Consider the following 71,404-nt stretch of genomic DNA (forward strand, 5'->3'; position numbering starts at 1 on the left):
GACCGAGGATAGGGCAGAGAGGACCTTCACATGGGAGTGGAGCTGGTTCCCTCCTACAAACATCACAAAGCTGATGAGATGGGGGTTGTTCATGGCATCCTCCTCTACATGTTAGTCTTTTTGCCTGGAAGACATTTCTGAAAACAGCTTCACTCCTGAATTATTCATCCCCTGACCCCTACAGACAACTTTGATAGGAAACTTGGATAGACAGATTGGCAACTGAATACGCAGGAAAGACACCAAAGTGTTAAATTCCCTGATTCTTTCTCTTCACTAGATGATCCCTGCTGTTGAGATCAGGTCTTAGCACAATAATGTAGCATTTGGGGAGAAAGATGCAACCCAGGAGACCAGCCCCAGAGGCCAAGATGGAGAAGACCTCCACGGCCACCATGGACTTCCCCTTGGTGCTCAGGTAGGTGGGCACAAAGGAGACCCAAACGCTGCAAAACACCAGCATGCTGAAGGTGATAAACTTGGCTTCGTTAAAGCTGTCCGGCAATTTCCTCGCAAGGAAAGCCACTGTGAAGCTGACAAGGGCCAGGAAACCCATGTATCCCAAGACAGTGTAAAACATGGTGGCTGAGCCTTCATTGCACTCCACTACGATCTCTCCAGCCAGGGAATGGAAGTCCAAGTTTGGGAACGGGGGAGAGGTCAGCAGCCAGACAGCACAGATCACAGCTTGGATGAGGGGACAAGCCAGGACAATGGCGTTTGTCAGTTGTCTCCCCAAGAGTTTTCTGGCCATGTTTCCTGGCTTGGTGGCCATGAAGGCCAGAACCACTGTCAGGGTTTTTGCCAAAATGGAAGAAACGGCCACAGAGAAGATGATGCTGAAAGCAGCTTGTCGGAGAAGGCAGCCAGCCTTTGTGGGTCGACCAATGAAGAGGAAGGAGCAGAGGAAGCAGAGCAGGAGGGAGATGAGAAGTACGTAGGTGAGGTCTCGGTTGTTGGCTTTGACGATGGGCGTGTCACGGTGTTTGATGAAGATCGCCAGCACTAGAGATGTGATCACAGAGAAGAATAGAGCTAGAGAAGCTAAAATGAAGCCCAGTGTCTCTTGATAGGAAAGGAAGTGGATCTTCTTGGGGATACAGTGATCTTGTTTCTTGTTTGGGTGCTGATCTTTTGGGCATTGTGCACAGCTATCTGCATCTGGAATGAGCAAAAGCTACTTAAGTATCTCATACATAAGAGATATGTTCTTTGTGTGGGGGCCAGTTCAGCCCACAAAAAAGGTGGTGGCAATGTCCATTCTGTAGCTTACTGTACACCTAAGGGTAGAACTTCCCTTTTATTATTTTTTCTTTAAGCTTCTGCAATGTATTTCATAATACCAGTGTCAGAAAAGGTACACAATGCTTTTCTTCTCTTCATATGATGGCCCCATGTACCAGACTCATGTTAACATCCTTCAAGGAAGAACAGCTCAGATTCTGTAACTGGAGATTAAATACTGGTAACTGTAAGAACTGAACCACAATCTGTCACCTGCAGTGTCCTTTGAGTGTGCTAATAAATAAATAAATAAGTCATTTTATTCAGATGACAGACTGTCCTCTGACGGGATGTGTTGGTGCAGAGGCTGGGGAACAGGTTACACAAATCACTATAGGTAAATAGGGCTCTCCGTTTGACATTGGGGTAACATGCTGCAGTTGTTACAAGGTTGACCAGCCACCTGTCCTGATCAGTGTTCTGCCCAAACTACTTCAGGTCTGATGCCAAAACAACCAAGGTAGGAAACATGGAGCTTTAAAAATCATGCATGGAAAAGTGAACCAATGCAAATATGGAAGAAAACCTACAGATTCTGTACTTGTTTGAATAAGGAAATTTACTGGGAGCCATTATTTTATTGTTTAAATAAACAATTTCTTTAGGAAAGTGTGAATACTTTGCAAACCAGTAAACCATACAAGTATGCAATCCAAAATGTTATCAATACAGAAAATATTCCTAGGGGAAATAGCGGACTTATCTCCTTGTCTATCATCTTTCCATTGTCCCTAGTCCACTCTTGCCCGAGTACGTTCTGCACTTTTAAATAGCTCTCAGTGCTTGAGATACCTGTCAAGTTAGAAATCGTCCCCTCAGGACAATGGACACATTCGTAGCAGCAATCCGGCTTCCCCTCTGGAACTTTTCTCTGGTACCCTGGAGAGCACCTCTCCACGCATCTGGCAAAGGGCACCTTCTAAAAGAGGAAGAATGAACAGTTGAGCATTTCCTAGTGAGTGAATTTGTACTAAACAGGACTCCGAATCACACAACGGAGTTTTCCATTATATGATGAACAAGATCACCCATTTAGGATGGCCAAATCTCTTTTGGACGCCTGCAAGTTACATAGAACCATCATAAAAGAGGCTCACATAGAACATGTCAAGGGCTCCTTGGAGGCCTCTCTCAGTCTAATCCAGTAGCCAAGTCCAGACACAGACAAAGGGATTCTTTTCAAAGCTTTATTCCTCTTTTACAACTTAACAGCTCTACTGGTAGCAACTAGATATGAGCAGCAGAGCACCTATGCCCTACGTTGGAACAGTTGGTCCCCGTTTGAAAGGGAATTACTGGCAGACCCCTGAACTTAAGGACTAGGGAGAGTCCCTCCCCTTTTCCCTTGGATCCTCTGGGCGCAGCCGTTGTTTGCGCGCCAACCGGGCACTACGCCTCCTTTCCGCGCCCTCCATTTGGCGCCGCTCTCTACGTCAGCGTCGCGCGTCCATCAAGTCTGCTTCCCGCGCTCTGTCACTCCCAGGACTGCTATCTAAGCTAGGAATGCTGGTGGGAGGAATCTCCGTCAGCTGCGGGCCCTGGGAAAAAGGGGCGCGCTCCTCTCCCAGGAGCGACTGCTCTTCCTCAGAATCAGAACTATTCTGGGATTCTATGGGCTCAGTGTCCACCCTGACAGAACGGATCTTAGGAGGCAGAAATTGAAATATTGAAATCTGCTGTATCCTGTTGATGTCAAGGGGGTGCTTCCCCCACAAATCCCTTCCCCCTCTCATGGAATCAATGAGGCCCCACACACACCCTACCACCCCCCACCTCCTGTGACATGGAGCTCTGTTCCTCTCTGTGCATGGAGAAAGTGACCTGGTCCTGCAAAGGTCATATAAAATATATTCTGAGACAGAAACAGGAATATTGGACGTTGCCTTCTACCAAGTCAGACCGTCTGCTTTGCCCAGTATGGTCTGCACTGAGTAGCAGCATCTCTCCAGGGTTCCAGACAGGCCTTTTTCCAGCTGTATCGGAATCTGGGACTTTTGCATACAAAAGTTCTTTGCCACTGAACAACCCCTCCTTGGATGTAATAGGCCTTTGGTCTCATCTAGAAAGACATCTTCTGTCCTCAAGGGACAGAACTGCAATGTTCTTTAGTTCCCCCATGACCCCAGAACTTTCTCTTCAACCCCACCTCTGTAGTCCACACGATGGTGTCAGAGTGAATGGTGAAGTTTTGGTCTGGGGGAGCTCCCAGATCCACCCGTCCAACTTTCACAGGAGTAAAAGAGTTATTTGGGAAGAGAATCCAGTTCACAATATCGTATCTCTCGCTCTTTTTATAGAAAGAGACTTCATCTCCAACATTGTTGTTAAACTGGACATTCCTCAAAGAGGCAAGAATCTGAAATGGAAGAGAGACTTAGAAAACGGGGTAATTGTGAGTGAGTTTTGTTGTCTGCTAACATGCTGTGACTGCCGTTAAGGTGGGAGACTGTTTTCCCTGTACTATGTTGTTTAATTTAATGCATGAGATTCATCTTCCTTAGGCACTATCTGCTTGAATATGTGTGCCCATTTGTTTGGGGTCGTTTGGCTGGTGTCTACTTGCTACAACCCACCCTCATATCTTTGAGTGGGAGCTGGAGGGAGCAGCAAAGAGCCCAATGTCTGGGGGTCTTTGGCTGGCTGTCAAGAAGGAACATGGGACAGGTGGGGGCAATACTGCTTTATAGACTAGAACTATGCATTTGGGATAGAGGATTTCTTGATTCTTCCCTCCTCACTATCCACAGTTGTAAATCCAAAATTTACAATTTTGTAAATTGTGCGGTGCAGTTGAAGGCACACTTGGAAGAAACTGATTATCTAGACCCATTTCAGTCGGGCTTCAGGCTTGGGCATGGGACAGAAACGGCCTTGGTCGCCTTGGTGGATGATATGAGGAGGGCTCTGGATAGGAGTGAATGCTCCTTCCTTGTTCTCCTCGACCTCTCAGTGGCTTTTGATACCGTTGACCACCGTATCCTCCTGGACCGCCTGGAGGGGTTGGGCATTGGAGACACTGTATTGCAGTGGTTCCGGTCCTTCCTCTCTGGCAGGTACCAGAGGGTAGCACTGGGAGAGGAGGTTTCGGACCCATGGCCACTCACTTGTGGGGTGCCACAGGGTTCCATCCTCTTCCCGATGCTATTTAACATCTCTGTGAAGCCGCTGGGGGCTATCATCAGGAGGTTTGGGGGGCAGTGTCATCAATATGCAGATGACACGCAGCTCTACCTCTCGTTCAAATCTTCACCAAGGTTGGCTGTAGAATCCCTGTCCAAATGTCTGGAGATGGTGAGTGGCTGGATGGGGAGGAATAGGCTAAAGCTGAACCCTGACAAGACCGAGGTACTTTTGGTGGGAGACAAGAGGAGGCTAGGGGATGTTGACCTGGTGTTGAATGGGGTACGGCTACTCTTGAAAGACCAGGTCCGCAGCCTGGGGGTCATTTTGGACTCCCAGCTGTCCATGGAGGCTGAGGTGTCAGCTGTGAGCCGGACAGCGCTGTATCAACTCCATCTGATACGGCGGCTGCGCCCCTTCCTTCCCGACCATCTGCTCCCATCGGTAGTACATGCCCTGGTCTCCTCTCATTTAGACTACTGTAATGCGCTCTACGTGGGGTTACCCTTGAAGACGGTTCGGAAGCTGCAGCTGGTACAGAATGCGGTGGCTCGCCTGATTAAGGGCAGCTGCCGGCGAGATCACATCACTCCAGTGCTGAAGGAGTTGCACTGGTTACCAGTTGTTTTCCGGGCCAAATTCAAGGAGTTGGTTTTGACCTTTAAAACCCTATATGGTTCCGGCCCAGCCTATCTTAAGGAGCGCCTCCAGCAGCACCAGACAGGCCGCTTAACAAGATCAGCCTCGGATGGCCTTCTCTCTGTCCCATCAGCCAGGACAGCTAGACTGGTGGGGACGAGGGAGAGGGCCTTTTCTGTGGTGGCCCCCACTCTGTGGAACTCCCTCCCTAGGGAACTCCGTCATGCCCCCTCTTTAATGAGCTTCCGTCGTGCATTAAAAACGTGGTTGTTCAGGCAGGCATTTGGGGTGGGTTAGGATATTTAAAAAAAAAAATTATGGTAGAATTTTATTGTTTTAAATTGTTTTATGGTATGTTGTACATCGCCCAGAGTGGCTGGGTGACCAGCCAGATGGGCGATTAATAAATTTAATAATAAATAAATAAATTCCCAGCTGGGGCTAGCAGGGAATGATGGCAATTGTGGTCCAACATATCTGGAGACCACCAGGTTGGAAAGGATGCAAGAATTTTGGGAGGGCCTTTTCTGTAGTGGCCCCCACTCTGTGGAACTCCCTCCCTAGGGAACTCCGTCATGCCCCCTCTTTAATGAGCTTCCGTCGTGCATTAAAAACGTGGCTGTTCAGGCAGGCATTTGGGGTGGGTTAAGGTATTTTAGAAAATGTTTTTATTGTAGAATTTTATTGTTTTATTGTATGTTGTACATCGCCCAGAGTGGCTGGGTGACCAGCCAGATGGGCGATTAATAAATTAAATAATAAATAAAATAATAATAAATAAAAACAAAATTATCGCAGAAGTACTATCAGTCTCTGCTGTTTTTACTCACTTTCTATTGCGCTTAAGGGATGTTATGGCCATGAAAGAACATCCATGGGGTATTTATTTCTTGGGATCTTTAGAATGAACTCATAGGCCTTCTCCCAGGTTTACCCTTTTCTTCCAGGTTCGGACTATTGGTAGGAACCAATGCACCTTTCATAAGATTGCCAAATCTGAAGGAGGACATTACCTGCCACGGCTGAAAGTTCAGAAGCCTCTTTCCTTCCCCCATCATTCCACCTTTGGATACAGATGAGGACACAACATGTAATGCATGTGCCACGGAATAGATGGCATTGTAGATGTTGTTGCTGTGGCTGGACATGCTCATTTGGAACATGGAGGTTGGCAGATCTTCTAGCTTCTCCGCCCCAGTGCAGTTTTTCTTTCCCCTTGGAATGGTTTGGCCTGATTTCAGGAACTTACAAATAAATACTCTTTCCCACCAGTCACGGAGAAAGACGTCACCTTGCGGCCGGAGTGGGTCTAAAGCCCGGAGGAAATTATTGAATTCTGGCACATCCCTTCTGTGGACTATGAAGTGCAAAGCACCATGGAAGCCTTTGAGATCTCCCCTGTCCAAGTGGGGTCTCGTCACAACCATTTCCCAATGGAATGTCATGACCCAAACCTTCCTGAAGAGGGTCATGGTCTTTTCTTCATGAATAACCAGGAAGACGGTTAATAGTTTTATAATACTGGTGTCCCCAAAGACAATCATCACTTGGGGCTCAAACCAAGAATTAGGAATAGAACCAGTCAGTGCTTGATGCAAAAGGAGATGGTTTGTTGGCATCAACATGTCAGTGGTGGCCACACAGATATCCTTCCGCTTGAGCATGGGTGTCAGTGTCTGGATGAATTCTTGACCACTGTCATCGCTGGGAGCCACCAGCCCAACCCAGTTCCAGTGGAAATGCAGGAGCAGCCGGACTAAGCCCACGTATTGAGCCATTTCATTGGGCTCAATTGGGTAGAAGGAAGGAAATTCCGTTTTCTGTCCTGGAACAGGGTCAAACAAGCCATAACCGAGCTGAGGGAAGGAATTTCCTGTTAGTCTGTTGCGGAATTTTGTGGCACTTTAAGGACTGGCGCATTTGTTTATGGCATCAGCTTCTATGGACTTCTACAGCCCATTCAGATGCATGAAGTTTTATCCTGAAGGAAGACATTCATTTAAAAATGGATATCTAAATATAAAGTGAAGCTTTATGATGTCCTTAACACTCCCCCCTCCCCCCCAGTATGGATAGCACCTCAGAAGTCAAGGCTGCCATGGAGGTAACACTTAAACACAATTCCTAACTATTGCAGAGAATAGGCCCTTGCGTCTATCTTCAGGAAATGTGTAAGCATGTCAGGGAATTTCTGGCTTCTGGGTTTTTCCCCATAAATGATAGCTTGGTCAAAGTGGTTCCATGCTGTGTGGAAATACGTCTGGACACACAAAACTAAAGACATGACACAGGGTTTGCAGAGCTTAATCAGACACCCCTGAAGTGGCCCTAGTCCAAACACTTTCTGTTTTCATCCTAAGCCATGTGGCTGAATCATATGCTACTGTGTATGGAAATGGCTCCCAACACTGACAAATGGTACATTATTGCACGTGTTGGGAAGGGGGCTTGCCCCAGTCCCTAGACAGGTAGCTGCGTTAGTCGATTGCAGCGAGAACAAGAAGGCGTCTTGTGGCACCTTGTTCAACTGAATCTTCAAGGTGTTTCAAGACTCCTTGTTCTTTCTCCCAGTCCAAACCCTTTTCTTACATAGCAGACCCATGACCAGCTGGGATTAATCATACAGTAGACACCCTAGATAATTGGCTACCACCAAAGTTATTGCATGGCAGGATAGCCAAAGTGGGAAGACAGTTTTTTCCTGCCATTCAGAATCAAGGCAACCCACCCACTGCATGGGAAAATCTGTTCTCAAAGATGGGCCTGTCCGTCTTTGTGATCCTGAGCTCTGCAGTTCCCCCACATCTCTCCCCAGATGAATCCCCTTACCTGTGGGATCTTGAAGACACCCATTATGGATGCAATCTCCCTTGAGGATTGGGAGTCGAGACCCCCAATAATGGAGAGCAGTTGATCATGTCTGTGACATTTATAATTAGGAAACATTTGCTGCTGTGTGGAGAGGAGAGAGAGATTGTTCAAGTAGATCCATCTTGCTATGGTGCTGTGGTCATAGATGCGGAAGCCAAGGGTGTGGTTGGGTAGGAGAGCTGGATCCTTGTTGAGTTCCTTGATGGCAAACACCAAGGCCAGGATTTGCTGGTAGTACTTTTGTATCATCCTACAATGATGAGAGTGACATTGGGTGGTGGGTGAGGATCCCAACAGAACTGGTAAGAAGTAGAGGGTTAAAACATCGATTTGGTTCAACCCACTTGACCAAAGACATCTAGATAAAGGACTTACAGAGAAATTCAGATTGTTCTGTTGACACACACATACGTTATTGCTAGCTGAATTTCCTAAGAACATCTGAACAGCCCTGCTGGATCAGAAATCTAAGTCAGCACATTCGAACTTTATTTCTTACTTATCTATTTTTGTTATTTATGTTCCCCCTTTCAGGATGCAAATCCTTCCAAAGCCGCTAAGGTAAAACCAAAATGCAATAATACAATCACAATAAGACAATATTATTTTAAGAAGTAACTATTTCACCGGATCCTTCCCACAGGGCAGCTCTGTCAGGCTTAACAATGGCTAATCACTCTTGATTGAACCAGCCCCCTCCACGAATTTGTTAAAGAAGGACGTAGTAAGAAGCACAACAGAAGAGCCCTGCTGGGTCACACCAAGGTGGCTCCATCTACCTCAGCATCCTGTTTCTGCCTGTGGTCAGCCAAGATTCTTGCTGGGAGCCCCATAAGAAGGAGTTGGAGTCAACAGCCCACCTTTCTCCCTCTTCTCCTCCACATAACAACTCCCGTTCTCTGTTTAGCTGTCATGGATAAGAGCTGCCCATAGATCTGTCCTCCAGGCATTGGTCTGATTGTTTTTAAAGCAAACGTAACCCAGGAGTCATCACTACATCTCCAGACTCTCTCTGTAGGGAAGCAAGGTTTTGCACATGTGATTCAGAACTATTGAGGGGAAGATCCATAGTTCAGGGATAGACCCAGGTTCAGTCCACCACATTACCAGGTAGGGCTGGGAAACACCCCTAGCTGAAACCCCGGAGAGCTGTTGTCAATTAGTGAAGACAAGACTGACCGAATTGCGCGGAAGTTCTGACATGGTATAAAGTAGTGCTATGTCAAAAATTTATCCCACATTTTTTTTCACAACGATTCTCATTCCGTTTGATAGAAGACTAATTGCTTTCGAAAAGAGAGTCAATGGTGAAGAAAATTTAAGGGAAATTCTCATGGGTTTGGGTTTCTTGCGCTTACCTTACTTAGTAGGTGCCTGAGGAGTATGCACGAGTGTCCTTTTTTATTGTACCATCATCTCTCTTGCAGCCTTTAGCCTCCTTGGCTTCCTGCTCCTTAATTAAGCCCAGCAGAAGATGTCAGGAGATAATTTACCCCCTAGGGGTAAATTATTTATTATTAAATTTAATTAAATATTAAATTAGTATTATTTATTATTAAATATAATTATTTATTATTAAATTGATTCTTTTTAGATCAAGAAGCGCATGCAGCCTGGGAGGCTGCAGAGCAGTGGAGAGATGTGTGAAAGAAAGAAAAAACACCCATGGCACCCTTATGTGAGCCCAGAAACACTACACAAGTCCATCATAAAATGCCCTGAGAATGAGGCAGCAGAGTGGGAGATTTTGGCTCAGTACTAGCTCCACCTTTCCCCTGGACCTGGACACAACACTGGACACAACGTGGAGGATGCAAAATGGTGGCCAGCACAGTTGATGCTCTCGCCACTTGCTGTGACCATGCAAAAACCAACAACTACAAGAAGACCCTTATGAAAAAAAAAGAAAGAAAGAAGCTGTGCTACAACCCCTGCAAATGGTGAGCCCTCTCTGTGAGAAACGGTTGAGAATTTCTCCTCCCCCTGGAGAAAATAGATGAAATTGTCCCCCTAATTGCTCTGTCCACATAAAGGGCAGAGAATTTCAAGAGGCTATTTGCACAAAGCTCTAGTATAAAGCATCTTCCAACTAAGATCATTATTCAGAACAATGAGGACTGGAAACCTGATCTATATCCCAAGGAAGGACAATAGATCAATGATAGAGCACCTCCTTTGAATACAACTGGTTACAGGATCAGTCCTTGACATATACAGGCAACTCTGGGGGAGAGAGACCCTGTCTAACACCCTGAAAAGCCTCTGCTAGATACTGAGCTAAAGAGGACGGATGGGGTGACTCAGTATGAGGTAGCTTCCTGTGTTCTTTTATTCAGAATTCATGAGGACTGGCATCTTGCTTTGGTTTTAGCCAAAAGACCAAAGGAGCACCTCCTTTGCACATGGAAGCCCCCAAGGTTAAATCCCAGACAGAATTTCTAGGTAAGGCAGGGAAGGAAAGCTGTTGCCTCTCGGTGCAGGAGAGACTGAACTCGATGACTTGCTAGAAGGTAGCTTCCAAGGTTGCTGATTTATAGTCAACAACCTGTCACTGTTGAATATAATGTAAATTTCAGTAGGTTTCAAGTTTTGTGTGAAAGCTTATTCCTTGCAATAAATATACTACTGACTAACTGTTAATTATTTCAGCCTTTGACTATCAGAGGCCTTATATCAGGATCTAGAAAACCCCCAGAAATTGCCTACTGCATATTGCCTACTACATAATCTCATCCCACCCTACAAAACGCCTGAAGCTCCCAGCCAGGGGGATGCTTTCAGTGTTTCCCAACCTTTTGCACTACCACTCCCATTGCCCACAGCCAACATTTTGCCACAGGTGACAGGAATCTCAAAGCTGGGAAATCAAGTTTGGGAACTGCTTATTTAGATCAGGGGTGGGCAGACTTCAAGCTTGTAGGATCTACTTCACTTTTTTACAAGCACCCTGAGATCCCCCCACCAGAGCCTGGTGCAAAGAAGAAATGCACTTTCAGTTGAAGTATTCTGAACCCAGGAGCTTGTTCCGAGTACCAGAACTGAATGTAGCCCCCCAAGCGTGCTTCATTTCAGCTGTATAAGTTAGGGGTTGAGGGAGTCCTTCGTTGCTGCGGTTATTGCACAATGGGGAGTCAGAAATGCTGGCTGATCACCCAGAGATCCACCGGTCGATCCAGACCTACCTTCGGCCCGCCCTTGTGTTAGATGAAGTCTTCTTGCTTCACGGATGGCAGGATATCTCTTACTCATTACCAGATTGTCAGCATGAAACCCAATTATCACTTAGCTCTGCTGAACTGAATGGAGCCCACAGGCCTTGGACACAAAACCCCACTCCTGGTTAACCCCAAGTGTGCGTCATTTCAGCAGTATAATATAGGGCGGGAGGGAGACATTTGTTGCTGCTGTTATTAAACAATTGGGAGTCAGAAATGATTGCTGATCCACTGCAGATCACCCAGAGATCTACCTTCTGCCCACCCCTGTCTGAGATGTCGTTGGCTGCATTTCTTCATTGTTACCAAATTCTTAGCATGAAACCACATGATAGCTTCATTCTGCCTATGCTCTTTGCTCCTCCAAACAGCCTCTAGAGACAGGTCAGCTGTTCTCCTACTTAGCAAAGAGGCAGATATATGATGGCAAACTCTTCCCAGATCTCAACCCACCTCCAGCTTGATTCAGAGCAGGACCCTGAAAAGCCAGTTTTTGGCTCAAAAATCTGAAAATCATTTATTCCAAACTCAGCTACAAGCAGACCACAATCCAGTGGTTTTACTGGGGGTGGAACAAAGTCTGACATATCCTCCCAACCTCTTGGTTGAAATCCCAGCTTCCAAGTTGCCATTCTCTGCCTTGCACGCACACGCACGCACACGCACACAACTTTCCACATATCTTGCCTTGCAGCAGTAAATGCAACAGCAGGGCTCAGCTCCTTCACTGTCTCTAATTCCCAGGATTCCTGTGACACCGCCATAGCACTATTTTTTTTAATATATAAATGTACTTATTATTTTTAAGTTGATTACTTTACAGGACAAATAACTGTGAACACCAAGAATTTACCATTTTTTAGACTTTGGACACACTACAACCTATCACAAACATTAAAATGCAGTAAGACCCATCAAATACTTTACAACAATAAAACATCTAGACATAAATAACCTTTAAATTTACATTAAAGGAAATGGATTTCCATGTATTTATTTATTTATTACATTTATTAATTGCCCATCTGACTGGTCACCCAGCCACTGGGGGCGATGTACAACCCACCATAAAACAATTTAAAACAATAAAATTTTACCATACATTTTTTTTTTAAATACCCTAACCCACCCCAAATGCCTGCCTGAACAACCACGTTTTTAATGCACGACGGAAGCTCATTAAAGATGTATCACACAGTACTTATCATTCCAAAATCTCTTAAATGGTTCCCATTGCTTTTCAGATTGATTTATCCTGTATCTTCCCTGCTTAACCCAAAGAACCCATGTGATTTTGCTTAAGGTTGTCAAATCCCACATTTTAATATAACACTCTTTTAATCTAGGAATGTCTTTTCTTTTCCAATACATGGCATAAAGAAGACATCCTGCTAAGAACAGATAAAAGAGTAGTTTTTCTTTGTTCTTTGGTACTGCATCTTTCATAAACACATTCTAGGATCAAAAGCAATTGTATATTGCTGAATATTATGAATATTATGAATATTAAAAAATAATTCATTTCTGAAATCTCCTTGCCTCAGAACAATTCCACCAACAATCTATACTGTCTGCTTTTCCCTTTCTACACTTCCAAGAAATATCCTTACAATTTTCATAGATCTTAGATAAATGTAAAGGAGTCATGTATCACTGAGTCAGAAGTTTAATTGAATTTTCTATTAAAGACATAGAGGTAAAGGCAAAGGTGTCCCCAGCCAGTCGTGTCCGACTCTAGGGTGCGGCGCTCATCCCCGTTTCTAAGCCGAAGAGCCAGCGCTGTCCGAAGACTCTTCCGTGGTCATGTGGCCAGCATGACTGAACACCGAGGTGCACGGAACTCTATTACCTTTCCCACCGAGGCGGTACCTATTTATCTACTTGCAATTTCTTGCTTTCGAACTGCTAGGATGGGAGGAGCTGGGACTGAAGACGGGAGCTCACTCCGTCACGCGGCACTCGGGTCTCGAACTGCGACCTTCTGGTCCGCAGTTCAGCGTCTTAACCACTAAGCCACCGCGGCCCCTAAAGACATAGAGGCTGTACATCAATTTGAGTTATTCTAAATATACTTCCACATTTCATCTGATGCTCTTTCTCCAAGTGAGTGTCATCTGGGCTTCTATTTTCTTCAATGTGCATTAATTGGGTAGATTTGGGCTAACATCTTTTTCAGTTTGTCCCACATTATCTTCCCATTGCATTAGTGACTGTGCCAGAGAGTATAAAACTTTTGTTTTATACAGTAAGTTAACGCTTTTACACTTTTACATTGGGTTTTAGTTTGTATTTTATGGTTTTTAATTCTTGTGACTCACCCAGAGAGGTTCAGCTATTGGGTGGAATAGAAATGTGATTGATGATAGATAGATAGATAGATAGATAGATAGATAGATAGATAGATTTTGTGAACTGCCCAGAGAGCTTCGGCTATTGGGCGGTATAGAAATAAATAAATAAATAAGATGATAGATAGATAGATAGATAGATAGATAGATAGATAGATAGATAGATTAGGCTCCAGCTCAGAATGGAGCCATAGCTCAGTGTGACAGAGTGCATGCACTGCATACAGAAGGTTCCGGGTTTGATCCCCAGCTTCTCCAGGTAGAGCAGGAAAATCTCCTGCCTGAATCCCTGGACAGCTGTTGCTGCCAGCCAGTGTTGACAATATTGGGCTAGCTTACCGACAGTCTGACTCAGTATAAGGCAGCTTCTGATGTTCCTATGGAGCTGCAGAAGAACTCTCAGGTATCTGACTCTCATTATGGGCTGAAGGCAAATCATGACCAGCCTGGAAGGAGCCCTCTAATCTGAGAGCGAAGCAGGCAAACCTCTGTCCCAGATCCCTCTTGTGGAAACTTACAAACCAACAGTGAGGACGGCGGGTGGGGATAAACTACGAAAGTCTGGTGTCTCTTTATAATAATAAATGCCAAGCGGTAAATTCCCACCGACAATGAGGTCTCCTGGGCTGTAATAGTCTTGCAGCTCATTCGGCCTGGTCAATCGGCATGTGGTCCTCAGCATCCTCTGGCTGGCCTGAGGCAGGATCCAGAACAACAGCAGCAGGCAAATCATCAGCAGCACAGAGACACCTTCACTTCTAGGTCAGAGACAAGGCGAAACCGAGAAAGACTTGCTGCACGGGCCCCAGCAGGGGAATTAGCAAGAAATGAACAGATGCCAAGTGACCAGACACCACCCCAGCCCTACACAGAAGGGTTCAGGGCATATTTATATGACGTGTGTTTTCTCCAAGATCCCTTTGTTATCGACTCGCTGCATTGAAATCCAGGGGGGATTTCTCAACCATTACTGTCATTTTGATAATTCCAGGGTAGTGAAGCAACTACAGCCCCAGAGTGGCGGGTTCCCTTTGCACTTTGGAGGGAGAAAAACAGGGTTGTGTCTCTGTTTGCTTCTCTGTGGGCCACTTGGACTTGACCTTAGTTGTCAGGCTCTGTCCTTTGGCCTGTGCGAAGCTGAGCACCTCATTCCAAGATGGAGTCCAGGCTCATGCCAATGCTCATTAGCCCAGATGGATGGATGGATGGGAAAGGGAAGAGTTGGCGCCTGGTTATTGAATTTATTTCTATCCGCCCAATAGCCGAAGCTCTCTGGGCGGTTCACAAACATTAAAACCAAACGGCACAGGATAAAACAATATAAAATATAAAAGCATTAAAACCACAATATAACAATACAACCAGAATAAAACCCAGCAGCAATGCAGAGATATAAAATACGATTTAAAACACCAAAGCTAAAAGACTAGAAAGCTAAAATGCTACAATGCCTGGGAGAATAAAAAGGTCATTATTCCGTGTCCTGCACTCTGGGATGATCGAGAGGAGATCCTGGCCTTTCTCTCTGTGACAACCTTTCAAGTACTTGAAGAGCACTATCATATCTCCCCTCAGTCTTCTCTTCTCAAGGCTAAACATGCCCAGTTCTTTCAGTCTCTCCTCACAGGGCTTTGTTTCCAGTCCCCTGATCATCTTTGTTGCCCTCCTCTGAACCCTCTCCAGTTTGTCTGCATCCTTCTTCAAGTGTGGTGCCCAGAACTGGACACAGTACTCCAGGTGAGGCCTAACCAGTGCTGAGTAGAGGGGAACTAGTACTTCCCGGGATTTGGAAGCGATGCTTCTATGAATGCAGCCCAAAAGAGCATTTGCCTTTTTTGCAGCCACATGACATTGTTGGCTCATATTCAGCTTGTGATCTACCACAATTCCAAGTTCCTTCTCACTTGTAGTGTTGTTGAGCCATGTATCTGTCAAGGGCTCCATGGAGGGCTCTCTCAGTCTAATCCAGTAGCCAAAGCCCTACAAGGAGAGACTGAAAGAACTGGGCATGTTTAGCCTTGAGAAGAGAAGACTGAGGGGAGATAGGATAGCGCTCTTCAAGTACTTGAAAGGTTGTCACAGAGAAGAAGGCCAGGATCTCTTCTCGATCATCCCAGAGTGCAGGACACGGAATAATGGGCTCAAGTTACAGGAAGCCAGATTCCGGCTGAACATCAGGAAAAACTTCCTGACTGTTCGAGCAATACGACAATGGAACCAATTACCTAGGGAGGTGGTGGGCTCTCCCACACTGGAGGCCTTCAAGACGAGGCTGGACAGCCATCTGTCAGGGATGCTCTGACTTGGATTCCTGCATTGAGCAGGGGGTTGGACTCGATGGCCTTGTAGGCCCCTTCCAACCCTACTATTCTATGATTCTTCCCAATCTGAGTCCGACACGGTCAAATGCCAAAGTGCCCCCACCAGCACTGCGGAGCTCAGATGGATCTTTGGTTTTGGGGAGATTGTTGAGCTAGGAAGCAGGCCAGGCAACGTCTAGTGTGCAAGTGGTCAAGTATTGAAAGAGATGTGACCAAACACAAATGAGAGCACCTAATCCTGCCTATCATGTAACAGTGGTGGCGGTGTAGAAGGCCACCTTCACCACCACCATTGTGCTCTCAAGAGGATGGATTTGACTCCAGTTGTCAGGTTCCAGCCTGAAGCTGAGTTCTTAAATCCAAAATGGAGTCCAGACTTGTGTCAAAGTTCGTTAGCTCAGATTGATGGCCTGGGAAAGGAGGAGTGGAGACTGCAGGGATAGACAATACTGGGCCCTGTCCAAGAGGAGATGGAAGATGTGTGACCCGCAGGGATTATCGAGCCATTCAGAAGCAAATGGAGAAGTCTGATTGTGATGGTGCCAAAGTCTGGTAGATTGGTCTCTGCATTCAGTGGGCAAGGTAGAGAAGGGGGACAGAATGACCAGGTTTGACCCAAACCAGGTTTGGGTTAAAAGTCTCTACATATATAACATTTTTAAAAATGAGAGGCGGTACAATGGTCAAGCTGAGCTTCTATTTTTTCACTGCCATCTAGTGGGCAAACAGTACTTCAGGGTCAAATTTGAAAACCCTGGGTGGGAATCGCAAACAGGAAAGACAAGAAAGATGTTTCTGGCAATTGAAATAAGGAGAAAATATAATGCAAAGAGCAAATGCCTCAGCACTGGGCAAAGGTGCTAGTGTGGAAAGGACCTTGTTCTTTAACAGATAACTCAGCAAATTAAATTTTCAATAATTTTATTGGACTTCCTAAGTAAATATACTTGACAGGATAGTAGAGTACCAGGGCGTGTTCCAAACGGATGGATCCCTTAATTCTTTCTCCTTATTAGATGACCTTTACAATTGAGATTGGGCCTCAGCACAATAATGTAGCATTTGGGGAGAAAGATGCAACCCAGGAGACCAGCCCCAGAGGCCAAGATGGAGAAGACCTCCACGGCCACCATGGACTTCCCCTTGGTGCTCAGGTAGGTGGGCACAAAGGAGACCCAAACGCTGCAAAACACCAGCATGCTGAAGGTGATAAACTTGGCTTTGTTAAAGCTGTCCGGCAATTTCCTTGCTGGAAAAGCCACTGTGAAGCTGACAAGGGCCAGGAAACCCATGTATCCCAAGACAGTGTAAAACATGGTGGCTGAGCCTTCATTGCACTCCACTACGATCTCTCCAGCCAGGAAATGGAAGTCCAAGTTTGGGAACGGGGGAGAGGTCAGCAGCCAGACAGCACAGATCACAGCTTGGATGAGGGGACAGGCCAGGACAATGGCGTTTGTCAGTTGTCTCCCCAAGAGTTTTCTGGCCATGTTTCCTGGCTTGGTGGCCATGAAGGCCAGAACCACCATGACAGTTTTTGCCAAGACAGAAGAAACAGCAGCAGAGAAGGTGATGCCAAAAGCAGTTTGTCGGAAAAGACAGGTGACCACTGTGGGCTTACTGATGAAGAGGAAGGAGCAGAGGAAGCAGAGCAGGAGAGAAATGAGGAGGACATAGGTGAGCTCTCGGTTGTTGGCTTTGACAATTGGTGTGTCACGGTGTTTAATGAAGGTTGCCAGCACTAGAGAGGTGATCAGAGAGAGGAAAAGAGCCAGAGAAATGAAAACAAACCACAGTGTCTCTTGACAGGAAAGAAAGTGGATCTTCTTGGGGATACACTGATCTTGGTTCTTGTTTGCGTGTTGATCTTCCGGGCACAGGACACAGTGATCTGCATCTGGAATGAGCAACTACTATTGAAGTATCTCAAACATGAGAGAAATATTCTTTCTGCACAGGCCAGTTCAGCCACAAAGGAGGAGATGGAAATAGCAGTTCTCAAGCTTATTGTACTCCTAAGCAATAAGCATATGTATTGGCCCCAGGCCAGTAACCAAGTCACCTGTCGTTTTAGAGGGGCCTAGACATCCATAATGCTTTGCTTAGGTTCGTTATTGGGGCAATTTCCTTGCTAGTGGGCCTCTGAGCATGTGAGATGAGTCAAAGGTCAATAGCGCGGCCCCAGCACATTCCATGCTAACAAAGGCTAGTATCTTATCAGGGCCTAGGAAGTGCCTGAGAAGCGAGGCTGTGTTTATACCGAGTTACAGGAGGCCGTGCTGGGAAAGTTCTGATGGTTTCCCTTCTGACCAAGCGCTGTTAGTCTATGCCGGGAAAGTTGCAGATGAACGCTAATTAACGCTTGCTGCTGCCACGCTGCTTCACTGCTGACATGTATGGTATAAGACCCATTGAACCCCTTGGCTCTGGGTTCAGAGAAGCTGTCTGATCCAACCACTGGGTACGCCTGTGTGCTGTAAGTACTCAGTAAAGGCACCTTGTAAGCAAACCTAGACCTGGCTTACCATTATCTCAGCACCTCCAAACCTTAGCAGTCCACAGCCGGGGCAAACAGCATAACGTCCATTTTATTGCTATCTGTTTAAGCTTCAGTAACTGATTTGGTAAGACCACAGATGGAAAAGTTACAAGACACTTTTTTTTACATGACTACCCGCTATGCCAGACTTATGTTCTATATTCCGCAAGCAGGAAAAGCTCAAATTGTTTAACCAGGAATGAAAACTAGGTAACTGTCGGAATTGAACCATGATCTTTTACTTGCAGCACCTTCTGAATGAGCAAAACAACAGATAGATTCCTTTCTGTCATTTACTTTAGATTATGGTCTGTCCTCTGAGGAGATATGTTCGCGCAGAGGCTGGGGAACAGGTCACAGAAATCACTAGAAATAAAAGGGCAACCTGTTTGATTTTGGGGTAACATTCCCCAGTTGTTACAAGGATGACCAACCACCCGTCCTGATCAGCATTTTGCCCTAAAAGCTTTAGGTCTGATGTCCTAAACAACCATTCTAGAAAATGAAGCATGAGGGTTATTATTCTATTATTTACATAGAAAATAATAAATTTCAGGTAAATCTGTATACTTTGCAAGCAAATAAATAACAGAAGTCTACAATCCAAAATGGAATTTACAGGAAAAAATATTCCTGGGGGACATGGCAGACTCTTCTCCTTGTCTGTGATCTTCCCCTTGGCTCCACTCCACTCTGACCCCAGCATGTTCTGCATTTATATGGCTCTTGAAGTTGAGGTACCTGTTGAGTTAGAAATCGTCCCTTCCGGACAAAGATCACATGTGTAGCAGCAAACCGGCTTCCCCTCAGGAACCTTTCTCCAGTGCCCCGGAGAGCACCGCTCCACACACCTCGCAACAGGTGTTTTCTAAAAGAGAAAAGAGAAGCAGTTGAAGATATCCAGTGATAAAAGTGGCACTAAACTGAGTTGCCCAACAGAGTTTCCTGCTACATGATGGATAGGGTCACCCTTCTAGGAGAGCCAAAAATATTCTGGATGTCTGCAGGTTACTTGGAAACATCATAGAAGAGACTCAACGGGGAGATAGAAATTGGAACGCTGGAACCCCACCCACTTTCCCAGGACCAAACCTGGGAGCTTTGCATGCAAAGATTGCTTTGTACGGCTGGATAATGACCCCTCCCTGGACTCAGTAGGCCTTGGTCTCATCTAGAAAGGCAACAAAGGGAGAGAACTGCAACAGTCTTTAGTTCTACCGTGACCCTAGAACAGGGGTCGGCAACCTTGGCGGGCCCAATGGCACATTTGCCTTCGAAGACGGAAGGTGCATTTGGCCCACAGCCATTTGGACCCTGAGCATTATTTCGTTCCTCCTCCACCCAGCTTGGATTCCCACTTTTCTTCAGCCCCCAGCCTCGATTCCCTCTTCCTGATTCTTCCCTCCACCGCCGCTGCCACTTCCATGGGGTGGGGGTGGGAAAGGAGAGAGGGCGTGGGGAGCGGCTGGCAGGTGCCTTCAGTTGTCTTGGTGGGTGCTCCCTCCCCAGCAGCTGCCCCCAAACCTTCACTTCAACCCCACCTCTGTAGCCCACATGATGGCGTCAGAGCGAATTGCAAAGTCTTGGCCTGGGGGAGCCCGTGAATCCACTCCTCCAACTTTCACAGGAAAAAAAGATCCATTTGGGAAGAAGACCCAGTTCAGGAGATCGTATCTCTTGCCATTTTCAGTGAAAGAAACTTCATCTCCAGCACTGTTGTTAAACCGGACGTTCCTCAAAGAGGCAAGAATCTGAAACGGAAGAGATGCTTAGAAGACAGCGTGACTGTGAGTGGGAGCTGGTATCTTCTAACAAACTGCAACTGCCTTCCGGTTAGGAGACCGTTCCCACCCACCCCATACTCTGTTGTTTCGTTTCCTGCTTAAGATTCATCTTCTTTGGGCGAAATCGCTTGGACATGCATGCCCAGCGCTTTGGGCCTTTTTGGCCGGTGTCGGTGGCTACAACTCTCCAATAGATCTTCGACTGGGTGCTGGAGGGGGTCTGCTCATAGCAGCAAAGAGACCAACACCTGCGGCTCTTCAGCCGGCTGTCAAGAAGGGGCACGGGGTGGAGGGAGCTTTCTGCTGCTTGCTTCTGAGGGCTGGCAGTGGCGACGGGGGGGACGGGGACAGGACTGCTTTGCAGACTAGAACTCCATATTTGGGACAGAGGCCCTGATTCCTCCCTCCTCGATATCCACAGTTCTGTTAGAGAGGAACAGGAAGTCTCTACTACTGCTGGCTTACTTCTTAATGCTCTTTCAGGGAAATGACAGCCCTGGAAGAATATCCACGGGGAATGTCTTTCTCAGGCCATTTCTACATGAGGCATTCATCATATGCTTGCAATTGGCCACTCATGGGAGCTTGCTGGTCCTTTGCATGATGTCATCAACCTCCAGGACGTCTCCTGTCTTTCCCCCCAGTTATCCCGCCTCAAAAACGATTGGAGGTAAGCTGGAATACTTTCTTTAAAAAACCTGCCGTTTCTGCAGGCGGTAGTGTCAGCACACTGGGATGATTCTGCCCGTAGATGGTGCTGTTTCATCGAAAGATATAGAAAGCCCCGTTAAAGCTGCTCAGAAACGGGGTTTCAACTGCATGTCACCTTCGTCATCGGAAGGAGCCAATCCTAATCGCTCCACAGAAACGGAAGCAAAACGCTCCAGTAGGGCGGCAGGGTTTTCCATTAACGTAGAGACACCCCTAGTGTCTTTAGAATGGACCAAGACCAAATGGACCAAATCTGCAAGGAACTTTTTATAGCATTGCCATATCTTAATGAGAGCATTACCTGCCATGGCTGGACATTCAGAAGACTCTTGGCTTCCCCCATCATTGCACGGTTGGATCCTGAGATGTACATGGCATGTAGCGCGTGTGCCACGGAATAGACGGCATTGTAGATGCTGTAGCTGTGACTGGACATCCTCGTCTCAAACAAGGATACTGGCTGATTCACCAGGTTTTCCTTCCCAGTACACTTTCTGTATCCCCATTCAAAGCTTTGGCCTGATTCCCCAAATTTACATTTAAATGTCCTTTCCCACCAGTAACGGAGAAAGGCGTCTCCTTGCGGCCGGAGTGGATCTAAAGCCCTGAGAAAATCCTTGTATTCTGGCACATCCCTTCTGTGGACTCCGAAGTGTAAAGCACCATGGATGTGTTTCAGAACTCGTCCACTCAGGGGGGATCCGGTAGCAGCCATTTCCCAGAGGGAGGTCAGGATCCAAACCTTCCTAAATGGCGTCTGGGTATTTTCTTCATGAATACCCAATAAAGCTGCTATTTGTATTATAACACTGGAATCCCCAAACACAATCATCACTTCAGGCTCCAACCAAGGACTTGGGATAGTGCCAGATCGTACTCGAAGTGCGCGGGGCTGGTCCATTGACCTGAACATGTCGGTGAAGGCCACACAGATGTCCTCCCGCTTGAGCATGGGTGTCAGCGTCTGGATGAATTCTTCACCTCTCTCATCGCTGTGAACAACCAGCCCAACCCAGTTCCAGTGGAAATGCAGGAGCAGCCGGACTAAGCCCACGTACTGAAGGATTTCCTTGGGATCGATCCGGAAGAAGGAAGGGAATTCCCTTTTCTCCCCCTGAACAGGGTTGAGCAAGCCATGACCAAGCTCAAGGAAGGAATTTCCTGTTAGTCTGTTGATGTTGTGGCATTTTAAAGACATTTTAAAGAATTTGGTGGCACATTTTGTTTTATGGCACGCGCTTCCCTGGCCTACTACAGATGACTCCAGGTGCATGAAGTGCTACCAGGAAGGAAGACATCCATTTAAAAAATAGATGTCTGAATACCAAGTGAAGTTCTGCGATGTCTTTAAGACTCCCCCTGTGTGGATATCACCCCCCAAAGTCCGGTCCGCCATGAAGGGAACCCTGGCAAAGTTCCTAACCACTGCAATGAATGTGTTTATTTTCCAGGAGGTTCACCCCGTGCATGCATTTGGGGGGCATTCTAGCTATAGGGCCCCTCCCCAAAGACAATATTAATAGCCCAATACATAGAGGACTGACAAATGTTATATTATGGTAGGTGGGGGTCTTCCCCCAACCCCCGGAGGAGTAGCTGCATAAACTGATTGCAGCAAGAACAATAAGGAATCTTGCAGCAACGCCTTTGTTACTGAGTCTTTAAGGCGTCACAAGACTCCTTGTTGTTTCTCCCCATCCAAAACTCTTTCTTACAAAACAGACCCGTGGCTGGCTGGGATCAGTCACACGGCAGCCACCTGAGATTCCTGGCTACCACCACGGTTACTGCATGGCAGGTTAGCCAAAGTCCGAAGGCCCCCCACACCTGCCATCCAGAATCAGGGCAACACAGCCACTGCATGGGCAAATACGTGTTCAGAGACTGGGGTGTCTATCTCAGTGTTCCCGAGCTCTGCTGGTCCCCTACATCTCTCCCCAGAAGAATCCCCTTACCTGTGGGATCTTGTAGATGCCCATTAAGGACGTCATCTCCCTTGAGGACTGGACGTCGAGACCCCCAATAACGGAGATCAGTTTATCCTGCCTGTCGCATTTATAATTGGGAATCATTTGGCTCTGCGAGGAAAGCAGAGAGATGCTGTTCTCATGCATGAACCTGACGATGTCCATGTGCGTATAGATGCTGTAGCCCAGGCTGGTGTTGGGAAGGAGAGTCGGATCCTTGTTGAGCTCCGTGGTGGCGAACGCCAAGGCCAGGAAGTGCTGGTAGCTCTTGATTACTGTCCTGCAGGGACGAGGGAGACATTGGGAGGCGGGTGAGGATCCCAACGGAACCGATGAGAAGTGGGGGATTAAAAAGCCTATCTGGCTCAACCTTCTTTGAACGAGGCAAAACCTTCTAGACCAAAGACAAGGAACGATTCACAGAGAAATTTAGATTGTTCTGTTCACACCGAGAGTCGCACGGTTCTGCAAGCTGCGTTTCATTAGATGAGCCCTTGGGGATGAAACCAAGGTGGTTCTTTCTAGGTCGGCGTCCTGTGTCCGAAGGTGGTCAGCCAAGAGGCTTGCTGGGAGCCCCACAAGAAGGACATGAAGGCAACAGCCCTCCTTTCCTCTTCTCCCCCACACAACAACTCCTGTTCTGCGGTAGACTGCCTCTCATCGTGGAACCTCTGTTGAGCTCTCGTGGGTCAGAGCTGCCAATTGACCTCTCCTGCAGGAGCTGGTCTGATCCTTTTTTCCGGAAACGTGACCCAGCAGCCATCATCACATCTCCAAATCTCTCCACGGTAAAGCGAGTTTTTGCAGGTGTGATTCAGCACCACTGAGGGGCAGGGCAGGGCTGCAGCTCGGTGGCAGAGGCCCTGCTTTGCATGCACAAGGCCCCAGGTTCAACCCCCAGTGTCTCCCCGTGGGCCGGGGGAAGTTTCCATCCTGTCTGAAGCCCTGGGGAGCTGTTGCCAAGCAGTGCAGGGGAGACTGGCCAAGTTGCCCCCAAGCTCTCATCTGGTACAAAGCAGCTTCCAGCTTAAAGCGGAACCGTGAGGGCCGGAAACTGGTTCCATATCTAGGGCAAGGACCAGAGCTTACTGACAGTGCACATCCTTCAAATGCGACTGGCCCCAGGGTCAATCCCTGGCATATACAGGCAACCCCGGGAGAGAGAGACCCTGTCCAGCATGCTAGAGAGACTCTGCTCGCTGCCGGGCTAGAGGGGGTCACTGCTCTGGCTCAACAGGAGGCAGCCCCCGTTGTTCCTGTTTCAGTCAGCCCTGTTTTCAGAGCCATGAGGACTGGCATCTTGATTTAGTTTGGCACAAGCACCTGCTTTGCACACCAAAGCCCCAGGTTCAATCCCTGGCAGAATTTAGAAGCATGAGAGGGAAGGAAAGCCACGGCCATCCAGTGCAGGAGAGACTGAAATAGATGGACCGATGGTCTCTCTCAGTTGAAGGAAGCTTTCAAGGTGGCCGATTCATTTTTGTTTTGCTCCCTTTACAGCGCACCTAAAGAGGAATTGCTGAGTCTTTTGTGGTCCAAAATATATCTTAACTTATATGTCAAACAATACAGATAGATGCGTAATTTTAAAAAGGGGCCCAGTTTGCTTGTTTTAGTGGAGAAAGGACTTTGTGCATAGAAACAGAGTATACAGCTTTTTTTTTTCTCTTTACCCTTCTTGGGTTTTCTTCTTGGAGATAGGAGCTAATTTGTCATTGTTGAATGTAATGTATATTTGTCGCTGGATCGTCACCTTGTTGTGGTGGGTGGGCTTGTGTGTTCCAATGAACCCTGTGAGCAAAGCCATCGGGAGTCATGTACTTCCAGCAGGGACACCCATGGCGGCAAGGTCAAGGGGGAGGAACCAGAGAAAGAATGATCCAAGAAAGTCCTCAACAGCAGAACAGGCAGAAGATAACAAGATGTATGTTACAACAGCTGTGAAGGTGGATGAAGGCTGCAGCAGATAAAGGACTACCAATCATCAAGTTATTCATGCCATCGGATTAGAGCCTTTTTCTGTAAAGACTGTGTGTTGATCATTGTGCACTGATCTCCACACATAAAACAAATTCACACCCAGGCGTCTTCCAATCCACCCAACAACCAAAAGCCCCATGGTGATCGGTGAATGGCAACGGGGGCAGGACGGTGAAATCCGGAAGCCCCTAGTCATGGACCGGCACATGGGCGGTGGATACAGACTCAGTTGTCCTAACTCAAGGACTGAGGCAGTTGAGTAGTTCAGCAGCTGTATCCACGACTGAGCAGTTCTATTCAGGATCCACTCTGCTCACCCCGTATGGGGAGGGGGCTAGAAAAGGTGCCCTAAACATAGTCAGCCTCACTCCTCCCTGACTGGATTACCGCGTCCAGTGGGGTCACCACTTAGCGGTCGCAAAAGACAAATGAACTTTGGAACATGGAATATACGGACACTGCTGGACAATACAGGCAGTGAACGCCCTGAACGCAGGACTGCCATCGTTGCAAGGGAGCTGAGCCGTTTTAACATTGATATAGCAGCACTCCAAGAAACCCGAAGAGCAGGAGAGGGACAACTGAAGGAAGAAAAAGGGGGTTACACCTTCTTCTGGAAAGGACTGCCTGAACAAGAATGACGAATACATGGAGTAGGTGTTGCTATTAAAAATGATCTTATGAAGCTCTTGTCAGAAGTTCCTACTGGCATTAACGAATGACTCTCAGCCCTTCGAATAAAACTCGCCAAAACCCAGCAGGCAACTATTTTAAGTGCCTATGCACCCAACATTAGATGCTGATGAAGACATCAAAAATTTTTTTTACTTCCAGCTGGACACCATCTTCTCAGAGATACCTAAGGAGGACAAAATTTCCTCCTTAGGTCAATTTCAATGCAAGAGTTGGGCGTGATTTGTGGCCAGGGATCATTGGGAAAGAAGGAGTCGGCAAGAGCAACCAGAATGGAATTTTACTTCTGACTAAATGTGCAGAGCATAATCTTGTTATTACCAACACACTCTTTCACCAGAAAAATAAATTTAAAAAATAATGGACGCATCCTTGGTCGAAGCACTGGCATCTCTTAGACTATGTAATTGTACGTGCCACAGATCGGTGTGATGTACTCCTCACTAGAGCCATGACGAGTGCTGACGACTGTTGGACAGACCACCAATTAATTCGTTCTACGATGGCCATTAAGACTGTCCCTCAACGTAGGCTCCAAGGAAGAAAACTAAGACATAAAATCAACACCCAAGCCCTTCAAGATCCTATTAAGCGAGCCTGCTTTCAAGCAACTCTCAAGGAACATCTATCTAGTGAAACCCCTGAAAATGTCGAGGAACACTGAAATAAATTGAAGATCTCCATTATTGTAGCCTGTGAACAAACTGTCGGATACCAAACTAAGAAACATCAGGATTGGTTTGATGAGAATGATAGGGAGATTTAACATATTATTGATAAGAAAAGGAAAGCCTTCCAAATATGGCAAAAAGACATCAACGGTGCCGCTAAGAAAAAAATCCATGCCAGTGCAAAACCTGAGGCCCAAAGACGAACTAGGGAACTTAAGAACACCTGGTGGATAAAGAAAGCTCAAGAAATCTAGCATCTTGCAGATGTCCATGATGCACGGGGCTTTTTAAAAGACCATCTATGGACCAACAAATCATGGTACAAACCCCTTACGCTCAATTGATGGTGCCAAACTTCTAAAGGACAAAGAGTCTATTGCACTGCATTGGAAAGAGCGTTATCACAACCTCCTTAACTGTAACTCTGTTGTGGCTGATGAGGTCTCCTCGCAAATCCCACAAAAACAACCAGAGATGAGCTTGCAGTATCCCCTAGTTTGGAGGAAGTCAGTAAAGCCATCAACCACATGAAAAATAACAAAGCTAGTGGACCCGATGGGATCCCTGCTGATGTCTTTAAAGAAGGTGGGCCTGAAGCTACACAACAGCTTCACAAGCTCATTGAAAAAATCTGGATGAGGGAGGAGATCCCAGCAGACTTCAGGGATGCCATAATTATCACTCTCTTTAAAAAGGGTGATAGATTGTGGAAACTATTGAGGCATCTCCCTTCTAGCTACGGCAGGCAAAATCCTGGCAAGGATCCTCACAAACTGCCTTCTACCTATCTCAGAAGATATCTTCCCTGAATCCCAAAATGGCTTCCACCCTTCCAGGGGGACAGTGGATATGATCTTCATTGCACGACAGCTCCAAGAAAAATGCAGGGAGCAAAACCAACCCCTGTACATGGCGTTTATTGATCTGACTAAGGCCTTCGACACTGTAAATTGAACTGCTCTCTGGACCATCCTTCTGAAAACTGGGTGTCCTAATAAATTTGTGAACATCTTGCGGCTCCTCCATGATGACATGACGGCAACAATCTTGGATAACAATGGCTCTCAAAGTGACCCATCTAAAGTGGGATCAGGCATTAAACAGGGACGCGTCATTGCTCCAACCTTATTCGCCATCTTCATTGCTATGATTCTACACCTTGTTGAAGGGAAACTTCCCACTGGTGTAGAAATCATATTTCGAACAGATGGAAAACTTTTTAATCTCAATAGGCTGAAAGCAAAAAATTAAGGTAATTACAACCTCTGTCATAGAACTTCAGTATGCTGATGATAACGTAATCAGTGCACATTCAGAGGAAGATCTCCAAACTATCCTAAGCATCTTCGCAGAAGCATATGAAAAGCTCGGCCTCTCGCTTAACATCAAAAAAACCAAAGTGCTTTGCCAGCAAGCACAAACCAATCCCTCTGTAGCGCCATCAATCCAGCTTAACAGTGCGATGCTGAAAAATGTTGATCGCTTTTCTTATCTTGGCAGCCATCTCTCCACAAAAGCCAACACAGACGCTGAAATTCAGCATCGCCTGAGCTCCGCGAGTGTAGCATTCTCCCGAATGAAGCATAGAGTGTTCGAGGATCGGGACATTCGCAGGGAGACCAAAATACTTGTTCACAAAGCCATTGTACTACCGACCTTGCTGTACGCCTGTGAAACATGGACCATCCATAAATGCCACTTCCAACTTCTCGAAAGATTCCATCAACGCTGCCTCCGAAAAATTCTGCAAATTACTTGGGAAGACAGACGGACTAATGTCAGCGTACTGGAAGAAGCAAAGGCCACCAGCGTTGAAACCATGACTCTCCAACATCAACTTCGCTGGACCGGCCCTGTTGTTCGAATGCCTGACCATCGTCTTCCAAAGCAGTTACTCTATTCCCAACTTACGAATGGAAAACGGAATATTGGTGGACAGCAAAAGAGATATAAAGATGTTCTTAAAGCTAATCTAAGAAAATGTAACATAAGCATTGAGAACTGGGAAGCTCTAACCCATGAGCGCTCCAGCTGGAGGTCAGCCTACATTGAAGGTGCTATGGACTTAGAAGAAGCAAGAGTACAGGGCGGAAGGGAGAAACGAGCACAGCGGAAGGCACGTCAAGCAAACCCTCACCGTGACCCACCTGGAAACCTATGTCCTCTCTGTGGGAGGCTGTGTGGATCCAGAATCGGCCTTTACAGCCACCTGCAGACCCACTGCTAAAACTCTACCCTTGGAAGACAATCTTACTCGATCACGAGTGATCGCCATGAATGAATGAGTATTTGAGTAGGCTTGAAGTTTTTGAGTGAAAGTTTATTCCTTGCATTAAATATACAACTGACTGTAGCCTTTGGTTATCAGAGCCCTCATTTCTGGGGCTATAAAGAACCACACAATTATTGCATGCTACAGAATTTCATTTGCACCCTGCAAAATGCCTGAAGCAATCCATGGTGGGGATGATTTCAGCGTTTCCCAGCCTTGAGTCCTCGGTACGGATGTCAGAGAAATCTGCAATGGAATCAAATGAATTCAGATTTCTATGAATCCAACCCATGGATTCCACAGCGAACCAGCTGGTCCTGAGTCACACAGATTCCACAGAGTTGCAGCCTAGTTTTTTTAAACTTTCCGTAATTTTACACAAGTCGTAGAAAAAGATGTTTATAAAACCCCCACTGGCCAAAAATGTACATTTCCTGCTTAGGCGAAAGCATGAAAAGGTGCATATTGGGGAGGATTTGTGCATATTGGGGAATTCCGTGTGGGCAGGCGGGGGGGGGGGGTTACGCATTTGCACAAGTCCAAATTTACACAAGTGCACATTTCTGCAAATGAGACTTTCTTTTCCAAGAAATTGGAAAAAATAGATTCTGCCAGTGAGTGGACAACAGAAGGGAAGGTACCTGCCAATCCGTGAAATACAGACAGAATGGATTTTACAAAATCTGTACAACCCTAGTCCCCAGTTCAACTCCGATTGTCCCCAGCATTTGGCCATGGATGATGGGACTTGTGCTTCATACAGGATCTGGGAATACCAGGTTGGGAATCATATCAGGAGTGGGCAGACGCTTGCAGGATCTACTTCAATTTTTAATCATATCCTGAGATCTTCCAACCAGAGCCTGCACATTGAATTAAAATATTCTGAGCTCAGGGGGGTGATTTACTGTGAGGCTGCTGCGTTTGGAGGTTGTTCAGGGCACATGATGTCTGCCGTCCCACAGCCAACCCGGAGCTTTCTGCCGAAAAACCGGTTCTTCTGAGACTTTTAGTCAGATTGCTTTCCTTAATTTGGCTCGTCTGCACTTCTGTTGTGGTGTGCACCACCCTCTGCATTTACTCCAGCATGATAGCCCTGCCCAGGGGTGTGTGTTTCACAGCCGTGACCTCACAGTTTCTGCCATTTCACAGCTGGCTGTCAGAGTTCTGAGCTACCTCAAGGCATTTACCTCACCTTGCCTACCACTAAATTCTGGTGGCCATCCCGGCAAAGTATAGGTGTGCTCCGGGCAGCCTCTAACATTTTTTTTTAAAGCAAAGCATTAAAGCGAAATAGCGCTTTTGTCCAGCAATACCTATACCCACCTATCTCGCTGTCTCACTGTCGTGCATTTGTCCAGCAATACCTACACCTCCTGTCTCACTATCTCACTAATGCGCAACCTCTAGTGCGATAGGGAGTATCGGTATTGCTGGGCAAATGCGTGATAGTGAGATAGGGGGTTGTTGTTGTTGTTGTTCAGTCGTTCAGTCGTGTCCAACTCTTCGTGACCCCATGGACCAGAGCACGCCAGGCCTTCCTGTCCTGCGCTCTCTCCCGGAGCGTGCTCAAGTTCATATCCATTGCATCGGTGATGCTATCCAGCCATCTCATCCTCTGCTGTCCCCGTCTCCTTTTGCCTTCAGTCTTTCCCAGCATCAGGGTCTTTTCCAGAGAGTTTTCTCTTCGCATTAGGTGGCCAAAATATTGGAGCTTCAGCTTCAGTCTCTGTCCTTCCAGTGAGCAGTCAGGGTTGATTTCCTTTAGGATGGACTGATTTGACCTCCTTGCAGTCCAGGGGACTCGTAAGAGTCTTCTCCAGCACCACAGTTCGAAAGCATCCATTCTTCGGCGCTCAGCCTTCCTTATAGTCCAGCTCTCACAGCCAGACGTTGCTACTGGGAAAACCATAGCTTTGATTAGACGGACCTTGCAGTTTTAGAGGGAAAGAAATTTAAAAAATTGGCCGAATCAGGCATAGGTTGGGGAAGCAGGTGCCTCCTCAGAAGGAACTCCTGTTGTGGTCAATGAGGCTTGTTCCCTAAATATCCTTGCTGCGTTCCTTTATTGTTTGCTTTGTTGCTGTAAGGAAGTAATTAATGCGAGGCTTCGATCCTTAGCATTACGGGAGCTTCAGGGGAAGGAGAAAGGGGGGTAGACAGGACAGGGGGGGAAGCCTCTCTTATTGGGTGAGTGGCCCCTGCCAGTCTGATGACGTTCACTCCAATCCCCCCACCCCACCCCACCCCGAAGTATGCTCCAGTGAAGCAACTTAGAATGGTTCAGTGCACTCGTTCATGGAGCCCTGCACAGACCAAAGCCAGTTCCTTGAAAAACCCGGGTAAACCACCATTTGCTTCTCCAAATGTCACGGAGACACACCCCAGGAGTTTGTTTTTAAATCCATATTAGAATGGAGCCCACAGGCCTTGGACACAAATCCCATTCCTGGTTCCCCCCGAGTTCCCTTCATTTCAGCTGTCTTGCTTGGGGCACCACAGAATCATGTCTTGCTTCTGTTGTTACACAATTGGGAGTGTGCGATGCATTCTGATCCACTGCAGATCACCGAGATATCTGCAGGGGATCCAGACCTACCTTCCCCTCTCCTGTCCTAGATGAAGTCTGCTTGGGGCAGGGGAGACGTTCCTTAGTTATTAGCAGATGGTCAACATGAAGCCAAACGACTGGTTAGCTCTGCCTACGTTCCCTGCACAAAGCCGCTCAGAAAGAAGCCAGAGAAGAACCCTCCAGTCTCTAGCTGCCATTATGGGTTGAAACCAACCACGACAAGCCTCTGAGGCTCACATATCAAACCAGGAAATGTTGAGCACCAGCAACATGGCTGATGCATATACCTGACAGCAAAGCAGGCAGGCGTCTGTCCCAGATCCCTTGTGTGGAGACTTACACCGGAATAATGGAGAACTCTGATGAGTCGAAACGATGGAAGTCTTCGGGCTTGGTATAGTAATAAGTGCCAAGCGGTAAATTCCCACCGACAAGGAGGTCTCCTGGCCTGTAATAATCCCTCTGCCGGACAATCAGCCAGGTCAAGAGGCAGTTGGTCCTCTGCATCCTCCGGGTGGCCTGAGACAGGAGCCGAAATATTAGTAGCAGCCAAATCATCAGCAGCATAGAGAAGCCTCCCCTTTGAGGTCGGTCACCAAACGGGACCTGCAGGGAAGTTGAGCATGCAGGCCCCGGCAGGGGAATTAGACCTGGGCCAGAAATGATCTGACACGAAGCGATCGGACACCACCCCAGCCCCACACGGAAGGGCCCGGAGCGTATTTATATTACGCATGTTTTCTCCTGCATGTCACTGTTATTGACTTCCCCGCTGGAAATCCCCAGGGCTTTCCTCATGAATTACTGTCATTTAGCTAGTTTCGTTCTAGGGAAAGAACCGCAGCCCCACAGCACTGGGATCCCTTCGCACCTCCGAAGCAGGAAAACAGGGCTGCGTCACTCTCTGCTCCTCTCCGGGCCGGTTGTCCAGTTCTGCCCTCTGACCCGTGTAAATCTGAGCACCGCAGTCTAGACGGAGTCCAGGCCCGGAACAAAGTTGCATAGTTCGTTGGCCCAGACTGATTCCTCGAGAAAGGGAGGAGTTGGCAGCAGGTTCTAGCAGCGCAGGGCTGGGCGAGGAGGATGGGACGGCCGGTCTGCCTGCACTTAGAGCATCTTACAGGACCTATAGGACCTCCGAGGATCTACTAGGTCGCTGCCTCCATTTCCCATTACTCTGAGGTGGATTTCCAATCACACAGGGCGGGAGGGCTGGGAGGGAGGCGGGCAGGGAGGGGGGTCGGAGCGCACACTTCGCCTGCCGGACGTCCCAGATCTGAGCGGCAGCATCTCCAGCGTGGGTTCGGAAGGGCTCTTGTCTGAGACTCTGGAGCGCCACTGGTGGCCCGTGCAGACGAGAGGCAGGCATATGGCCCCCGGGCACCAGTGCAGCCCTGGGCACCTTCCCCGGCTCCTGCTGGGGCTCCGCGCCCCCGTGAGGAGCCCCCGGGGGTCCTGCATAATGCCCCCGGAATCCCTGTTGGCCAGCCACAGTAGCCAGCCACAGTTGGGGCTGGTTAAAGAGGAGGAAAGGGAACGAGGGCGAGGGCGCATTCGATGGCTCGAGATAGCAGCGCAAGCTGGAGAGAGAAGGAGGACGGAGCGGGAAGAGAGAGGCTCAGGACTGGCTGGAACGAGCGACCGGAAGGGACGGAGCACAGAAGCTCCAGACGGAGGAACGGGGAAAGAGCAACGAGCTCCTTGGAAGGCAGAGGAGCTGAAGCAGAGAGGGGGCTGCTGGGAAGCGCAGGAAGGGCCTTCTAGAGCAGGCAGCAACAGTGGTGAGCACACCAGAATGAGCGGACAACAAAGGAGTTGCTCCCGCATCGTGCTCAGTAACGGATCATTCTCACTCTGCAAGCACTTAGCTACATCTAGCAGGTCTTTGCCCACACTGCAGACCTTCACCCTGATCCTGCCAATATTTACCCTTATTACACAGTGGGTGTCCAGCCTGATCCTGCGGATACTTACCTCACTCCATGAGCATTTCCCTGATCCTGCAGAGACTTCACTGTATCACCTAGTGACCATCCATCCCTGTCCTACAGCTACTTACTCCACTCTGTGACTTTTTATCCTGGGCCCTGCAGCCACTTACTGGTATTGCTGTAGGGACTTTTCACCTCATCCTGCAGATACTTACTACAGTTGCAAAAAGTGAGCTTGATCCTGCAGCTACTGACTGGAATGACCCTGTGCTTTAACAAGGATTAATAAAATCTATAGTTGCTGCATTTGCTTGGTTCATTTGGGATGAGAACAGGAGAAAGGGACCTGTCCGCCCGGGCACACGGGCCGCACTCGTGACACCCTTCAACTCTTCATGATGTTCTGTTTTCAGATAACAACACCTCTTGCCAGCAGCTGGGATCCCTTCAAGGCAAAGTGGGGGTTTCCACCTGCTCTTTCCCCGTGGATGCCCCGGGCCACACGTGGGGGCCAGAGACATCCTTGGGAAAGGAAGTGGGCGGGTGGCTGCAGGCCTGTACTTCCACCTCCATCGAGTCAATTCTGTGGTTTTGCGCAGGATAGTTTCTCAACTGGCTAAATGCCCACGGGCCCCAAATGGGCACCTGTTCCAGGGGTCTAACCAATGGTCTAACTCGGTACAAGGCAGCTCCCTTCAAAGACATTTTTCCTGAGGGGGAACAACTGCCTAAGTTTGTTCAGCATGTCTGGGGGGCTTTTATCTGTGGAAATATTACAGGCTCCAGTTGGTCTCTCTAGTTAAAGACTCCTGTGAAATGTGCTTCCCAGCTTTCTGCCATCACGTGGGCCAGTAATCCTCCAGACACCCTATTAGTCCTGCACACCAACGGGTGCCGCTCTCTTGTGCCATCTTTCTCTAGCAGGGCAGCTCCTGAGTCTGCCCGTAACTGCGCCCCATGTCCAGCGCTCTTGTTGTGCAGCAGCGGGCGTCTTGCTGCCATCTTGAGTGTTGCAGAGCCAAACTACAACTCCCGTTGCATGCACCCTTTTTTCAGGTGCCTACAGCAATTAACCCTCCACTTCAGTCTGACTGGGTTTCGGTGGCTGGCGGTCTCCCACGCAGCCATGAGGACCCCCCAGTTTGAGGAACAGGGTGGGGTGCTGGGGTGGATCATGGCCCAGCACCTGGAACAGAACTTCTGAATCCAAGAGACACCAAGCGACCGTCTTCAAGGTGGCCACTCCTGGGCTGGGCACCTTGGGAGGCAGAAGACACTCAAGTGGATTGGGGGGTGCTTTCCGAAGCTCAGCTTGTTCAGGCCAGTCCTGGCCCACTGTGAACTGGCATCTTCCAGAACCCCACTGGTGGCAGGACCTTTTAAATGACTATCTCTGGGCACATCGTGGGGCCACTCCTCTCGCATCCCAGGGCCATAAGTCCACCCTGATGAGGGCAGACGGTGCCACCAGACGTCCGGCAGCCTTCTTCCTGCAGCGAGTCCCATCAGCCCATGTTTGGGGAGCTTAGTCAGGGTTTCGCCTCGGAGAGTTTTCCCCATGAACCACTCACAGGCCAAGGGCTGGCATTCACAGTCACCTTCCTGTGGGTGTTGGGAACAAGTCAGCCCAGCCACTGGTAAGGCATGATAGGAGCTGTAGTCCCAGCCTCTGGAGGGCACCAGTTTGGGGAAGGGGGCTCTAAGGTATGTTGCACACCTCCCCTTTTAAGCCCTCCCTGTGGGCTCCTTCGCTACCCCCCATCACGGCATGAGCTGATGGTGGCTGGGAGGGCAGGCATGTTTGGGGTACGGCTGGAGTTGCAGGCATCTCCGTTTTCCCCTTCCAGCCCATGAGCCGGAGCCATTCCTCCATCAACATGAAGACCTTCCACAAGTCCAACACTCGCTGGAAGCAGAAGGGAAACGAAGCAGCCCTGCTACGGCCTCGGCCTCCCCTGAGCCGGCCAGAAAGGCATGTTTGGGGTACGGCTGGAGTTGCAGGCATCTCCGTTTTCCCCTTCCAGCCCATGAGCCGGAGCCATTCCTCCATCAACATGAAGACCTTCCACAAGTCCAACACTCGCTGGAAGCAGAAGGGAAATGAAGCAGCCCTGCTACGGCCTCGGCCTCCCCTGAGCCGGCCAGAACGGCTCAGCGTGGCTGGTGAGGGAGAGGGGCTCTTGAGCCAAGATTGTGGCCGGTGCGCACCATGCCTTCCTGCCAGAAGCTGGGGAGAGGGGTGCGCGTCCACCCGCTGCAGCGTGTCTCTGCTTTCTCCTCCAGCTCCCTTCCAACACGGTGCCTGTGGGCAACTGACGGTGCTGCATGCAGAGGACTACGGAGGACGGGAACCTGGAGGGTGCCCTTTCCTGGGTGCGGGTGGCAGAAGCAGCCACTCAGCCCTGCTGAAAAGCAGGGGGCGGGTCTGGATGACCTCGGGGCTCTTCCCTTTGCTGTGACCCAACAGTCTTCCCGAGTGTGCAGAGCGGCCATTGCCTGGCCAGTCCCACCTCTGCCCTGTCCTGCCCGCTCCCTCGGCCGCCTTTCCCGCCCCCAGCAGTGCGACTGCGGGAGCGAACAGGAGGAGGAGGCGGGCCGCCCCGTGGCTCCGCTCCACAGGCTCTGCTCCTGTTGCTCCGAGGCTGAAGCTTCGGCCCTACTGCACAGCAAGGAGATGTGGGCCGCCCTTGAGCCACAGAACTGAGGGGTCCGGGCAAGCAGCCTGCCCCCGTTAAGATATTCCAGCCTTCCAGAACCCCTGTGTGGTTGTTGCATGGTGACCAGGAGGAAAGGCTGGGACCACGCACTGCCTGTGTAACTGGGAGTCCAGTGTTATATCTGTCCACCCCCCCCACACTCACACACCATGCCATCCAGTGTGCTGGCTCATTCAGAGTTCAGCAGGGCTCCCCTTTTGAGCCCCCCCCCCCCAGCCCTCTTGACCCATGTTTTCATGAGGGGGGTTGCGACGCGGCCATTTGAGCCTTTCCGATACGCTTCGGTGGGGGTGTTTACTCTGGACCCTTCCCAGCCCTTTCCGCTCTTCTTGGGAATAGAGACCACCCACCTTCTCTCTAGGGGTCCAGGACAGGAAAACCTTGAGAGGCTGCCCGGCTGATGCGAATCTTTCCATGTATTTCCAAGAGAAATAACGGATACAAGGCTTCTCCTTGCATGATGTTTGCTTTGTGTGCGCTTGCACTTCACTGAAGCTACAATACACCAGCCATAAGTGATGGCGTAGCGAAGGGGTTACGAGACAAGGGAATGATGCTCCAGGAGTTCTGCATTCAAGTGTCACCTCTGCTTCCATTTCAGAAGGGGGCCCTAGGAGAGGCCCTCCCTCTCCTTTTCTCTCTCCCAGCCTTGGCTCATCGCCTCCCCCACCAACAATCTGCAATTTGAAGAGAAGGATACTTGCCCACCTTGCAGTGTTGTTCCAAGGATCGGGTGTAGGCAGGTGATTCTGAAAAAGGACCAGACTGCTGCAAGGGTTTTGCCCTTGCAGAAACATCCCCTTGGACACCCCCGCCCCGCTACCCCGCCGTATGGGTAGGAGCAAAGAACGGGGAAGAGAAGGGACTATCAGGGCAACTTGGAGGCTGGCCAGAATGTTGCGGGAGGGCAAGAATCCTCCTCCTTTTCCTAGAGTTTACAGCAGAGATAACAGGAGATGCATGAATACCTAGATACAAACTTCCAGCCGCAAAAATCATCCCACAGGCTGCAGGACACAGAGCTGGCCAGCAGAGGGCACCGCAGTGCAAGTGCTGAGGGCTTCAGCAGGGCTGTTAATGTTAATCATGGAATCATGGAATAGTGGGGTTGGAGGGGGCCCAAAGGCCATCCAGTCTGACCCCCTAGTCAGTGCAGGAGTCCAAGTTGAAGCATCCCTGACAGATGGCTGTCCGGCCTCGTCTCAAAGGCCTCCAGTGCGGGAGAGCTCCCCCCCACCCCCCCGGGAATGGGCTCCATTGTCGTATTGCTCTAACAGTCAGGACGTTTTTCCTGATGTTCTGCCGGAATCTGGCTTCCTGTCATTTGAGCCCATTATTCCGTGTCCTGCACTCTGGGACGATCGAGAAGAGATCCTGGCCTTCCTCTCTGGGGCAACCTTTCAAGGACTTGAAGAGCGCCATCCTATCTCCCCTCAGTCGTCTCTTCTCAAGGCTAAACAGGCCCAGTTCTTTCAGTCTCTCCTCATAGGCCTTTGTTTCCAGTCCCCTGATCACCTTTGTTGCCCTCCTCTGAACCCTCTCCAGCTTGTCTGCATCCTTCTTCAAGTGTGGTGCCCAGAACTGGACACAGCACTCCAGATGGGGCCGAACCAGTGCTGAGTAGAGGGGAACTAGGACTTCCCGGGATTTGGAAGCTACGCTTCTATGAATGCAGCCCAAAATCGCATTGGCCTTTTTTGCAGCCACATCACACTGTTGGCTCATCTTCAGCTTGTGATCGACAACAATTCCAACATCCTTCTCGCTTGTAGTGTTGTTGAGCCACGTATCCCCCATCTTGTAACTGTGCATTTGGTTTCTTTTTCCTAGGTGCAGAACTGGGCATTTGTCCCCATTCAATGTCATTCTGTTGTTTTCTGCCCAGCGCTCCAGTCTATCCAGATCACTCTGAATTTTGTTTCTGTCTTCCAAAGTATTCGCTACCCCGCCCAATTTTGTGTCATCTGCAAATCTGATCCGCATTGCCTGCACCTCCTCCTCCGAGTCATTCATAGAAATGTTGACGAGCGCTGGGCCCAGGACTGAGCCCTGCGGTACCCCACTCGTTACCTCTCCCCAGCTTGAGAAGGTCCCATTGATAAGCACTCTTTGAGTCCAATTCTGTAGCCAACTGTGGATCCACCGGACCGTTGTTCCATCTCGCCCACTTTGAGCTCGTTTGCTCATCAGGAGATCATGGGGCGCTTTGTCGAAAGCTTTGCTGAAGTCGAGGTATATGATGTCCATGCTCAGAACTGGCCGCCAGGGGGCACCCTAATATCAGCACTGATGCCTTAACAGGACTATTGAGATCAGGAGGTGGAAATCCTTAGATTTGACCACCAGAGGGCACCTGGTGCCCTCAGTATATGAGTGGGAGAGGGCTATTGAGGCCACCAGGCTGCAGTGCACAGAGGTGGCCAGCAGGGGGCGCCCCTGTATAAGTGCTGAGGAACCAGCAGGGCTCCTGATGTCAGCAGGCTGCAGTGCTCAGAGTTGGCCAGCAGGGGGCGCCCCAGTACAAGTGCCGAGGCCGTAACAGGGCCCTTGAGACCAGCAGGCTGCAGTGCTCAGCGGTGGCCACTAGAGGGTGCTGCGGAATGCGCACTGAGGTCTTGACTCAGCCACTAAGACGAGCAGGCTGCAGTGCTCAGACATGGCCACCAGGGGGCACCCCAGTATAACCGCTAGGCTGCCGTGCTCCGAGGTGGCCAGTAGGTGGCCGGTGCAAGTGCCCGGGACACAGCAGGCCTAATGAGATCGGCTGCAGGGCCGAGAGCTGGTATTTACGCCCTTAAAAAGTGGCTCGTGATGCACGCCTTTCAGTTCGTGATGCTCGATCGGGAGGCGGCCCTCCACTTCCTCTGGGTGGCCCCAGCCAGGGGCTAAAACAGCAGCAGCAGCCAACTCATCAGTGGCACAGAGAGAGCCCCCCTCCCACGTCAAGGACAAGCAAAATCTGTATTTTGTGTATTTTACAGGCCCTGGCAGGGGAATTAGATCGAAGCCAGAAATGGACAGACGAAGTGATGAGACACCACCCCAGCCCCGCATGGGGGGGCTCACAGCGCACTTTGATTATGCACCTTTTCTCCGGGCCGCCTTTGTTATTGACTTGCTGGATAGAAATTCGCCGGGGATTCCTCAAGCGTTACTGTCATTTTGATAATTCCAGGGGAGTGAAATAATCGCAGCCCCAGAACACCGGGCTCCCTTCACACTGTCGAGGGAGAAAAACTAGTTGGTGTCCACCTTTGCTTCTCTGTGGGCCAGTTGCTTTCAGTTTCTGCCCTTCGGCCTGTGTAAGTCCAAGCGCCTAAATCCAAGCACCTAAATCCAAGTTAGAGTTTCAGCTTGTGCCAAAGTTTATTTGCACTGAAGGAGCTGGTGCCCAGTTATAGCAGCGCAGGGCTGAACAAAAATGTTGAACCATCCCGTCAGAAGGACCACCCACCAACAGCATCTCGGTCTTGCCTGGACTGAGCTCTGCCTTTGCCCTATGAACTATGAACTGCTCACAGGCCAAGGGCGCCGTTCACATCTCAGGCAGTGGGAGTCGAGGCAGGACAAAGTCTCCCTTGCCCGCTGCACACGCACTGTCACACTGAGAGCTTTCTGCCAATGTGATGCAGCTGCAAAAAAGGCCAATGCGATTTTGGGCTGCATTCATAGAAGCATCGCTTCCAAATCCCGGGAAGTCCTAGTTCCCCTCTACTCAGCACTGGTTAGGCCTCCTCTGGAGTACTGTGTCCAGTTCTGGGCACTGCACTTTAAGAAGGATGCAGACAAGCCGGAGAGGGTTCAGAGGAGGGCAACGAAGATGATCAGGGGGCTGGAAACAAAGCCCTACGAGGAGAGACTGAAAGAACTGGGCATGTTTAGCCTGGAGAAGAGAAGACTGAGGGGAGATATGATAGCACTCTTCAAGGACTTGAAAGGTTGTCCCAGAGAGGAAGGCCAGGATCTCTTCTGGATCATCCCAGACTGCAGGACACGGAATCATGGGCTCAAGTTGCAGGAAGCCAGATTCCGGCTGAACATCAGGAAAAACATCCTGACTGTTGCAGCAACACGACAATGGAACCGATTCCCTACGGAGACAGTGGGCTCTCCCACCCTGGAGGCCTTCAAGACGGGGCTGGACAGCCACCTATCAGGGATGCTCTGACTTGGATTCCTGCACTGAGCAGGGGGTTGGACTCGATGGCCTTGTAGGCCCCTTCCAACCCTACTGTTCTATGAGAACTGCACTTTGGCAACGAGGCTGTGGAAGGTTCCTGGATGAATGCTTCCTGGTGTGCTCCTGATGTGTTACCTGAGGATGATGGGACATGCAGTCCAACACATCTGTGTGCCATTCTGTTCAGGAAGGCTGAGCTAGGATGACATGTTGCTTGCCCCGATATTCTCTCTTTGGGAAGCCCAGAAACTTTTACTTTTTTTTTTTTTTGGCCTGCTTTGAATTGCTCTCTTGATTCATTTTTCAGTGAGAGGGTACTAGTATTGTGGGACTACCTCCCAGTAGAAATTTACCAGGTTGGTTTGTCTGTCTGTTTGGAAATATGTCCTGCCTTTCTACCGAGAAAAACACCACTCCAAGAACTCCCTCTCTTCCCACCTTGCCATGGATTCTAAAGACATCTTTCCTCACGCTGGCTTTTAATCAGCAGCCTGCTGTTTTTATGACGTTTTCAGTAAAGTTCTAGTACTGCTTGGTTATTTATCTTATTGCATTTCTCTGCTCCCCAGTAGCCAAAACTCTGCGGGTGGCTCACAGAACAAGAGTTAAAAGCATAAAATGCAATAGCAAAATAACACATTGAAATGTTTTAAACCGAAGAAAACTAGAGTAAAAAACAAAGTAAAAAGCAGCACCAGTGCTAACATAAAACACACGCACAGAGAACAAAACTGTTGCCTCCTGGGGTTTCCCCACATGGAACCCTTTTTTGTGGGTAGCCAGTATCTACACTGGGTTTTGTTGGCTGCAGTTTGCAACCCATGATCAACACTAAGCCCCCTTTTTCATAGAATCATAGGATAGTAGGGTTGGAAGGGGCCTACAAGACCATTGAGTCCAACCCCCTGCTCAGTGCAGGAATCCAAGTCAGAGCATCCCTGACAGGTGGCTGTCCAGCCTCGTCTTGAAGGCCTCCAGCGTGGGAGAGCCCACCGCCTCCCCAGGTCATGGGTTCCATTGTCGCATTGCTCTAACAGTCAGGAGGTTTCTCCTGATGTTCCGCCAGAATCTGGCTTCCTGGCACTTGAGCCCATGATTCCGTGTCCTGCACTCTGGGACGATCGAGAAGAGATCCTGGCTTTCCTCTCTGTGACAACCTTTCAAGTCCTTGAAGAGCGCTATCCTGCCTCCCCTCAGTCTTCTCTTCTCAAGGCTAAACATGCCCAGTTCTTTCAGTCTCTCTTCATAGGGCTTTGTTTCCAGTCCCCTGATCATCTTTGTTGCCCTCCTCTGAACCCTCTCCAGCTTGTCTGCATCCTTCTTAAAGTGTGGTGCCCAGAACTGGACACAGTACTCCAGAGGAGGCCTAACCAGTGCTGAGTAGAGGGGAACTAGCACTTCCCGGGATTTGGAAGCGATGCTTCTATGAATGCAGCCCCAAAGAGCATTTGCCTTTTTTGCAGCCACATCCCACTGTTGGCTCATATTCAGCTTGTGATCGACAACAATTCCAAGATCCTTCTCGCTCGTCGTGTGGTTGAGCCACGTATCCCCCATCTTGTAACTGTGCCTTTGGTTTCTTTTTCCTAGGTGCAGAACTTTGCATTTATCCCTATTCAATGTCATTCTGTTGTTTTCTGCCCAGCGCTCCAGTCTGTCCAGATCGCTTTGAATTTTGTTTCTGTCTTCCAAAGTATTAGCTATCCCGCCCAATTTTGTGTCATCTGCAAATGTGATCAGCATTCCCTGCACCTCCTCCTCCAAGTCATTCATAAAAATGTTGAAGAGCACTGGGCCCAGGACTGAGCCCTGCGGTACCCCACTCGTTCCCTCTCCCCAGTTTGAGAAGGTCCCATTGATAAGCACTCTTTGAGTCCAGTTCTGTAGCCAACTGTGGATCCACCGGATCGTTGTTTCATCTTGCCCACTTTGAGCTAGTTTGCTCATCAGGAGATCATGGGGCACTTTGTCGAAATCTTTGCTGAAGTCGAGCTATATGATGTCTACAGCATTCCCACGGTCTACAAGGGAGGTTACTTGATCAAAAAATGAGATCAGATTTGTCTGGCAGGACTTGTTTTTGACAAATTCATGTTGGCTTCGAGTAATCACGGCATTGTTTTCAAGGTGCTTCCAGATGGATTGCTTTATCATCTGCTCCAGAATTTTCCCAGGGATTGATGTCAGACTGACTGGTCTGTAGTTCCCAGGTTCCTCCTTTTGACCCTTTTTGAAGATAGGGACAACGTTAGCCCTCCTCCAGTCATCTGGCACTTCCCCCGTCCTCCATGATTTCTCAAAGAGAATAGACAGCGGTTCTCAGAGTTCTTCTGCCAGTTCCTTTCTTACTCTAGGATGCAGTTCATCCGGCCCTGGAGATTTAAACTCATTCAAAGTAATTAGGTGTTCCTTGACCATATGCCTATCAATCTCAAGCTGCAATCCTGCCTCTTCAGCCTGTACTTGGCCTTTGCCGGGGGGGTCATAGACCCTCTTTTGGGAGAAGACTAAGCCAAACTAGGAATTGAGCACCTCTGCCTTTTCTTTGTCATCTGTTATCGGTTTGCCATCCTTATTCAATAGCTGAACCACCATTTCTTTCCTCTGCCTTTTACTATGCACGTAGCTGAACAAAGCCTTTTTGTTGCTTTTAGCATCCCTCGCTAGCCTCAGCTCGTTCTCAGCTTTAGCCTTCCTGACGCCATCCCTGCAATTCTGTGCTACCTGCCTGGACTCTTCCTTTGTTACTTGGCCTTCTTTCCACTTCCTATATGTGTCCTTTTTTGTTTACAGGTCATCCCTAAGCTTGTTGTGAAGCCACATTGGCTTCTTCTGTTGTCTTCCACCTTTTCTTCTTGTTGGAATAGTTTGTGATTGTGCCTTGAGAATTTCCTTTTTTAAAAGCTCCCACCCATCTTGGAGTCCTTTTCTTGTTAGCGTCGCTTGCCATGGGACCTTACTGATCATTGTTCTGAGTTTATTAAAATCAGCTTTCCTAAAATCCAGGGTACGCGTTTGACTACACTCGGCTTTTGCTTCCCTTAGAACCAAGAACTCAAGTGCAACATGGTCGCTTTCCCGCAGAGTTCGTGTAACTGCTGCTTTATCCACTAAGTCATCTCTATTGGTTAGGATCAAGTCAAGGACAGCCGATCCTCTAGTTCCTTCCTCTCCTTTCTGTAGGAGGAAGTTATCCGCCACACAAGTCAAGAATTTCCTGGAGGGGCCATGTTTGGCAGAATTTGTCTCCCAACAAATATCGGGGAAATTGAAGTCCCCCATTACTACTACATCATGCTTCCTTAAAACATTGGCTATTTGCTTTTCAAAAGTTTCATCCAGATGCTCTCGATGGGGCTACCAAGCTCCTCCTCCTGTATTTCTGTGCAGAGATATGTATTTTTCACATACAGTGCAATCCCACCTCCCTTTCTGTTCCTCCTGTTCTTTTTGAACAATTATATATCCTTCAATTGCTGTATTCCAGTCATGAGAGTCATCCCACCAAGTCTCAGTTATACCTATCAAGTCATAATTTCCCTCCTGTATTAAGAGTTCAAGTTCGTTCTGTTTGTTTCCCATACTCTGGGCATTAGTATATAGACATCGAAGACCATGTGCTTCATAGTCTGGCCTTCTTCCTACATGTGTCTGAAGACTATTATTGGGCGCTATGAGAGCTGTTTTCTCCATTGCAGTGCATGCGCCTATGTCCATTGTTACTCCCAACATTACATCTCCCTTCCCCGTAGGATTCAGTTTAAAGCCCTCCTGATGAAGTTCTTCATGCTGTGGCCAAACACATTCTTCCCATCCTTTGTGAGGTGCAACCCATCCCTTGCCAACAGCCCATCTTCCAGGAAGTATAGCCCGTGGTCCCAGAATCCAAATCTCTCTCATCGGCACCACCTTCGTAGCCAGTCATTCACCCGGAGTATTTTTCGTTCCCTTTCTATCCCTCTTCTAACTACTGGAAGGATGGATGAGAAAACTATCTGGGCCCCAAAGTTCTTGAGTTTCCTTCCCAGAGCTTCAAAGTCTGGGACTGAGATCTCTGACTTAGGACTGGGGCTTATTCCTTCATTCAAACATCCCAAGGGTGATGTGACAGAGGTTGTTCATGGCATCCACCTCCACACATTTGCCTGGAGGACATTTCTGAAAAGGGATTAACTCTTGGTTCATTCAGCCACATCACCTCTACACACCAATTTGATAGAAAATCAGGATTAAATGTTAGGTTGGCAAATGAATAAGCGGGGAAGATACCAAAGTCTTAGGTTCCCTGATTCTTTTTCCTTACAAGCTGATCTCTGCAGTTGAGATCGGGTCTCAGCAAAATAATGTAGCATTTGGGGAGAAAGATGCAACCCAGGAGTCCAGCCCCAGAGGCCAAGATGGAGAAGATCTCCACAGCCACCATGGACTTCCCCTTAGTGCTCAGGTAGGTGGGCACAAAGGATACCCAAACGCTGCAAAACACCAGCATGCTGAAGGTGATAAACTTGGCTTCGTTAAAGCTGTCGGGCAATTTCCTTGCTAGGAAAGCCACCATGAAGCTGACGAGAGCTAGGAAACCCATATAGCAGAAGGCAGCGTAAAACATAGTGACTGAGCCTTCCTTACATTCAACTATGATCTCTCCAGCCAGGGAATGGAAGTCCAAGTTTGGGAATGGGGGAGAGGCTATCAGCCAGATAATGCAGATAACAGCTTGGATGAGGGGACAGACCAGGACAATGGAGTTGGTTAATTGTCCCCCCAAGAGTTTTCTGGCCATGTTTCCTGGCTTAGTGGCCATGAAGGCCAGAACCACCATGACAGTTTTTGCCAAAATGGAAGAAACGGCAACAGAGAAGGTGATGCTGAAGGCAGTTTGTCGCAGAAGACAGGTGAGCTTCATGGGTCGACCGATGAACAGGAAGGAGCAGAGGAAGCAGAGCAGGAGAGAGATGAGAAGTACGTAGGTGAGGTCTCGGTTGTTGGCTTTGACAATTGGCGTGTCACGGTGTTTAATGAAAGTTGCCAGCACCAGAGATGTGATCAGAGAGAGGGAAAGACCCAGAGAAGCTAAAATGAATCCCAGTGTCTCTTGGTAGAAGAGGAAATGGATCTTCTTTGGGATACACTGGTCTTGATTCCTGATTGGATGTTGATCTTCTGGGCATGGGTCACAGAGATCTGCATCTGGAATGAGCAGGAGTATCTCATACATGACATAGATGCTCTTTATGTGGGGACGCTTCAGCTTGCAAAGGAGGTGACAGAAAGTCCTAGTTTACTATTCGCCTAAGGGTAGCTGTTCCCTTGTATTATTTTCTCTTTAAGCTTCAGGAATGTATTTCAGAAGACCAGAGTCAGAAAATGTACAAAATGCCTTTTCACCATCTGTATAATGGCCCCCTGTAGCAGACCCATGTGCAAAGAAAAGCCCAAATTATAGGAATTAAAAACTGGCAGCTCATGATCTGTTACCTGCAGTGCATTCTGAATGGGCAAAAAAATAAGAAAACATACTATCTGCCATTATCTTAAGGTTATGCACTTTCTTCAGAGGAGAAATATTGGTGCAGAGGCTGGGGAAAAGGTTAAAGAAATCAATATAGAAAGAAAGGCAATGTGTTTGACATTGGGAGTAACCTGCTCCAGTTGTTACAAGGAGAACCAACCACCTACACTGATTAACCTTCTGCCCAAACATCTTCAGGTCTGAGGCCAAAACAACCAAGATTGGAAAAATGGTGTTCAACCAATTATGCATGGAAAAGTGAGCCAATGAGAGAAGAAACCCAACAGATTTTTGTACTTGCAAGTATCAAGAGTTTATGGAGAGTCGTTATTTTATTATTTAAACAGAAGGTTTTTTTTTCAGGAAATGGTTAATACTTTGCAAACCAGTAAACCACAGAAGTTTGCAATCCAAAATGGCATTTATAGAGAAAATATTCCTAGGGAAAACAGTGGACTCTTCTCCTTGTCTACTATCTTCCCATTGTCCTCGCTACACTCTTGTCCCAGTATGTTCTGCCCTTTTATATGGCTCTCAAAGTTTGAGGTACCTGTCCAGTTAGAAATGGTCCCTTCTGGACAACGATCACATCTGTAGCAGCAAACCGACTTCTCCTCTGGAATTTTTCTTCTGTGCCCTGGAGAGCACCTCTCCACACACCTGGCAAAGGGTGCCTTCTAAGAGGGAAAAGACAAACATTTCAGGATTTCCAATTACCAGAATTGCATAGAACAGAGTCACTCAACAGAGTTTCCCATCACATGATGGACAGGATCAATTTAGGTGGGCCAAATCTCTGCTGGTTACTTTGAACCATCCTAAAAGAGCCTCATATTGGAGACAGAAATTGGAATGCTGGTAGAGGCTGTGTCTTGATGCTGTCACCCCCCAGAAGATCCCCTCCCCTTCCCATGACATCAGTGAGCCCACCCCACCCACTCACCACCCTCCATGAGAGAGGCACGGAGCTCCATACCCCTCTCTGCGCAGAGAAAGTGACCTCATCCTGCCACTCCATCTGAGCCAGTTGCCTCCTTCCCACCATGCTCATACCCCAGTTGGGACACCAAGATAATATAAAATATATTTAGAGACAGAAAGGCCAACACTGGATGTTGCCTTCTAGTGAGTCCACTTAGCCCACAATTACCGTTGGTCAACTTAGCCCAAAATTATTTGCACTGACTGGCAGGACCTCTCCAGGGTTTCAGGCATGGGACCCATTTCCAGTCCTTCCTTGAAAATGCTGGGGTCCAAATCTGGGACAAATCTGGGGTCCAAATCTGGGCAAAGAAGGCTCTTCACCACTGGATAAAGACACCTCCTTGGACTCAACAGGCCTTGTCTCCTCTAGACAGACAATGTCTGTTCTGAAGGGAAAGAACTGCAACATTCTGTAGTTCTCCAATGACCCCAAAACATTCACTTCACCCCACCTCTGTTGCCCACATGATCACATCAGAGTGAATGGTGAAGTTTCGGCCTGGGGCAGCCCCTGAATCAACTCCTCCAATGTTCACAGGATAAAACGATCCATTTGGGAAGTAGATCCAGTTCAAGATATCATATCTCTGGCCATTTTCAGTGAAGGAGACTTCCTCTCCAGCACTGTTATTAAACCGGATGTTCGCCAAAGAGACAAGAATCTGAAATGGAAGAGAGACTTTGAAAACTGGGTAATGTTGAGCGAGTTCTCCTGTTTTCTGGCATACTATGATTGTCATTAAGTTAGGAGACTGATTTTTCCCGTATTCTGTTGTTTACTTTAATACTTAAGATGCTCCTTTTGGGGGCACTATCTGCTCAAATATCCTTGCCCCATGGCTTGGGGGTTTTTTTGGTTGGTGTCTACTTGCTACAAGTAACCCTCAAGTCTTTGAGAGGTAGCTGGATGGGGTTTGCTCATAGCAGCAAAAAAACCCCAACATTGCTATCAAGAAGGAACGGGAGGGGGGGCTGCCTGCTGTTTGCTTCTGAGGGTTGGGGGCAGGGAGCCATACTGCTTTATAGACTAGAACTAGGTGTTTCAGGTAGAGACTTGTCTGATTCCTCCCAAATCAATATCCACCGTTGTAACTGTGTAAGTATTATCTTTCACTCACTTCTTAAAGTTCTTTAAGGGAAATGATGGGTGTGACAGAATATCCATGGGGAATCTCATTCGATTTAGAATGGGCCAAAAGCCCTTCTCCCAGGCTCACCCTTTGCTTCCAAAGTCAGACCATTGAGAAACCACCAAGAAACCCTTTGTAAGGTTCCCAAATCTGAAGAAGGACATTACCTGCCAGGGCTGAATATTCAGGAGGCTCTTGCCTTCTCCCATCATTGCATGTTTGGATCCAGATGAGGACATGGCCTGTAGCCCATTTGCCACGGAATGGACGGCATTGTAGATGCTGTAGCTGCGACTGGACATGCTCATTTCGAACAGTGTAGAATGCAGGTCCTCTAGCTTCTCCTTCCCAGTACATATTCTCTTTCCCCATTGAAATATTTGTCCAAATTTCAGAAACTGACAGTCAAAGGTCCATTCCCACCATTCACTTAGAAATATGTCTCCTTGCGGTCGGAGTGGATTTAAAGTTTTGACAAAATACTTGAATTCTGGCATATCCCTTCTGTGGACTCTGAAGTGCAAAGCACCGTGGAGGGTTTTTACATATCGCCCACCCTGGGGGGATCCGGTCACAGCCATTTCCCAATAGGATGTCAGGATCCAAACCTTCCTAAATGGTGTCTTGGTCCTTTCCTCATAATTACCCACCCAGATAGCTAATTGTGCTATAACACCGGTGTCCCCAACTACAATCATCACTTGGGGCTCAAACCAAGAAGTAGGAATGGAGCCAGTGTTTACTCGTAGCCAATGGAGAGGGTCTGTTGGGTTGAACATTTCAGTGAAGGCCACACAGATGTCTTTCTCCTTGAGCATGGGTGTCAGTGTCTGGATGAAATTTTCACCATTGCCACTCTTGGGAGCAACCAGCCCAATCCAGTTCCAATAGAAATGTAGAAGCAGACAGACTAAGCCCAAATATTGGGGCATTTCATTGGGATCAATCTGGTAGAAGGAAGGAAATTCCCTTTTCTTTCCCTGAACCGTGTTGAGTAAGCCGTAACCGAGCTGAACGAAGGAATGTCATTTTAGTCTGTTGCGGCAGAACTTTATGGCATCAGCTTTCATGGACAACTACAACAGTCAACTACAGGCGCATGAACTGCTAACGCAAAGGAAGAAGTCCGTTTTTAAAATGGGTATCTAAATATGAAGTGAAGCTCTGGACTATCTTTCAGAGTTCCCTGAGCGTGGATATCATGCCCAAAGTCAGGCCTGCCGTGGAGGTAACCCTGACACAATTTCTAATCACACGCCTGTGTGTCTATATTCAACAAATGCGACTCTTTGTACTCATATGGGGGCTTTCTGGCTTTAAGGCCTCTCCCCAGATATGATAATTTGGTCATCCCGCTTCCATTCTGTTTAAAACTGACACACAAAACAGAAAACATAACATAATGTTAGTGGTGGTCAGCCAGAAACCCCCAAAGTGCCTCCACTCCAGACGAAACATTGTTTACACCCTAAAGCATGTGGCTGAAACATGGGCTACTTCATATGGAAATAAGACCATCAAAAGGGTCCAGCTGGATCACCCAATGGTCCATGTAGTCTGGCATTCTGTCCACCCAGTAGCCAACCAGGATCCTGTGGGAAACCCACAAGGAGGACATGAGAGCAAGAGCTGGTTGTGTTCCCCACCAACTGGTGCATCTTGCCTCTGGAACAGCTGGCGGTAGCACAGGGCCATCAGGATGAGTAGCCATTGATAGCCCAATACATAAAAGACCGACCAATTGGACATTGCTTCAGAGGGTTCCCCCATCCCCAGAGTTTTCCTGCATATGTTGATAACAGTACAAGCCAGAAGGAGCCTTGAAGCAGCTTGTTCAGTTGTGAGACTTTGCGGTGTCACAAGACTCTGCATGATTTCTCCCAGTCCAAAACCTCTTCTCGCACCTACTGTGACTGGGATTAGTCATGCAGTAGCAACACGAGGTTCCCGGCTACTGGCAAGGGGCCCGTTTCCACAAGCGAGTTACTCTGAACTGGCTGCGCGTGGAGGGCAATAGAGATATATGACACCGTGGCCATCCCGCAGCCACCCCAGAGCTTATCAGGGAAAGAATGGATTTCCTGAGACTGCTTAAAGTCTGATTCTTTTCCTTAGGTTCTCCGTGGTATAGTTGCTGTGGGCCCCAGCCCCTGCATTGACCTCGGGTAGGCTAGCCCCGCCCAGGGGTGTGCCTTTCACTGTGACCCCGGTCAAGGGGTGTTTCCTGTGTGCTTCCCATCCCTGCACAAGCCAATTAGTGTCTACTCAGAAGTAACTCCCATGGTGGTCAATGAGGCTTCTCCTCTGAATAGAGATCCTAAGGGGTAAAATGGGGGCTGGTTTCTGTCTTTGTGCTTACCTCTCTCTTTCCCACAACAAACCCGTTAGTGTCTCCTCAAAAGTAACTCCCCTTGTGCCGCATGAGGCTTGCCCTCTGACTGCTCACATCAGTACTTACAGAGATCCCCCTCAACTGAAATGGCACAGTCTAAAGCCAAATTCCCTAGGTGTGGTTAAGCGCGATCTCGAGGCTCCTATTCTCTGTCGTTTGCTTTATTGGCGTAGGAAGTAACTAATTCACAGCGTCGTTGCAGAGATCCTGTGCAATATCGGTTTGGTTAGAAAGAGGGCTGGTTTCCCATCCCTGTGTTCTCCCTTCCCCTCTTTCCCAGCACAAGCATATGTGTGTCTACTCAGACGTAACACCCATTGTGTTCAATGAGTCTCGGGGCTCGTTGGGAGGCTTGTCTTACACATGCGCACACAGGGCAGTACCCACACCCTCCTTACAGAGCCAGGGTGGGGGTGTGGGGAAGCCTCCTTTATTGGTTAAGCAGCCCCTGCCTCTCAGACAACGTTCACTCTGCCACCGCCACCACCCAACCCGGACGTAAGTTATGCGAAGCCACGTGGATGTGTGCGATGCACACCCTCGTGGAGCCCTGCCCGGACCAAAAGCGGCTGTTACAAAAATGTGGGTGAGCCACTCCTCCCTTCTCCTTCCGTTGCTGTGGAAACAGGGCCGAGGTCATCATGTGGCAGCTTGGCCAAAGTCAGAAGGCCCCTACTTCCTGCCATCCAGAATCGAGACGGCACACCAACTGCATATGAAATTGCGTTTTCAGAGATTGCCCTGTGTCCCTCTTAATGCTCCTGAGCTCTGCAGCTCCCCCACATCTATCCTCACGTGCATCTGCTTACCTGTGGGATCTTGAAGATGCTCATCAGTGATGCGATCTCCCTGGAGGATTTGGAGTCAAGACCCCCAATAACGGAGAGGAGTTTATCCTGCCTGTCACATTTATAATTGGGAACCATTCGCCTGCCCCGAGTGGAAAGCAGAGAGAGGCTGGTCTCGTGCATCACTCGCACAATGTCCATGTGCTGATAGATGCGGAAGCCGAGCGTTGTGTTGGGAAGGAGAGCCGGATCCTTGTTGAGCTCAGTGATGGCGAACACCAAAGCCAGGAAGTGCTGGTAGTTCCTGACTATCGACCTGCAGTGATGAGAGTGGCATTGTGAGGTGGGTGAGGATCACAGTGGAGCTGATGAGAAGTGGAGGGTTTAAAGTCCGTCTGGGTCCACCCTCTTTCAACAACAAAAAACTTCTCGGCCAAAGACATCTACACAAAGGATTCACAGACACGTTCCGATTGTTCTGTTGACACACAGAGACACAACGCATTTCCTGAGAACGTAGGAAAAGCCCCACTCATCTTCTTTCCAGGAGTGGTCAGCCAAGATGCTTCATGGTAGCCTGACAAGAAGGAGGTGAAGGTTACAGGCCTCGATTCTCCCCCCACACACACACACATAACAACTCCCTTTCAGCGGTAGAGTGCCTTTCATAATGGAATCTCCATTTAGCTATAATGCTTAATAACTGCCAAGAGACCTGCCTTCCAGGAATTGGATCCTCTTTAAAAGCAAACTTAACCTTGCAGCCATCACAGCTCCAAAAATCTCTCCGCAGTGACGCAGGATTTTGCACATGCGGTTCGGAACTATTGAGGGGAAGGACAGAGCTCCGGCTTTAGATACAGAACGTCCCACGTTCAGTCCCAAGGGTCTCCAGGTAAGGTGAGAAAAGACCCCTCTTTGCAACCCTGCCCAGCTGTTGCTAAGCTGTGCAGGCCATACTAACCGAATTGCACCAAAGCTCTGACATGGTGTAAAACAGCGTTCAGCTTCCATCAGCCCTGTATTCAGAATCGCAAGGACTGGAATGATTCTTTAATTATTATTTTTAGAAGAAGGGCCTTCGTTCCGTGACAGAGCACTCCCTTAGAATGCAAAATCTGGGAATTCAAGATTGGGAAACAAATCTGGAGTGGGCAAACTTCAAGCTTGCTGGATCGACCTCATTTCTTTTTTACAAGCACCCCGGGATCCCCCAACCACCTATTGCAAAAGGACACACCCGCTTAGAATGGAAGAATTTTGTTTTGTGTACCAGAATTGAATGGAGCCCACAAAACCCCACTCCTGGTTAACCCCAAGTTTCTTCCATTTCAGCTGTATAATTTCAGGCAGGAGGGAATCATGTGTTGCTGCTGGTATTACACAATTGGGAGTGAAAAATGCTTGCTGATCCACTGTCGATCACTCAGAGATCTACCAGTAGATTGAGACCTACCTTCCCTGCCCCGTCCTTAGATGAACTCTGCTTGGGGCAGCGGGACATTTCTTAGTTTTTACCAGATCGCCAACATGAAACAAAATTGTCAGTTAGGTCTGCCTCTGCTCCTTGCATAAAACCCCTCAGAATGAAGCAAGAAAAGATACCTCAAGTCTCTGACGCTTATTACGGGTTTACGTCAATCATGCTAAACCTCTGAGACTCCTATATCAAATCAGGGAGTTTTGAATGTGAGCTGCATCACCGATGCATCTCCCTGGAAGGAGCCCTCTAAGCGGAAAGCAAAGCAGGTGAGCCTCTCTCCCAGATCCCTCTTGGGGCAACTTACGATGGAATGGTAGAGAACTCGGATGTGGCTAAACTTTTAAAGTGTTCTGACTTCGTATAATAATAACTGCCAAGCGGTAAATTCCCACCAATAATGAGGTCTCCCGGCCTGTGATAGTCTTGATTCTGGACATGCAGCCCGGTCAATTGGCACGTGCTCCTCAGCATCCTGTGGGCGGCCTGAGGCAGGATCGAAAACAGCAGCGGCCAAATCATCAATGGTATAAAGGGAACTTCCCTTCTAGGTCAGAGACAAACCAGACGTGGAGAGCTGACAAAAGAGGCCCAGCAGGAGAATTATTAGTTCCTGGCCAGGAACGACCAGACGCCAAGTGATCAGACACCACACCAGCCCCACATGGAAGGGCTCAGGGTGCACTTATATTAATCATGTTTCCTTCAGAATGCTGTTGTTATTGACTGTCTGCATGGAAATCCATGGGGCATTCCTCAGGCATTACTGTCATTTTGATAATTCCAGGCTAGGAGTTGGCACCTTATTATACCAGTACAGGGCTGGGTAGGAAGACATTACTGAATGAAATGACTGGACTGTCTGTCATTATAATATCTCGTAGGAAAAGAGGACCTATTGGGATTGTCCCCCCACAAAGACCTGTGCCATCTGTGATAGTCCTGAATGATTTGGGTGAGTTTTCAGTTGGCGTGACGATCACCCCTCCTGAAGCCCTGCTCTCACTGTTGCGCCTCAACGTCCTCTAAGGCCCTGTGGAGCTCAGGTAGCTTCCTAGATTTCAGGAGAGCTTCAGGCTATAAAACAGGCAGGATAACAGCTAGAGGTCAAGTGGCGCAAGTATGAGACCAAAGGCGACCGAGCCGAGGGGAGAGCCCATTCTCATGCCTACCACGGGGTGGCATTCGCAGGGAAGGAGGATTGTTCCCTGTCCACCATTGCACCCTCAAGTCAACGGACTTCTCTTGAGTTGCCAGGGCCTGCCTTTGGGCCTGTGTGAAGCTGAGCACTGAAATCCAAGGTTCACAGCTCAGGAATCGAGGAGCACGGACCTTCCCTGCCACCCCCAGACAGAGACTTGCTAATAATTTTTTTCAAATGCGTTCGCAGGCCTGAGGAATATACATGCGTTTGCTGATCGCTGCATTCTCATTCACGTTCGAGGGCGCAAACGTGGCAACTCTGAGTAGAAAAGAAACCGAAACAAAATCAGCATCCACCCCTAGTTTCAATGTTCTCATGGGTCTTTGTTCTGGAAGCTCCCTGCAGCTGCTTCCTCTCTGGCTGACGGATGGTCTGGCAGTTCCTTCTGCTGTTCCTCATGTAGAGCAAGCTCCTTGCCTGCACTGTACCAGAGTCATGATCCCGCACCAAAATCCATCAGTGTTTTCCCAGGCGACTGCCGGACTTCCCTGTCCATTGCGGCAGAGCCTTGCTTAATGATCCTTGGAGGTGCCATAGTATGTGAGCTGTACGTATAAGCTTAAACACACGTTTATTTATCCTGCAGGCCAGATGGAAGGTTCCAGGATTAGCTGAACACTCCATCTGCTACAGCACCTTTCCACCAGCCTAAAATCCCCCATTTAAAACAGGGCTTTCTGCTTCCGTTTTAAATGCAGGATCACAACGGACTCCCTTTATACGCACTTTCCGCCCCACCTTTTCCCCTCCTTTTCTTCCCTATCTGAGTCTTCCATATATCTCATTGGTCTAGCTCCTTTTATTGAAGCTTTTCCTTTTGTCATGGAGGGAACTCAAGCGGTAATTTAGTAGCTCATTATCTCCGATATTATTTTTTTAACAACGGATTAAAGGTCGTTTAGTGCAGGAGATGCCCTGGAGGTCAACGACATAATCTAAAGGGCCCACAGACTTCCATGAGTAACCCGTCTCGAAAGCGGGATAAAAGCTCCGCGTGACGGAGCCCTTAGTCTGGAGGTCAAATCTAAGAATTTCCACCCGATAATCTCAGTAGCTCTGTTAAGTCCTCAGTGCATACTGGGATTTCCCCTGGTAGCCAATTCCGAGCTCAGCTCATTTCTGTGAACTGCCCAGAGAGCTTTGGCTATGGATTGGTATGGAAATTGAATGAATGAATGAATGAATGAATGAATGAATGAATGAAAGAATACATAAATAAATCTCAATAGCCCAGTGAAGACTTCAGTGCCTACACTGAGCTGCTCTCTGCTGGACAAATCTAAGGACTTCACCTGATGATCTCAATAGCCCTGTTAAGACCTCAGTGCTTATACCTGTGTGTCCTGTAGCGGCCAACTGCAGCCTACAGATCTCAATAGCCACATTAAGGCCTCAGCGCGCATATTTCAGGTGCTCCGGATGCGTTGGATTGCAGTTCCCATTGTTCCAGCACCATGAGTCTATACTGAGATTTTTCTGAACTGACTACATTAAAAAGGAGAGATGAGAACTCTGCATAATCAGGGATTCCAGTGTCAGAATTCGTTGCCTTAGACAAAGGTAATAGTTCCCACACGAAAAAGAGGTGTGAGGCCTTCTCTGTTACTGAAGCTCCTTCATTATTTACACATATAGAATGACATCTCAGTAGGAAATAACAGAAATATTAAAAAGATACAAGGGAATCCCGCAGTGAAGCCCAGTATCCCTCACTCTCTATTATAAGCCCCATTGGCTCCAAACTTTGGGACAGGTAGTTTGTCCCAGGCAGGCATGCAAAACCTTGGAAGTCCTAAACTCTTGGCCCCCTCTGAATGATGCTCCTTCTCTGTTATCCAGACCTTGCAACACCCGGCCTTATCTCTCTTGCGGAAAGTTCTCTCTCGTTCCGAGCCTTTCTGGCACCGATTAATAAGGCCGGGTGTCTTCCTCGCCATCTTCCGGCTGTCTCAAGCTTTGCAACTTGTTCCGGGGAAGATGAAGGAGGGAGCCTGGGCTGCAATCTGTGAGAAGCCCCCACCCCGGCTTTGACATGGCAGCTGCCAATCTTGCATCTAGGGCTGGGCTCAAGGGCCAAAGCCCAGGGCCCTGCGGCTCTTGGGAGGGGGCAAATTACCACCCCGAGGGCGACAAGGGAGGCGGCGGCAAAGAATCCCAACTCCTGGAGCAAACCGGGGCTGACTGTGCTCACAGCCGCATCCATTTTCTTCTTACTTTTAACAACGTTTTGAAGTCAGGAGGCAGATGGCTGGGCTTGCACATGGGGACAGATTATTATTTGTGCTTTCCTACTACGAGATGGTGCTCAGGCCCAAGTAAATCTGTTCAGCATCAGGGCAGAAGAAACAAATGCTATTTTATTCTTCTCGCCTTCCTGGCGCTATGATTACATCAAACCTGAACTGAGTAATTGCTCAGGCTGAGTATTTCTCATTTGTCCAGAGCTGGCAGCCCTTTCCCTCCTTCGTGTATTTGCTCTACTGTATCAGGGACAAGGATCTGTAAAGCATTTACAGGAAACAAGTCAGTTGTGTGCTCCGGAGCTGGAGAAATGCCCATGGCCGTGCAAAGAGGGGCCCCTGTAAGACCATGTAAGTCCAGGGACTGAAATTATCTAGTTGAATCATAGAATCATAGAATAGTAGGGTTGGAAGAGGCCTACAAGGCCATTGAGTCCAGCCCCCTGCTCAGTGCAGGAACCGTCGCCAGCCGCCTGGCATGTGGGGAGAATGAGATTTCGCCCGGAGAAGCAGGTTGAAGCAAAGGAGGTGGGAAAAATGCCTTTGATTTGATTCAAGGGGTAGGATACATCGAAGTTTAAAAAGATTCCAGGTTCTTCGGTGGCGTGTTATAAATACAAGGACACGACATGTTCAGCTTTGCCTGTACTTGAGCCGATGAACTACTTCCACATGTGGTACATACCAGGGCACGGGCTGGACTGACTCTCTTGCCAGTTGGACTGTATCTGGAGGTGGAAGTGACTGTGTGGGGAGATGGTGGGTTCTCCTTGGCTAGATGTCTTTCAGCAGAGGCTGATCAACCACCAGTCAGGGATGTTGTTCCTGCATCCTGCATTGCGGAGCCTGCATTGAGCAGGGGGTTGGACTAGATGACCTCAAAGATCCCTGAGTCTAAAAACCTATGAGCTTCAGAGAGCCAGGAAGACAAACATTTGGACCAGAGATGGGGCACAGAGATCTCTCACATAGGACTGGAGCTGGTTGCCTATAAAACTATGCCAAGGCTGAGGAGACAGAGGTTGTTCATGGCCTCCTCCTCCACACCTTCGTCTTTATGCCTGGAGGACATTTCTGAAAACGCTTGGATCAACCAGCCAGCTTCCCCCTACAGACCAATTCGAGAGGGAATCAGGATTCACTCTTAGATTGCAACTGCGCAAACAAGGCATGTTCCTAAAAGGTCCTTAATACTTTTTCCTTACAAGATGATCCCTGGTATTGAGATTGGGCTGCAGTATAATAATGTAGCATTTGGGGAGAAAGATGCAACCCAGGAGACCAGCCCCAGAGGCCAAGATGGAGAAGACCTCCACGGCCACCATGGATTTCCCCTTGGTGCTCAGGTAGGTGGGCACAAAGGAGAACCAAACGCTGCAAAACACCAGCATGCTGAAGGTGATAAACTTGGCTTCATTAAAGCTGTCGGGCAATTTCCTTGCTAGGAAAGCCACCATGAAGCTGACAAGAGCCAGGAAACCCAGGTAAGCCAAGACACTATAAAACATAGTGACTGAGCCTTCATTACATTCCACGATGATCTCTGCTGCCAGGAAATGGAAGTCCAAGTCTGGGAATGGGGGAGAAGTTACCAGCCAGACAGCAGAGGTCACAACTTGGATGAAGGGACAGGCCAGGACAATGGAATTTGTTAGTTGCCTCCCCAGGAGTTTTCTTGCCATGTTTCCTGGCCTGGTGGCTATGAAGGCCAGAACCACTGTAACGGTTTTTGCCAAAATGGAAGAAACAGCAACAGAGAGGATGATTCCAAAAGCAGTTTGTCGGAGAAGACAGGTAACCTTTGTGGGCTGACCAATGAAGAGGAAGGAGCAGAGGAAGCAGAGCAGGAGGGAGATGAGAAGTACGTAGGTGAGGTCTCGATTGTTGGCTTTGACGATTGGTGTGTCACGGTGCTTAATGAAGATTGCTAGCACTATAAGTGTGTCCAGAGAGAGGAAAACAGCTAGAGAAGTCAAAACAAAGCCCAGTGTCTCTTGATAGGAGAGGAAGTGGATCTGCTTGGGGATACACTGGTCTTGGTTTTTATTAGGGTGTTGTTCTTCTGGGCACTGGTCACAGTGATCTGCATCTAGAATAAACAACTACTGAAGTATCTTAAACAAGAGGACAGATTTTCTTTTGCTGGGGGCTAGTTCAGCTCCCAAAGAAGAGCAGAAAAATATACCTTCTCTTGCTAATTTTACATCTTTGATTATTTTCTATTTAAGTTTCTCCAATCATAAGACTCAAGTAAAAAAAAATGGTACAAAATGCTTCCCCCTCCCTTATGATGGCCCTCTGTACCAGACTCATGTTCAATATTCTGCAAGGAAGGAAATTTAGGAACTCGAAATGAAAACCAGGGAATTGTATGAGCTGAAACTGCAGTGTCCTCTGAATGTGCAAACAAATTATATACATAATCCCTCAGGTTACAGTGTCCTCTGAGGAGATACATTGGTGAAAAGGCTGTGGAACAGGTTACAGAAATCACTATAGATAAAAGGGAAATCTGGTTGACATTGCAGTAACATGCTTCAGTGGTTACGAGGATGACCAGCCACCTGCCCTGATCAGCGTTCTGCTCGAACAGCTTCAGATCTGATGTAAAAAAATAACAGCCGAGGTTGGAAACGTGGTCTTTCACAAATGAGGCATAAGAAGGTCATCTACTGTGTATACAGAGGAAAACCCAGCAGATTCTTTACATCGGAGGATTAGAAATTTACTGGGAGTTATTTTATTATTTAAACAGAAGTTTTGTTCAGGAAATGGTGAATACTTTGCAAACCAGTAGACCACAGAGGTCTACAATCCAAAATAGAATTGATAGAAACATATATTTCTAGGAGAAATGGCAGACTCTTCTCCTTGTTTATGATCTTCCCCTTGTCTCCACTCCTTTCTGACCCCAGTACGTTCTGCACTGTTATGTGGCTCCCAAGGTTTGAGGTCTGTTTCCCGCCTCCCAGCTGAGCAGAGCAGAGGAAGCTGCTCCAGCTGGTCCAGGGACTACAGAAGCAGGCAAGTTCCCAGAGAGCGAGCGACCAGGGGGAGCAAACAGGGGGAGCAAACAGGAGTTGGCCAGGGGAGTTCGGCAGGGGAGGTCAAGGGGGAGGCCCCTAACTTTTTTTTTAATTATTTTTATTTTTTATTTTAACTAACTTTTTTCCATTTATTTGTCTTGTAACACACACTTCCACACCAGTGGGACTCTGCTTTTAACCTCTACTGAGTAGAGGAGCAGGCACAGGCCAGTCTAGAACAATCACAAAGCTAGACACAAAAAGGGAAATGAGGCTATGGAAGGACAGGACTCTCCAGCGGTGGTGACCTGCAAGGTGTGTGCAATGTTTGTTTTCTTGCCTGAGAACAACATGGCCTACACCTGCAACAAGCGCAAGTTGATCACGCTGCTGGAAGAAAAAGTAAGAGGATTGGAGCGGCGACTGTCGACCCTTCGGGGAATAAGAGAACACGAAGAGTTCTTGGACGGAATGGGGGAACTACAGCAGCAAAGGGAAGACCAGAAGCTTGAAGAGCAACAGCAAGATGAGGCAGAAGTGGGAAATGCTGGGGAGAAGAAAAATGGAGTAGAGGATACTCCTTGGAAAAGGGTGACAGTTAAGAGAAGAAGAACTAGACGCCACTCTGCACCAGTGGAAGCAGTGGAGCTGTGGAACCGATTCCAGGTACTTGGGGATGAGAATGGAGGGCAGCCTGAAGAGGAACAATCAGAGGGGAACCTGCATGACAGTGAGCAAGAGGCTGAAGGTCAGCCAAGCAGAGGCGATAAAACCCAGGCCTACAACAAGAAGAGAAGTGTAGTAGTAGTGGGCGACTCCTTGCTGCATGGGATTGAAACCCAATATGTCGCAAAGACCCGTGGACTCGCCAGGTATGTTGTCTCCCAGGAGGACAAATTAGAGACATAACTGAAAGGTTGCCTGCACTCATAAAGCCCACTGACAGGTATCCCTTTCTTCTCATCCATGTGGGAACAAATGATACCGCCAAGCGGAGCTACGAAGAAATCACGTCAGAATTTGAAGCTTTGGGAAGGAAACTCAAGAACTTTGGGGCCCAGATAGTTTTCTCATCCATCCTTCCAGTAGCTAGAAGAGGGATAGAAAGGGAAAGGAAAATACTCCGAGTGAATGACTGGCTACGAAGGTGGTGCCGACGAGAGAGATTTGGATTCTGGGACCACGGGCTATACTTCCTGGAAGATGGGCTGTTGGCAAGGGACAGGTTGCACCTCACAAAGGATGGGAAGACTGTGTTTGGCCACAGCATGAAGAACTTCATCAGGAGGGCTTTAAACGGAATCCTACGGGGAAGGGAGATGTAATGTTGGGGGTAACAATGGATGTAGGTGCATGCACCACAATGGAGAGAACAGCTCTGATAGCAGACAATAATAGTCTTCAGACACATGTAGGAAGAAATAAAGACCATGAAGCACAGGGTCTTCAATGTCTATATACTAGGGATGGCCATGAATTTCTCCCCGAATCTCGGGGAGGCCGAATGCCAATGCATTCGGCCCCCCGAAATTGGCGGTGAAATTCTCCGCCCCCCCACCCCCCCGGGATGGGACTTACCTCCTGCGAATGTCCCTCCCGGCGGCGGGTCCCGGCGGCGTTTCATCGGGGGCGGGGGCGGCGGCCGGTCTTCCGACCGGCTGCCGCTGCCGCCATTACAAAATAAAGTAAAAAAAAAAAAACACCCCGTGATAGGCTACGTAACGATTAACGTAGCCTATCACGGCTAGATTTCCAAAGTCAGCCGTGATAGGCTACCTTAATCGTTACGTAGCCTGTCAGGGGTGACTCTGAAAAAAATAAAAAAGCGCGTACGCAAATGCAAATAAGGAATTTGCATTCCTTATTTGGTCCCAGTAGTCTACGTAAAGATTTACGTAGACTACAGCGAAAATAAGGGCAATACAAATAGCGTTGCCCTTATTTTCGCCGTAGTCTACGTAAATCTTTACGTAAACTACCGGGACCAAATAAGGAACACAAATGGCGGCGCCCATGGGTGCCGCCATTTGCGTACGCGCTTTTTTTTTTCAAAGTCACCCGTGATAGGCTACGTAACGATTAACGTAGCCTATCACGGCTGACTTTGGAAATCTAGCCGTGATAGGCTATGTTAATTGTTACGTAGCCTATCATGGGGTTTTGTTTTGTTTTTTTTCACTTTTTCTTTCGCGGCCGGGGAGATGGGGCGCTTCTCCCCGGCCTGAATTTCGGCCGGGCGAGGCAGGGCGCCTCCCCCCCCGGCCTGAACTTCGGGGGGAGAACCGAAGTGCCTCCCCCCCACCGCAAAGCAAGCTGTGGGACCAGGTAAGCCCCTTTCGTACATCACTACTATATACTAATGCCCGGAGTATGGGAAACAAACAGAATGAACTTGAACTGTTAATACAGGAGGAAATTATGACTTGATAGGTGTAACTGAGACTTCGTGGGATGACTCTCATGACTGGAATACAGCAATTGAAGGATATAACTTGTTCAAAAAGAACAGGGGGAACAAAAAGGGAGGTGGGGTTGCACTGTATGTGAAAAATACATATCTCTGCACAGAAATACAGGAGGATGAGCTTGGTAGCCCCATCGAGAGCATCTGGATCAAAATAAATGGGGCAAAGAATAAAAGGAACCTGGTGGTCGGAGTCTACTACCAGCCACCCAACCAAGGAGAAGACGAGGATGAAACTTTTGAAAAGCAAATAGCTAATGTTTTAAGGAAGCATGATGTAGTAGTAATGGGGGACTTCAATTTCCCCGATATTTGTTGGGAGACAAATTCTGCAAAATGTGGCCCCTCCAGGAAATTCCTGACTTGTGTGGCGGATAACTTCCTCCTACAGAAAGGAGAGGAAGGAACTAGAGGATCAGCTGTCCTTGACTTGAACCTAACCAACAGAGATGACTTAGTGGGTAATGTAGCAGTCACAGGAACTCTGGGGGACAGCAACCATGTTATACTTGAGTTCTTGGTTCTAAGGGAAGCAAAAGCCGAGTGTAGTCAAACGCGTACCCTGGATTTTAGGAAAGCTGATTTTAATAAACTCAGAACAATGATCAGGAAGGTCCCATGGCAAGCGACACTAATGAGAAAAGGAGTCCAAGATGGGTGGGAGTTTTTTAAAAAAAGGAAATTCTCAAGGCACAATTACAAACAATTCCAACAAGAAGAAAAGGTGGAATTCAACAGAAGAAGCCAATGTGGCTTCACAAAAAGCTTAGAGGTGACCTGAAAACAAAAAAGGACACACATAGGAAGTGGAAAGAAGGCCAGGCAACAAAAGGAGAGTATAGGCAGGTAGCACAGAATTGCAGGGATGGCGTCAGGAAGGCTAAAGCTGAGAACGAGCTGAGGTTAGCGAGGGAGGCTAAAAGCAACAAAAAGGCTTTCTTCAGCTACGTGCATAGTAAAAGGCAGAGGAAAGAAATGGTGGTTCAGCTATTAAATAAAGATGGCAAAATGATAACAGATGACAAAGAAAAAGCAGAGGTGCTCAATTCCTACTTTGGCTCCGTCTTCTCCCAAAAGAGGGTCTATGACCGCCCTGGCAAAGGCGAAGTACAAGCTGAAGGGGCAGGATTGCACCTTGAGATCGATAGGCATATGGTCAAGGAACACCTAATTACTTTGAATGACTTCAGATCTCCAGGGCCAGATGAACTGCATCCTAGAGTAAGAAAGGAACTGGCAGAAGAACTCTCAGAACCGCTGTCTATTCTCTTTGAGAAATCATGGAGGACGGGGGAAGTGCCAGATGACTGGAGGGCTAATGTTGTCCCTATCTTCAAAAGGGGCAAAAAGGAGGAACCTGGGAACTACAGACCAGTCAGTCTGACATCAGTCCCTGGGAAAATTCTGGGGCAGATTATCAAGCAATCCATCTGTAAGCACCTTGTAAACAATGCAGTGACTACTCGAAGCCAACATGGATTTGTCAAGAACAAATCCTGACAGACGAATCTGATCTCATCTTTTGATCAAGTAACCTCCCTTGTGGACTGTGGGAATGCTGTAGACATAATATACCTTGACTTCAGCAAAGCGACAAAGTGCCCCATGATCTCCTGATGAGCAAACTAGCTCAAAGTGGGCAAGATGAAACAACGATCCGGTGGATCCACAGTTGGCTACAGAATCGGACTCAAAGAGTGCTTATCAATGGGACCTTCTCAAACTGGGGAGAGGTAACGAGCGGCATACCACAGGGCTCAGTCCTGGGCCTAATGCTCTTCAACATTGTTATGAATGACTTGGAGGAGGAGGTGCAAGGAATGCTGATCCAATTTGCAGATGACGCAAAATGGGGAGGGATAGCTAATACTTTGGAAGACAGGAACACAATTCAAAGTGATCTGGATAGACTGGAGTGCTGGGCAGAAAACAACAGAATGACATTTCATAGGGAGAAAAGCCAAGTTCTGCACCTAGGAAAAAGAAACCAAAGGCACAGTTACAAGATGGGGGATACGTGGCTCAACAACACTACAAGCGAGAAGGATCTTGGAATTGTGGTCGATCACAAGCTGGGTATGAGCCAACAAGGTGATGGGCTGCAAAAAAGGCCAATGCTCTTTTGGCCTGCATTCATAGAAGCATAGCTTCCAAATCCCAGGAAGTGCTAGTTCCCCTCTACTCAGCACTGGTTAGGCCTCATCTGGAGTACTGTGTCCAGTTCTGGGTACCACACTTGAAGAAGGATGCAGACAAGCTGGAGAGGGTTCAGAGGAGGGCAACAAAGATGATCAGGGGACTGGAAACAAAGCCCTATGAAGAGAGACTGAAAGAACTGGGCCTGTTTAGCCTTGAGAAGAGAAGAGTGAGGGGAGATATGATAGCGCTCCTCAAGGACTTGAAAGGTTGTCCCAGAGAGGAAGGCCAGGATCTCTTCTCGATCATCCCAGAGTGCAGGACACGGAATCATGGGCTCAAGTGCCAGGAAGCCAGATTCTGGCTGAACATCAGGAAAAACATCCTGACTGTTAGAGCAATGCGACAATGGAACCCATTACCTGGGGAGGCGGTGGGCACTGGGCTCTCCCACACTGGAGGCATTCAAGACGAGGCCGGACAGCCATCTGTCAGGGATGCTCTGACTTGGATTCCTGCATTGAGCAGGGGGTTGGACTCGATGGCCTTGTAGGCCCCTTCCAACCCTACTATTCTATGATTCTATGAGGTACCTGTTGAGTTAGAAATTGCCCCTTCTGGACAACGATCACATCTGTAGCAGCAAACCGGCTTCCCCTCTGGAACTTTTCTCTGGTGCCCTGGAGAGCACCTCTGCACGCACCTCGCAAAGGGTGTCTTCTAAAAAGGAAAAGACAACCAGTTGAGGATATCCAGTGACAGAAATCACACTACAAAGGGTTACTCAACAGAGAGTCCCACTACATGATGCATAGTTTCACTAATTTTGAAGGGCTAAATATTGTCTGGATATCTGCCGGTTTCTTTGACCCATCATAAAAGAGGCTCACATGGAAGACAGAAAATGTAATGCTGGAAGCTGCTGTATCCTGATCATGTCAAGAGGACGGAACTCCCTACCTGGCATATCCCCTCCCATGACATCAGGGAGGCCTCCCCTCCCATTTTCCCCCTCAATGCAGAGCGGGGCACGGAGCTCCTCACCCCTCTCTTCACAGAGAAAACTCCGTGGTCCTGCAACCCCATCCTTCATAGATTCATAGATTCATAGATCTATGAATCTATGAAGGATGGGGTTGCAGGACCACGGAGTTTTCTCTGTGAAGAGAGAGGTGAGGAGCTCCGTGCCCTGCTCTGCATTGAGGGGGAAAATGGGAGGGGAGGCCTCCCTGATGTCATGGGAGGGGATATGCCAGGTAGGGAGATCCTTCGGGTCGGCCCTCCTTCCTGCCACGCTTGTGTCCCAATTGGGTCATAAACCTGATCTAAAATATATTCTGAGGCAGGAACAGGAACTTTGGTAGTTGCCCTCTACAGAGTTAGACCCTCCGTCTAACTAACCCAGTGTGGTTTGCACTGACTGGCAGCAGCTCTTCAGGGTTTCAGGCAGGGGACTTACCTGGAGATGAGGAACCAAGTTGGGGACACTTGCATGCAGAGATGGTTCTTTACCAATGGACAGCAACCCTTCCTTAGACTCAACAGGTCTCATCTAAGAAGACAACTCCTGTTCTTAAGGGACAGAACAGAAACACTCTTTAACTTTCCCGTGACCCCAGAACAGTCACTTCAAACCAACCTCTGTAGCCCAGACGATCCCATCAGAGCAAATGGTAAAGTCTTGGCCTGGGGGAGCTCCAGGATTGACACCTCCAACTTTCATAGGAGAAAAAGTTCTATTTGGGAAGAAGATCCAGTTCAGGATATCATATTTCTTCCTATTTTCAGTGAGAGAGATTTCATCTCCAGCGCTGTTGTTAAACCGGACGTTTCTCAGAGAGGCCAGAATCTGAAATGAAAGAGACACCAATAAAATGGGGTAAATGTGAGTGAGTTCTGAAGCTTTTCTACATGAGGCTGTTCATCCACTGTAGGTACTTTCGGTTCAGTCGCAAAATTGAGATCCAAACTCTACACAAGTGGTTTTCCTTTTGTGCTTATCTGCTACAGAACCTCGAGGTGGCACTGCAGTATAGCAGAATAGTGGAAATATTGAAGTGGAAATAACATTTTCTTTTGCTTCCTTTAAGTCATACCACATTCTCCCTGCTCTAAAAAAAAACTCACCAAAAGCGCTGTTCAAAAGCAGAAGCCAAACTGGAGGGTAATTATGTCTTCTAAGGAAATCACAAATAACTGTGAGTAAGGAGCTTCAGCTATTGGGTGGTACAGAAAGGTAATAAATACAAACAAACAAACAGGGAATGATGAGCGCACAATAAATGCCTCATGTAGAAAAGCTCCCGCTGTCTTCTACGGTGATTGCTATATATGTATGTTTCTGAGCCCAATTCAAGGTGCTGGTTTTAACCTATAAAGCCTTACATGGCTTGGGACCACAATATCTGATGGAGCTCCTCTCCCAACACGAACCGACCCGTATACTACGCTCAGCATCTAAGGCCCTACTCCAGCTGCCTACACCAAGGGAAGCTTGGAAGATGGTGACAAGGGAGAGGGCCTTTTCAGTGGTGGCCCCCAAATTATGGCATGATCTCCCCGACGAGGCCCACCTGGCGCCAACATTGTTATCTTTTTGCCACCAGGTTAAGACCTTTCTCTTCTCCCAGGCATTCGGCAGTATATGAGAAGTGTTTCATCAATCCTGGAATGTCTTATGGTTATGGTTGTTTCTGAGATTCTTTGTTTGAAGTTGTTTTAGATGTATGTTTCTTTTGTGTATATTGTCTGTTCATGTGTTTTTTATGTAAACTGGTTTTAATCCCTGTATATTGTATTTTTAATGTTTTTAATGTTTGTAAACCGCCCAGAGAGCTCAGGCTATCGGGCAATATAGAAACAACAACAACAACAACAACAACAACAACAATAATAATCTGTCCCCAATACTCTGTTGTTTATTTAATGCTTAAGATGCATCTTCTTTGGGCACTATCTGCTCGGATATGCTTGCCCAGTTGCTTGGGCTTTTTCGGCTGGTGTCTACTTGCTACAACCCACCCTCATATCTTGAGTGGGAGCTGCAGGGCATTTGTTCATAGCAGCAGAGAGACCAACATCTGGGGGTCTTTGGCTGGCTGTCAAGAAGCAACATGTGGTTGAAGAGAGCTGCATGCTGTTTGCTTCTAGGGTTAGGAAGGAGCAAGGCCGCTTTATAAACTAGAACTCCATGCTTGGGGTTTAGCTACTTTATTAGCTGTTTTCATCCTAAAAACGGTCTTAAGCTTTTCTATATGAGGCTTTTAACCCTCCACATTACCGAGGTTTCTGTAACCAGGTTCTTTGTTGGATTAAGATTGGCTCCTTTACACATGCTTTCTTTCACGGTTTTTTCCTCCTCTCCCTTTCTGTGTGTTTCATTCCACGATCACTGGGTGGCACTGTGGTAGAGCAGAATTGTGCAAATACACCAGGGTTTAATGCTGCCATTCATAGAGGTACCAGACTGGTTAGGGGGAAAAAAAATGCTATAGTGGGTGCAAAAAATGGAGGAGGCCATGGAGGATGACAATGACGTGTAAAGCACCTGCAAACTTCCGTGAGTGAGGAATCATGAGCACACAGTACGTGCCTTGTATAGAAAGGCTCTAATACTCCTTCTCCAAGACGTAGTCTTTGCTTGCAGTATTAGACCACTGAGAAACCACCAAGGCACCTTTTATAAGATTCCCAAGCCTGAAGGAGGATATTACCTGCCATGGCTGGATATTCAGAAGCCTCTTGCCTTCCCCGATCAATGAGCGTTTATATCCAGATACAACACGTAGCGCGTGTGCCACAGAATAAACGCCATTGTAGATGCTGTTGCTGTGACTGTACATGCTCACTTCGAATATGTGGTGTGGCAGGTCCTCCACCTTCTCCTCTCCGGTGCAGTTGCTCTCTCCTTTTGGAGAAGTTTGGCCTGATTTCAGAAACTTACAGTCAAATGTGCTTTCCCACCACACCTGTAGAAAGACGTCTCCTTGTGGTCGGAGTGGATTTAAAGCCAGGATGAAATGCTTGAATCCTGGCACATCCCTTCTGTGCACCCTGAAGTGCAAAGCACCAAGAAGCGTTTTTTCATATAGCACACTGAATGGGGGTTCTGCCACAGCCATTTCCCAAAGGGACGTCATGATCCAAACCTTCCTAAATAGATGGTTGGTCTTTTCTCCATGATTACCCAACAACAACACTATCGATCGCACTATAAAACTGGAGTCCCCAAAGACAATGATCACTTGGGGGTCAAACCAAGAACTAGGAACAGAGCCAGCTTGTATCTGATGATCAATGAGTATGTCTGTAGACTTGAACATTTCAGTGAAGGCCACACAGATGTCCTTCTCCTTGAGCATGGGTGTCAGCGTCTGGATGGAATTTTCACCAAGATCATCCTTGGAAGCTAACAGCCCGATCCAGTTCCAGTGGAAATGCAGGAGCAGCTGGACTAAGCCCACATACTGAGGAACGTCATTGGGATCGATCTGGTAGAAGGAAGGAAATTCCCTTTTCTCTCCCTTCACAGAGCTGAAAAAGCTGTAACCAAGCTGAAAGAAGGAATTTCCTGTTAGTCTGCTGCATAAGGATTTTGCGGCATTTTAAAGACGGGCCTATTTTTTATGGCACAAGCATCCTTGGACTACTACTGCTGACTCCAGACGCATGCGGTGCTACCAAGAGGAAGACGTCCATTTCAAAAATAGATATCTAAATATAAACTGAAGTTCTGTGCTGACTGTGATGTGTGGACATGACCACCAGAAATCAGGTCTGCCGTGCATGTAACCCTGACACAGGGCCGATCTACACTTACAGGGGTTTTTTTTTGCTTCCAATGAGGTTTCACCGCCTGTCTTTCACACTACGCAGTTCCTGCCTCGAATTGGAACCGGAATTTCCCGCTTCCATGCTCCCGCTTTCAATACCCTGATATTTATTTATTTATTTATTAAATTTATTAATCGCCCATCTGGCTGGTCACCCAGCCACTCTGGGCAACGTACAACAATAAAAACAGTTCATACAATAAAATTCAACATTAAAAACATCACATTTCTAAAATTACCCTGGCCCACCCCAAATGCCTGCCTGAACAACCACGTTTTTAATGCGTGGCAGAAGCTCATTGAAGAGGGGGCATGGCAGAGTTCCCTAGGGAGGGAGTTCCACAGAGTGGGGGCCACCACAGAGAAGGCTCTCTCCCTCGTCCTCACCAGCCTAGCCGTCCTGGCTGATGGGATAGAGAGAAGGCCATCCGAGGCTGATTTTGTTGAGTGGCCTATCTGGTGTTGCTGGAGGCGCTCCTTGAGATCGGCTGGGCCGGAACCGCATAGGGTTTTAAAGGTCAAAACCAACACCTTGAATTTGGCCCGGAAAACAACTGGTAGCCAGTGCAGCTCCTTCAGCAATGGAGCGATGTGATCTCGCCGGTAGCTGCCTGTAGTCAGGTTAGCCGCCACATTCTGTACCAGCTGCAGCTTCCGAACCATCTGCAAGGGTAACCCCAAGTAGAGCGCATCACTGTAGTCTAAACGAGGAGTCCAGGGCATGTACTACCGATGGGAGCAGATGGTCGGGAAGGAAGGGGCGCAGCCGCCGTATCAGATGGAGTTGATACAGTGCTGTCTGGCTCACAGCTGACACCTGAGCCTCCATGGACAGCTGGGAGTCCAAAATGACCCCTAGGCTGCGGACTTGGTCTTTCAAGGGTAGCCGTACCCCATTCAACACCAGGTCAACATCCCCCAGCCTCCTCTTGTCTCCCACCAAAAGTACCTCGGTCTTGTCAGGGTTCAGCTTCAGCTTATCCCTCCCCATCCAGCCACTCACTGTCTCCAGACATTTGGACAGGAATTCTACGGCCAACCTTGGTGAAGATTTAAACGAGAGGTAGAGCTGCATGTCATCCGCATATTGATGACACCGCACCCCAAACCCCCTGATGATAGCCCCCAGTGGCTTCACATAGATGTTAAATAGCATCGGGGAGAGGATGGAACCCTGTGGCACCCCACAAGTGAGCGGCCACAGGTCCGAAACCTCCTCTCCCAGTGCTACCCTCTGGTACCTGCTGGAGAGGAAGGACTGGAACCACTGCAATACGGTGTCTCCAATGCCCAACCCCTCCAGGCGGTCCAGGAGGATACCGTGGTCGATGGTATCAAAAGCCTCTGAGGTCGAGGAGAACAAGGACAGATCATTCACCCCTATCCAAAGCCCTCCTCATATCATCCACAAAGGCGACCAAGGCAGTTTCTGTCCCAGGCCTGAAGCCCGACTGAAATGGGTCTTCCAAGTGTGCCTTCAACTGCATCGCCACCACCCGCTCAATCACCTTGCCCCAAAATGGCAGATTCGAGACTGGGCGAAAGTTGTTCAGAACTTGGGGATCCAAGGAGGGCTTCTTTAAGAGCGGTCTTATCACTGCCTCCTTGAGGGCTGATGGCATCACTCCCTCCTCAAGGGAGGCGTTCACCACCGCCCTTATCCCCTCACCCAGGCTCTCTCTGCAGCCCATAATGAGCCAAGATGGGCAAGGATCAAGTAAGCAGGTGGTCGGCCTTACAGATGAAAGCACCTTGTCCACTTCATCAGGAGGAAGAAGCTGGAACCGATCCCACAAAACCGGTTTGCCACAGGCCGCCTCTTGCTCACTAACTGTATCCACAGCGTGCGGAGTTACACTCCTTATCTGATCAATTTTATCTGCAAAGTGCCTTGCCAAGGCCTCCCAGGAGGACTTAGAATGCTCCAGTGGTTCCGGAGCAACTGGACTGACCAGGCGCCGGACCACTTGGAACAGCCTCCTGGGACAGCACTCTGCAGACACAATAGAGGCAGCATAATATTCCTTTTTTGCTGCCTTCACCACCACATGATAGGCTGAAGATACAGCTCTAGCCCGTGTCTGATCACCTTTGGAGTGAGACTTCCGCCACCGGCGCTCTAGCCATCTCACTAGGGATGTACAAAAGTTCCACCATGGATCTCGGGGAGGCCGAATGCCAGCGCATTCGGCCCCCCGAAATCGGTGGTGGAACGGCCCCCGCCCCCCCTGCGACGGGACTTACCTTAGGCGGATCTTCCTGGCGGTGGCAGCTTCAGCGGCGGCTCCAGCGGCGGTGCGGCGGTGGCGGCGGCTGGTCTTCAGAATGCGCTGGCATTCGACCTCCCCAAGATCCGTGGCGGAACTTTCGTACATCCCTAGTTTGTATTTCCCTCCTGTCCAATCACAGCTCTCGATGGCCCCATGTCTTCTTCCAGCTACTGATCGCATAGCTTCCTCAGCACTCAAAGTTTCCTCAGCAACAAGCAATGGGCTGGATGAGCGCGTGCTTCTCTGATCTCGGAAGCTAAGCGGGGTCGGCCCCGGTCAGTAGTTGGATGGGCGACTGCCTGGGAATCAGGCTTCCTGCACTGAGCAGGGGGTTGTTCTATCCCTTCAAATGAGACTAAGTTTTACCCCCTTCTATCCCCTGCTTTGGATTTTTTTAAAAATTAAGGCGTTATCTTCGAAGAATCATGTCTTGTCCATGATTTTTTTCCTAATTCAGGCATAATCTTCGAAGATTCGAAAATTTGAAGCTTCAAATCTTTGAATTTTCTAATCTTTGAAGACTTGAAGCTTCAAATCTTCGAAGATCATACCTGAAGTAGAAAAAAAAAATCACGGAGAAGACACGATTCTTCGAAGATAACACCTTAATTAAAATAAACAACCCGAAGCGGGGGATAGGAGGGGGTAAAACTTAGTCTCATGTGAAGGGACAGAACAACCCCCAGCTCAATGCAGGAAGCCTGATTCCCAGGCGGTCGCCCATCCAACTACTGACCGGGGCCGACCTTGCTTAGCTTCCGAGATCAGACAAGTGCATGCACATCCAGCCCTTTGCTTGTTGCTGAGGAAACTTTGAGTGCTGAGGAAGCTATGCGATCAGTAGCCAGAAAACGACATGGGGCTGTGCTGTGAGCATGGTGGGCGTGGAATCAGCAGAAACAGGAAGAGTTTCTGATCCTCCAATGAGAGCTTCCATCTTTAAGAGCAGGAAAACAGCACAGCGCTCGAGCGTGAACTGAGCTTGCGCATTCGATGAAGCACCGCAATGGCGAAAATGGGTGAGTGTGGATAATTACATTGTAATGTGAGAGCGTTTAACGCGACAGGACACCGAATTCATTGTGATGGCAGGCGCAATGTAGATCGGCCCACACTTTCTAACTATTGCAATGA

General features: G+C 48.3%; 2 protein-coding genes across 2 annotated transcripts; both read right to left on the reverse strand.

The window, feature by feature from the left end:
- Window positions 1-250: 250 nt before the first annotated feature.
- Window positions 251-8,163, reverse strand: LOC146333464 (vomeronasal type-2 receptor 26-like). Its single transcript, XM_084826343.1, has 5 exons — window positions 7,873-8,163; window positions 6,498-6,899; window positions 3,431-3,640; window positions 2,077-2,203; window positions 251-1,161 (listed from the first exon to the last, which is right to left on the reverse strand). The coding sequence occupies exons 1-5, from the start codon at window positions 8,161-8,163 to the stop codon at window positions 251-253; spliced, it is 1,941 nt and encodes a 646-aa protein (XP_084682469.1).
- Window positions 8,164-16,793: 8,630 nt separating this feature from the next.
- Window positions 16,794-22,964, reverse strand: LOC146333465 (vomeronasal type-2 receptor 26-like). Its single transcript, XM_084826344.1, has 4 exons — window positions 22,788-22,964; window positions 21,134-21,946; window positions 19,079-19,205; window positions 16,794-17,695 (listed from the first exon to the last, which is right to left on the reverse strand). Exons 1-4 carry the CDS (start codon window positions 22,962-22,964, stop codon window positions 16,794-16,796), a joined length of 2,019 nt encoding a protein of 672 aa, XP_084682470.1.
- Between the last annotated feature and the right edge of the window lie 48,440 nt (window positions 22,965-71,404).

Source organism: Heloderma suspectum, chromosome Z, assembly GCF_057233095.1.
Source record: "Heloderma suspectum isolate Gila_16-S chromosome Z, 16-S_ref, whole genome shotgun sequence".
In the NCBI taxonomy this organism is placed as follows: domain Eukaryota; kingdom Metazoa; phylum Chordata; class Lepidosauria; order Squamata; family Helodermatidae; genus Heloderma; species Heloderma suspectum.

Bases quoted from the DNA above. Each gene is read 5' to 3' on its own strand.
- LOC146333465 (XM_084826344.1), bottom strand. From the start codon at position 22,964: ATGGACATCGTCAGGTTCATGCATGAGAACAGCATCTCTCTGCTTTCC. The intron at 21,947-22,787 runs GTAAGGGGATTC...AACCCTGTTCAG, and splicing joins GCATCTACAAGATCCCACAG to GGGGAGAAAAGGGAATTCCC. The intron at 19,206-21,133 runs GTAATGCTCTCA...TTTCTCTTTTAG, and splicing joins TGAATGTCCAGCCATGGCAG to AAAACACCTGTTGCGAGGTG.
- LOC146333464 (XM_084826343.1), bottom strand. From the start codon at position 8,163: ATGATACAAAAGTACTACCAGCAAATCCTGGCCTTGGTGTTTGCCATC. The intron at 6,900-7,872 runs GTAAGGGGATTC...TCCTTCCCTCAG, and splicing joins GTGTCTTCAAGATCCCACAG to CTCGGTTATGGCTTGTTTGA. The intron at 2,204-3,430 runs GTGGGGTTGAAG...TTCCTCTTTTAG, and splicing joins CCATCGTGTGGACTACAGAG to AAGGTGCCCTTTGCCAGATG.